Here is a 72,089-nt window from a genome sequence, read left to right as displayed (position 1 = left end):
TATGGAGAAACAGTAACGTGCCTGAACTAGATAAACTGCCGACAGGGCCAGGGTGGATAGCAGCGGGAAACACTAAAGTCGGAGACGTAATTGTAGATGGTAAAATAACCTCCTTTGAGGACTTGTCTCATCGATTTAGTCTTCCCAACATGGAATACTATCGCTATCTCCAACTGACACCTGCACTGCATGCGCACCTCCCTGCACTCTCAAACATGCCAGACTGTACACCAATAGAAAGGAACATAGTATTAGAACACATCTCTAATAAAATCACCTCTGTCATGTATAATGCCATATCCTCCTTTGCTTACCCCTGAACTTTGCAATCTGAAACTTAAATGGGAGGGGGATGTTGGACCTATAAAACCCGAAGACTGGCTGATAGCTTTAATGTACCCACAAGAAACCGCGATCTCTGCCAGGCTCCAGCTAATACAGCAAAAAATCTTACATAGGGTATATTACCCACGAGTTGCACTGTACCGATGGAATCGTGCCACAGACCCCAATTGCCTGCGTTGCCAGCAGGAAGAGGGCACCTTTTTCCACATCTTGTGGGATTGCCCCCGGATCAGAGACTTTTGGCAACAATGGTGTAATTAAGCTAACTGCAGTCTTGGGCTGTGCAATCCCCAGAGATCCAAAAATGATGCTCCTGGGCATTGAGGAGGAGGGAGAAACAACAAGCTTTGAAAAACTATTTCTCTCCATGACCACGGGACTGATTAAGCGCAATATAGCGAAACTATGGGGTTCTAACACTGTCCCACTGGTTGCGGAATGGATAACGGATGTGAATGTTTGCGTGTTGATGGAACAACGCATATATACTGCTAGAGAATGCCTGGGGAAAGCAAAAAAAGTATGGCAATAATGAGAAGATGCAAACTGAATTTGTTTGTTGCAGCATATGGGACAATGATTCGGAATAAACTGTCGTCGAACTGTACTGCATTAACGGATAGATCAGATTTGTTAGGTTTGATTATTAGGTTACTGTGTAATGGTTAATGTGTAACTACCTTACCTATGCTTAAAACTAATAAAATGTTTCATAAAAAAAAGAAAAAGGTCTTAAAGGTTGCTTCTGTGGACCAGTCTGCGGACCTCAAAATATCATGCAGGGATGCCTGTGAAGCAAAAGCCTTCGACAGCATCACCCCTCTTACTGAATGGGCCCCAAATAAAATGATATCTATACCCACCAGGTGCATAACTTCCCTGACCCACCTGGCTATGAAAAACTTTCCTATGCGCAATCAATAAATGATGCACCATGTGCGGCCTAACACTCTTGCTGGTCTTCTCATAATCTTTAGTGCACTGCGAGACACACAACTTGGGCTCATTGGGAAAATATGGGTATGAAACGATAGGCAATCTACTCTTGGTCTTTTGGGTGATATGGAAAGCCACTTCTTCTAGGTAGAACACTTTCCTATTAATCTCAAGAGCTTTACCATCCGAAACTCTCTAACACTACACCAAACATAACGACATTGTATGTTTACTAGATAGAAGATGAATAGAAAACTGCTCATTACTCGGCCACTGCTTGAAGAGGTGGAAAACCACCTCCACATCTCAGAGCACTGAGTAGTTGGCCGTTAGAGGCCGGTGCAACTACACTCTGTGGAAATAGCCTAATCACGGCTGGGTGCACTCCGATCGGTAAATCGTCAATCTTCTCGTGGCCTGTGAAAATGGCCGACCTATACACCCTTATGGTCCGGAATGCCCGACCATCTTGCAGCAATTCTGCCAAAGAATTCAGGACATGAACTAGAAGTGCCGAAAAACACAATGAACATGCTGCAGCATGCACTTTTCCTCCAATTTGCTCCATGCAGCGTCAAAGCTCTTAAGGCGTAGATGTCTCCCACAAATCTCTGATACAATCCGCAGTGACTCTCGAAAGGCCTGGCAAATCCCATCGTTGTCTGAAATTCTGCACCCCAGCAACTGCAGATTTCCTGCTAGCACCAGTGGATGCTCCTGACCCCCCGGGTTGGTCAACAGGTTTAGCTGAAACGGAATCATCCTCGGAAAATCTGAAGAAAGTTCCATCAGAACTGGAAACCATGCTCGCGATTTCCATAGCGGCAATTATGATCACCATCTCTGCTTTCTCCCTGTGGACCTTAGCCAGTGTCCTCACCAGCATGATGAACGTGGGAAAGGCATAATTACACCCGCCCGTCCAGCTGTGGGGGAGAGCGTCTGGCCCCAGTGCCCCCGGATCCAACCTCCAACTGTAGAACCTGGGTGTTTTAGAGTTCAAAATGGTTCATGTCAAACCTCTAATTAAAAAACCTTCCCTTGACCCACTCGAGCCCAAAAACTACCGCCCCATCTCAAATACCAGGTTCCTTGCCAAACTCATTGACCAAACCGCCTACTCCCAACTAAATGCCTTTGTCGAAGCCAACAATCTCCTAGACCCCGCCCAATCAGGTTTCAGAGCCCGTCACGGAACTGAAACCACCATAACCTCAATCTGGGATGACCTTAAAATGTCGGCAGATTCCGCGGGATGCGCCGCTCTAATCCTGCTTGACCTATCAGCCGCCTTTGACACCATCAATCACTCAATCCTACTAGACCGTCTCCACTCCCTAGGAATTTGTGGAACCGCTCTTAAAAGGATAGCTTCATTCCTCAAAGATAGGTACCAAATAACGATACTCTCCACCTATACCTCCCAAGCCCGACCAGTCGACACGGGAGTCCCACAAGGAGCATGCCTATCTGCCCTCCTGTTGAATCTCTACTTGATCACCCTCCCACCAATAATTAGTTCACACAACATCCTGTGTTACAACTACGCCGACGACACTCAACTAATTCTAAAAATCCTGAACGCAAAACCCAACTCCCGACCTGACCTGGCCTCCTGTCTCCATGACATAGAACTCTGGATGACCCAAAGCCACCTCTTGTTAAACCCTCCAAAACAGAAATCATGGTATGTGGCAACTTCAAACTTCTTCCGCACCCACTACCTTGGCCATCCGCCATGGGCAACTCTCAAACCCCCTCCGACTCAGTGAAAAATCTTGGATGCACCCTTGACTCTGACCTAACACTCTCACGCCAAGTCAACAACGTCTCAAAGTCCTACCACTACCACCTTAAAACCCTTAGGCGCATCTTCCCATACCTCTCCTTTCCCAACAGACTCTCTGCAGTCCAATCAATCGTTATATCAAGACTGGACTATGCAAAACCCCTATACCTCGGAGTCCACGCGTACAAAATCAATAAACTCCAAAGGGCACAAAACGCGGCAGCCAAATTGCTACTCGTGCTCGGCCCAAGAGATCACATCTCCCCAGCCCTTAAGACGCTGCACTGGCTCCCAGTAACCCAAAGGGTGACTTTCAAAACCTTATGCATCTCCCATCGAGCACTGCATAAAACCGGACCTCAATATCTTCAAGACAAGCTAAAACCCTATCACCCCCCACGCACCCTAAGATCAAGCTCAGCCGGCCTTCTAGTCATACCAAAAACAAACTCAGTCAGGTTAGGCGGATCATCATTCCCAGCCTTGGCCCCCACACTATGGAACTCACTCCCACCCCACATCCGCCTAAATGAGGATTTAACGTCTTTCCGCAAACTGCTGAAAACCTGGCTCTTCCCCTAAAACCATCCCGTACCAAACTAACCCAAACAGACTAACAGCATCTCAATAACTCAATCCAACAAACTACCTGACGCGAGAAATTGAAAGCCAATAACCCCGAACATAAACTAGAATGGCAACCAGAATTAAATGAGTAAAGTAGATCAAAGCAGTGAAATGGTTAATGAGAGTAAATCATACGGAAACAGTAAAGAGATTTAAACTCCTGAAATGGACATAATGCATGAGGAGTGAACGAAGTGAATGGCGTGGATGAAATAGTTAGAATGGATGAAGCGTGTGGAACAGATGAATGTGCTGAGTGGAAGAATGCATGAGTGGAAGAACAGATGACTATATAGTTTGAATGCTTGTGTAAATTGAATGAATATGTAGATCGGATGAGTGTATTGAATGAATGAACATGTTGAGCGGATGAGTGTGTAGAGTGGCTGGGTGTGTAGAGTGGACGAGCATGTAGCACGAACGAGTGCGTAAATACAGAGAAGCGAGTAGAACGCAGGAGTGCGTAAAACAGATGAATGTGCAGAACGGATGAGCGTAAACCGGATGAGTATGTAGAACAAACGAGTATGTAGAGCGGATGAGTATGTAGAGCTCAGGAGTGTGGTTAGCGGATGTGTAGATCGCTGGAACCGATGAATGTGCAGACCTGGCGAATGTATAGAGTGGATGAGTGTATAGAGCGGATGAGCGTATAAAGCGAATGAGTGTATAGAGCGGATGAGTGTATAGAGCAGATGAGTGTACAGAGTGGATGAGTGTACAGAGCGGATGAGTGTACAGAGTGGATGAGTGTACAGAGTGGATGAAGGTATAGAACAGATGAGTGTAGAGAAGAATAGATAGAAAAGGATAATAATGTTGAATGCGTGGAAAGCACGAGTGCATAAAGTGGATGAGTACGGGGAGCGGATGAGCACGGGGAGCGGATGAGCGCAGGGAGCGGACTCATAGATACATAAAATGGATGAGTGCGGGGAGCGGATGAATGCAGGGAGTGCGGGGAGGGGATGAGGGCGGGGAGCGGATGAGGGCAGGGAGCGGATGAGGGCGGGGAGCGGGTGAGCGCGGGGAGCAGATGAGCACAGGGAGCAGATTCATAGATGCATAGAATGGATAAGTGCGGGGAGCGGATGAGTGCGGGGAGCATGAGAAACGGGTGAATGTGGGGAGCGGGTGAGCGCGGGGAGCGGGTGAGCGTGGGAAGCAGGTAAGCGCGGGAAGTGGATGAGCGCGGGAAGCGGGTTAACGCGGGGAATGGATGAGTGTTGAGAGCAGATGAGTGTGGGGAGCGGATGAGTGTGGGGAGCAGATGAATATGGAAGAGCAGATGAGTGTGGGGAGAAGATGAGTGTGGAGAGCGGATGAGTGTGGGGAGCGGATGAATATGGAAGAGCGGATGAGTGTGGAGAGCGGATGAGTGTGGAGAGCGGATGAGTGTGGAGAGCGGATGTGTGTGGAGAGTGGATGAGTGTGGAGAGCGGATGAGGGTGGAGAGCGGATGAGGGTGGAGAGCGAATGAAGGTGGAGAGCGAATGAGGGTGGAGAGCAGATGAGGGTGGAGAGCGGATGAGGGTGGAGAGCAGATGAGCATCGAGAGTGGATAAGGGTGGAGAGCGGATGAGGGTGGAGAATGGATGAGGGTGGAGAATGGATAAGGGTGGAGAATGGATGAGGATGGAGAATGAATGAGGGTGGTGAGTGGATGAGGATGGAGAGTGGATGAGTGTGGAGAGCGGATGCATGCGGGGAGCTGCTGAGTCCAGGGAGCGGGTGAGTGCGGAGACCAGGTGAGTGCAGGGAGCAGGTGATTGCGTAGGGTGGGTGAATGCGTAGAGCAGACAAAGGTGTAATGCACGCGAGGGGATAAAGCAGACAAACGCCTAGAGCGGATGAGTTACACAGACTAGGTGAGTGCGTAGAACGGATGAGGGCAGGGAGCGGATGAGGGCGGGGAGCGGGTGAGCGCAGGGAGCGGATGAGCGCGGGGAGCAGATTCATAGATGCATAGAATGGATGAGTGTGGGGAGTGGATGAGTGCGGGGAGCACGGGAAGCGGGTGAATGCGGGGAGCTGGTGAGCGCGGGGAGCGGTTGAGCGTGGGAAGCGGGTGAGCATGGGAAGTGGATGAGCACGGGAAGCGGGTTAACGCGGGGAACAGATGAGTGTTGAGAGCGGATGAGTGCGGGGAGCAGATGAGTGTGGGGAGCGGATGAATATGGAAGAGCGGATGAGTGTGGAGAGCGGATGAGTGTGGAGAGCGGATGTGTGTGGAGAGCGGATGTGTGTGGAGAGCGGATGAGTGTGGAGAGCGGATGAGGATGGAGAGCAGATGAGGGTGGAGAGCGGATGAAGGTGGAGAGCGAATGAGGGTGGAGAGCGGATGAGGGTGGAGAGGGATGAGCGTCGAGAGTGGATGAGGGTGGAGAGTGGATGAGGGTGGAGAATAGATGAGGATGGAGAATGGATGAGGGTGGAGAATGGATGAGGATGGAGAATGGATGAGGGTGGTGAGTGGATGAGGATGGAGAGTGGATGAGTGTGGAGAGCGGATGCGCGGGGAGCTGCTGAGTCCAGGGAGCGGGTGAGTGCGGAGACCAGGTGAGTGCAGGGAGCAGGTGATTGCGTAGGGTGGGTGAATGCGTAGAGCAGACGAAGGTGTAATGCACGCGAGGGGATAAAGCGGACAAACGCCTAGAGCGGATGAGTTACACAGACCAGGTGAGTGTGTAGAACGGATAAGCATGTTAAATGGATGAGTCCCGAATGCATACAGAATGCGGGGAGTGGACGGATGAGCGGAGGGGGATCGATGAGCTGAGCAGAAGAATATGTAGAGTGGAGGACTGCATAGAACAGACTAATGGGTAGGGCCGGCAAATATGTAGAACATACGAATGCATATGAGCGAATGAGTGCATATGAAAAAAGGGGAACGTAGAAAGGACGAGTGCGTAGAGGGGTCGAGTGCGTAGAGGGGTCGAGTGCGTAGAGGGGTCGAGTGCGTAGAGGGGTCGAGTGCGAAGAGGGGACGAGTGCGAAGAGGGGACGAGTGCGTAGAGGGGATGAGTGCGTAGAGAGGATGAGTGCGTAGAGGGGATTGTTTGTTTGTTTGTTTGTTTATTTTATTTAGTATAGCGCTCCAGACCCAGGGGTAAATGGGCGCTTAGGGACAGGTTACATGGTTACAGAATTACAGTATATATAGAAAATGATTGCAATTTTACAATTGTGGCGGTAATATGCCATATGCAGTATGTACAAGCAGGTAGTTAGATTTCACGGTTAAACATTTCAGGGTATGTACAATATATACAGTTAGTCATAGGCTTTGTCTATCTGAGGGTTGCCTTCTCCAGAAGCCAACTAATGACTCATTTTCTGAACAATTGGAAGGTTTTGACCAATTTAATATTCAGCGGCAAGGTGTTCCAAAGATGAGGGGCAAGGACAGTGAAACTCGAGCCCCCAGCTCTTTTGGTGGTGAATCTGGGCACGGTGAGGCAGAGAGTATTAGAGGATCTAGTGATTCTTGTGTTTAGTTTTAAGGTGAGTTTGTTGGTGAGGTATGGGGGGGCTAGGTGGTTAAGGGCTTTGTAGGTAAGGCAGAGGGTTTTTAAGTCGATTTTATGTTGAATGGATAGCCATTTGCAGGATATTCTTATGTGGGAGATGTGCTCTCTCCTGGGAATATTTAATGCTACTCCCAGCGCATTATTTTGGAGGATCTGAAGTTTCTTGATTATAGCTTGGCTGGCACCAAGGTAGAGGCTATTGCAATAGTCAAGCTTCGATTGTATGAGGGCCCTAGCCAGAATGAGGCAGCTGTTCGTGGATAGAAAAGGTCTGCAGGCCCCGATTAGTTTTCCAGTGTAGGCAGTGGCTGAGTCGGTCATATTAACTTGTTTGGAGAGGTTGGTATTGGCGTTGAGGTAGAAGCCTAGGGTTTTCACATTTTTCACGACTGGGATGATGTTGCCATCTATGATAAAGTTGGAGTAATCAGGACTAAGTTTCTGTAAGTTATTAGAGGATCCGACTAGGAGGAGTTTGGTCTTCTCATCATTCAGGCAGAGGCCGTGTGTGGCCATCCATGACTGAATGATGGCGAAGGTTTAGTTAATCCTGGTGGCGTCTGTATTGTAGTTGCCAGTGATGGGGAGGATTATCTGGGTGTCATCTGCGTAGTTGATGTCGGTGACACCCAGATGGTCCAGCTTATCAAAGGGAGGTTTTGTAAAGATGTTATAGAGGGTGGGGGAGACGCAGGACTCTTGTGGGACACCGCAGGTGATGGGGATGGGGTCTGCTGCAGCCACAGATGAGAAGACTCTCATGGTTCTGTTGGCTAGGAAGGATTGTATCCACATGAAAGCAGAGGGGGAGAAGTGGGCAGCAGATGAGAGGTGGTTGCAGAGTATTTTGTGGTCAACCAAGTCGAAGGCTGCTGAGAGGTCTAGGAGGAGTAGGATAGCAGCTTTGTTTTTGTCCTTGATGTCATCAATCTGACTTTTGATGTCAACAAGGGCAGTTTCTGTTCCGTGTTGAGGACAAAAGCCAGATTGACGCAGGCCTAGCAGTTGATTGGACTCTAAATAATCTTGAATTTGCAGGTAGGCAACTCTGTCGAGGATTTTTAGCAGGAAGGGGACCGTGGTGATGGGCCTGTAGTTGGTGGGAATGGCAGGGTCGAGTGATTGTTTTTTTGGAAGGGGGAGAACCCATGATTGTTTCAAGTTGTTATGTACAGAGTTGGTCGAGAAGGATAGATTTACTAGTTTGGAGATAAAGGGGGCTAGGTTTCGCGCCGCATCTTTGATAATCTGGGCGGGGCAGCTGTCCACTTTGCAATTAGATGGTTTGAGGGATGCAATGATTTTTTGGATTTCGGGTATAGTGACCATTTTGAAAGTGAAGCCAGAAGTGTTGCTGGTCAGGGTGGGTGTGCTAGGTATAAAGGCATTACTGTTTGAGAGTTGTAGTCTTTTGGACTCAATTTTGTTTTGAAGACCAGTGATTTTGTTAGCCAGGGCTTTTTGGGTGCTGGTGCACCATGGCTTGTCCTTCACACAAGTATCGGTCGGAGGGTTGGGATTCTCTAATTCCTTCAGGATGTGAATAGCTCTTTAGAAGAGGATTGGGCATTATTTATTCTAACATTGTAGGCTTCCTTTTTGGTGCGGATTATCTTTTTTTTGTAGTGGGAGGAAATGGTCATGAGGTTGGATTTGTTTTCTGCTGAGGGGTTATTTTTCCATAGTGTTTCCATCCTGGCTTTCTTTTTTCTAAGAGTTTTGAGTTCCGGTGAGTACCAGGGGTTCAAATGGGTTCTAGGTTTTCCTTTGCGTAGCTTTAGTGGGGAAACGGCACCGATGGCACTAGTTAGGGCATCATTGTAAGTGTTGACTAGAAGGTTAAGGTCAGCTGTGGCTGTGAGTGTCTTGAGGAGGGGGAGGATCAGAGGAGTGAGGGACTCCGCAGTGATGTTGCGTTTGTTTCTAGTCAGGCAGGCTGGTGCGAGGGGGCGCTGCTTGGGGTTGGGATTGTTTAGGTTGATGTCTGTTAAAACGGATTTCTGAACTCTGTCCTGGTGGCGCAGAAGTTCAGAAGGCCAACCTAATTACTTGGAACAGGGTAACCTCTGGACGAGCCAGACCAATCAAGGTAGCGATCGCGGCGGTCAAGACTAGGTCTCAAGAGGGGTGAGGGTGACTGAAAGGCCGCAATGAGCACACAAAGCAAGGACACTTACAAACTACTCCAAACAGGTGCTATATTAAAAATATATACACATTTATTCCAAGGCCTTTAAAACAATGACCGTAGCGAGGAAATCACAATATAACGATAGTAAACCAACACATACCATACCAATACAATATATATACAAATACAACAAGTCTCAAGCGTTATATGCACGAAATGTGTAGTCCACCTAAAAGGGAAGGAAAACAGGCAGTGCGAGATAATGCTTAGACCCAGTGCGCCTTCAGAGGCACCTAACTAAAAGGAAGTCCGAGCCCTGCGAAGAGTGGAGCCTTGTGCTGAAAAGTACCTGCACACGCTGGTGCCAACGGGCAAAAGGGGAGCCTCTTCGAAGGAAATCAGGCAGTTCAGTTTAGTGCACAAATGAAGAAGAACAAGTTCTGCGACTCAAGCGCAGCCTCCACTGTGGGCAGAAGCAGAGCGCGAGTACGGAAAAAGGATGCTGTTTTGACACAGCGGGGAAAAGCTATGGGCTCCTGCAGGAGGGCGACCAGTTCCTAGCTATGCTACTCACCGGTCCCCGATGCAAGCAGACCCAGGCTTCTCCGCGTCCGTTTCAGTCGCTGGCAGGTTCAGAAGAGCAGGGAGCGTCTCGTCGTCGTGTTGAGTCTGCAGCAGCAGAGTTGAGTAAAAGACGTCCCAATCGAAGAAACCCGCACAGTTTGTTACCACAGCAGGGCAACGGAGCGGCCGTGTGTATCTGAGCCAAATGTACACTATTCACTTCAGACCTGGGAACGCCAAGTGTACGAAGCGTGTGAGAGTGACAAGGACTCCAAATACTACACAACCTGGCGGCGGTTACAGAGCAAGACTCCCGTGTAAGCTGATCAGTCAACTGGATGGCCCAGAGACGCTTCTGAAGGCTTACTGGCAGGAGATGGTGAAGATGCCGAGAATAGCTGTTCCCGCTGTTCCAAGGGTCGAAGTACCAGTACAGGCCTTCTGGTGCGATCAAAGGTAAAAAGGGTTTCACAAGGCGACAGCAGTGCAGAGGAGAAGTCCTTCAGCGGGTCACGAGCGATTCCTCGGTTCAGCCTCTTGGTTGCAGGATACTTGGCTCCTGTATTCCTTCGTTCGTGAGAACTCAGGAGATCGACATGGTAGTGGTGTTTCCAGCCCCCTCTTATCCACGGTTCCCTTCGCGCCAAAATGGAGGGGCCCAATGGGAGATCCGCTCATCAACACTCACACCATTCGTGGACCAATCACGGACCACGGTGGTCCCAGGCATTCACACCACCCTAGACTCTCTGGCACCCAGGATGTGTATAGGGACCAGGCATCCCAGCCCACATCCTGAAGGCACACATACGACATGTAGAAGCCCGCGAAAGCATCCGTGTTTCGCAGGAAAGTACATGCCCAAATAAGGAAGGCCCCGGGTCGGCTCGACCTGGAGAAGGTGAAGGGAGCAAGACGGTCAGCGGACAGGACAAAGGAGCCTCGTGGTCTGGCCATTTTGGGAGCCAGGCCACCATTTTGGGTTAAGCACGAAAAACGCGCTTAGAACGCCAAAAGGAGCTCAAAACACAAGAAACGATCGCTGCCACCATTCCCGTCCGTGAATCACTTGCACCGATCAGTTACAATCCTAAACGAGTATCTAGGGCCTGTAGAAGGCTAGAGACCCAAGAGAGCTGTAACTTAGCTTACAGTGCCCTCTTGTGTCATGTTGCACGAAAGCCGCAACATGATAAAAGAAACTACGGAAAACAGCGTTTCCCGGTACTGACTGTCTTAAGGGCATGACAGTTTCCCCGTAAGAAAGGAGCGAAAGCCCAGAGGAGTGCGGCAGAAGGCTGCACTTCTCTGGCAAAGTCGAGAACAAGGTGAAAACAACAGAAAAAAGTTTAGGGGTTGCCACATGGAAGGAAAATTACCTACAATTACGAAATCTTTCCTAACACTCGCCCCTCCCAGACTATGGACAGGGGGAACTAATCCACCCCTGGATGAGTCTCTTGTTCAGGTCGGTTAAACATTCTGGACAACCCATCAGCATTGCTATGTTGGACACCTGGCCTATGCTCAATAGTGAAGTCAAAGCCTTGTAGACTTATGGACCACCTAAGAAACTTTGGATTCTCCCCCTTCATGTTCATTAGCCACTTTAAGGGCTTATGGTCAGTTTGCACAGTGAAGTGGGTCCCATAGAGGTAGGGCCTCAGCTTCCTTAGGGCCCACACAACAGAGAAACATTCTTTCTCTACCGTGGACCATCTGAGCTCTCTGTCCTTAAGCTGGCGGCTAATAAAACCAGTAGGGTGTTCCTTACCCTTCTCATCTACTTGTGATAGTACAGCTCCCATCCCAGTGTCAGAGGCGTCTGTCTGCACGATAAAAGGTCTTTGATAATCAGGGGCCCTGAGGACAGGGGCCTGGCACAAGGAGTCTTTTAAGCCATTGAAGGGCTTCTCACACTCGTCGGTCCAAGTTACTTTCTTGGGTTTCTTCGGAGTTGTGAGGGCAGTCAGAGGGGCAGCTATGGTGCCATAGTCTGCCACGAAGTTTCGGTAATACCCCGTGAGTCCTAAGAAGGCTCTCACTTGGGTTTGTGTAGTGGGGGTAGGCCAGTCTTGTACTGCTTGTACTTTACTGGGTAGAGGATGTATCCTCCCTCCACCTACTTCATGTCCAAGGTAAACCACTGAGCCTTGTCCAATCTGGCATTTACTAGCCTTTATGGTCAAGTGGGCTTTCTGAAGAGCCTGGAGCACAATCCCGAGGTGTTTCACATGGTCTTCCCAGGTGGCACTGAAAACTGCTATATCGTCCAGATATGCAAGACAGAATTCGTCCAACCCATTCAAAACATGATTCACAAGCCTCTGGGAAGTGGCAGGTGCATTCTTCAACCCGAACAGCATTACCCGGAATTGGTAAAGGCCGTCTGGAGTAGAAAATGCTGTCTTCTCCTTGGCATGTTCTGCTAAAGCTATTTGCCAATAGCCAGCAGTGAGGTCAAACGTGCTGAGGTACTTGGAGGCACCCAAAGTATCCACCAGCTCATCTGTTCGAGGCAAGGGGTGTGCATCTGTCTTGGTGACAGCATTCAGAGCCCTGTAATCCACGCAGAACCTCAATTCAGAAGTGCCTGCCTTTGGAACCAAAACCACAGGGCTGGACCAAGGACTACTAGAGGGTTCAATCACCCCAAGGTCTAACATTTTGTTGACCTTGGTCTTAATATAAGACTGTACTTTGTCTGACATCCTGTATCCCCTACTTTTGGTAGGTACACTGTCTCCTGTGTCTATGTTATGTTTGCACCAAGGTGTCAAACCAGGCGACTGTGAAAACAGGGGGGAAAACTGCCTAAGCAAACTTTTCACCTCAGCCTGCTGATCAGAAGTCAGGTGAGGGGCCACTCGGACACCCTCAAAGGAGCTATCTGAAGGACCGCTCTGGAACAGGTCGGGGAGAGGTTCAGACTCCTCTTCCTCAACATCTGAAGCCAGTAGCAGTGCTGCGATTTCGACTCTTGGGACGAAAGCCTTCAGCCTATTCACGTGAAACACTTTTGGAGCCTGTCCAGGCCTTCCAAGGTCCACTAAATAGTTAACCTCACCAGGGGCTCCACCACTGTGTAAGGGCCTGACCATTTGTCCTGTAAAGCTCGAGGCCTTATGGGATTCATGATCAGGACTTGCTGACCAGGTGTAAAGTTGATGAGGGAAGCTTTCTGGTCGTACCAATGTTTCACCAGCGCTTGTCCTGCCTTCAATTTATCACTAGCCAAGCCCATCAGAAGTACCATCCGTTTTCTGAGCCCTAGCACATAATCAACTACTTTGGTAGTAACAGGGGGAGTGGGCATCTCCCATCCCTCTTTGACGATGGCTAAGGTCCCCGTACAGGATGACCGAACAGAAGTTCGAAGGGGCTGAAGCCAACACCCTCCTGTGGTACCTCTCGGTAGGCAAACAGTAAGCATGGTAAAAGAAGATCCCATTTTCTTCTCTGAGGTTCCTCCAGAGCCCCAATCATGCTTTTTAACGTTCTGTTGAAACATTCCACCAGACCATTGGTCTGGGGGTGGTATGCAGAAGAGAACTTGTAGGTGACCCCACATTCTTTCCACAGAGCCTGCATATACTTCGACATAAAGTTGCTGCCACGATCCGACACAACTTCTTTAGGGAAGCCAACCCTAGTAAATATGCCAAGTAAAGCTTTTGCAACTGACTTGGCAGTTACAGTTTTCAATGGGATGGCCTCAGGATATCTGGTTGCATGGTCGACCAGCACCAGGATAAACCTATTGCCCGAGGATGTTTGCGGGTCAAGGGGACCAACGATGTCGATCCCTACCCTTTCAAATGGTACCCCCACAACTGGGAGCGGTACCAACGGAGCTTGGATTGTCGCGCCAACCTTACCAGATAACTGGCAGGAGGCACAACTCCCGTAGTGACTTTCTACTTGCACCCCCATCTTGGGCCAGTAGAAGTGCATGGATAACCTTTGCTTGGTCCTCTTCATACCAAGGTGACCAGCAAGGGGCACTTCATGCGCCAACTGCAGGAGGAAGGGCCTAACAGCAAGGGGAACCACCAACCTCCTATGGTCTCCTTCTGTAGACTGTGTGGGCTCACTTTACAGGAGTCCACCTTCCCAATAAATCCTATGCGTCCCAGGAGGTTCACCCTCAAGCTGGGAGCAGGCCTGTCTCCTTAGGCCTTCCAGAGATGGGCACTCACGTTGGCCTTTACTGAATTCGTCCCTATCAGGACCTCCTTCAACTAACAAGTCTTTTAGTTCAGGATGGTCGTTGGGGTCAAATACTTCAGGCATTGCCACCTCCTCGTCAAGCCCGGGCGATTGACCAACTTCCTCCACCGCAGTGGTAGGCGAGCTCGGGGGAATGTTCTCTTTCCCTCGTCTTGACTTGTCGACTCCTTTCGCCTTGGGTTTCCCCTTCGGCTGGGGCGGCGTATTGGTCTTGGCCAATGCTGCCCGTGCTTGAGACCGTGTGTAGGGTCTTTCGGCAGTGTCTCCTACGAGCCCTAAAGCTCTGAGATCATTACCTAACAAGACCTTTCCCGGGACGTTTCTCTGAATGCTCACTGGAATCCTGACTGCTGTACCATTTAAAGTAAGATTTACAGGTATTACTGGGAACATACGGAGTGGGCCGTCAGCCAACTTAGTGGGCATCAGAGTAGCTCTGGCAACTTCCTCTGAGTCTACCAAGATAGAATCCACTACAGTGCGACTGCACCCACTATCCCTAAGAGCTGGAGTATCTACTCCATTGATCAGCACACTGTCTTTAAAGTAGTGCTTGGTATTATCCGGAATCCTAGCATAAGCCTCTGCGACTTTAGGCTCCCAGGAACCCAGGGAAACTAAAACTACCTCAGCCTCTATCCCGCTGGGAAATGAGTCTGAGGAGAAGGATGCTCCTGTAATCTCTTCTTCCTCGTAGGAGGAGAAGGCCAGATTAGCGGAGTGGACCCCCAAAGGTCTAACCTTACACCGGGGATCCCCCTTCACTTGGTCAGTTGCTCCACAAGCAAAACAAGATCCCTTGGGTCTGTTTACATAGGGAGGCTTATTGTAACCAGAGTTCTGTTTCGGAGGCTGGCCTCCACTACCCTGTGAGTTCTCTTGTGTCTTACCCTTATTCTTCTTTTTGTGGCCCTTATGAGAAGAAGATTTATCAGATTCTCCACCCTCCTTATCTTTGGACTTTTTCCCTTCCTCCTGCTTACCAGGATGAGTTTTGTCCTTATGGGACACTCGATGTGACACCCATAAGTCGGCTGCAATGGCCAGCTTCTTAGGATCTATCTCCTTTGAATCGGCCAAATGCCGCTTAAGCTCCGGGGAAGAAGATGCAAAAATGTGTTCCAGCATGACAAGATTGATCATGCCTTCGAAGGTAGAAACCTTATCACCTTCGACCCAGCCAGTTAAGTTTTTCAAGGATTCAGCGACATAAGATACCTAAGTACCACCTTCCTTTTTCTTATACTCTCTGAAATGTTTCAAATATTGGGCCGGAGTCTTCCCAAACTTTAAAATGAGAGTTTGCTTTAACATTGCGAAATCAGCTCGCTCAGCCTTCGACATTTCCATAATGGCACTACAGCCAGAATGGGGCAGTCTGCTGAGTAACCAGGCAATCTTATCAGCATTGTCAACTTCTTGAACTTCGCATGCATACTCAAACGCATTCAGCCAGTCCATAATGTCATTCCTTTCCTCAGACACACTGAGCAGATCTTTCGGAAACCGTGGATGAGAGGAGGCCCCAGACCCATGTCCAGGACCCTTGGACCCATTTGCAACCTGAAGCTTAGCCAGTTCCAACTGGTGATCCCTGTCTTTTTGTTTTTCTGCCTGTTCGATTTTTAGTTTGGCTATGCTGAATTCAAGCTCCTGCTGCCTAAACCGCAGCTCTTGCTTCTTGAATTCAAGCATAGCCTCCCCATCAGCACTGGCAGAGGAAACATTAGACATCTCATCCTCCCTGTCCTCGTGGTCGCGATGGATCAGTGCAGCGGCAGAACCGTCGGTTCTACCAGTGAAAACAGCCCCACCTCCTTCCGCACTGTCCTCAGAAGTTATAGCGTCAAGCTGCGCTTCTTGCCACGCCACGATTCTTTGGATCATTTCGAATTTTTTGCCTTGAGAGGAAACACCTCTCTCCGCACACATCTTTTTCAATGTTTCTGATTTGGAAGCATTTAAAGTTAACAAGGTATTTGTTTCCATACTGTTAGATAGGACTATGGCCTTTTTAAAGCTATACTATAACAATTCACTACGTGTCCTGTTAGGAATAACTTGAAATGCCTTAGTTCGTGCGCAACACTGGATACCTTCAGTCGTATCCCACCGCTGTACACCAATTTGTTAAGACGGATTTCTGAACTCTGTCCTGGTGGCGCAGAAGTTCAGAAGGCCAACCTAATTACTTGGAACAGGGTAACCTCTGGACGAGCCAGACCAATCAAGGTAGCGATCGCGGCGGTCAAGACTAGGTCTCAAGAGGGGTGAGGGTGACTGAAAGCCCGCCATGAGCACACAAAGCAAGGACACTTACAAACTACTCCAAACAGGTGCTATATTAAAAATATATACACATTTATTCCAAGGCCTTTAAAACAATGACCGTAGCGAGGAAATCACAATATAAGGATAGTAAACCAACACATACCATACCAATACAATATATATACAAATACAACAAGTCTCAAGCGTTATATGCACGAAATGTGTAGTCCACCTAAAAGGGAAGGAAAACAGGCAGTACGAGATAATGCTTAGACCCAGTCCGCCTTCAGAGGCACCTAACTAAAAGGAAGTCCGAGCCCTGCGAAGAGTGGAGCCTTGTGCTCAAAAGTACCTGCACGCGCTGGTGCCAACGGGCAAAAGGGGAGCCTCTTCGAAGGAAATCAGGCAGTTCAGTTTAGTGCACAAATGAAGAAGAACAAGTTCTGCGACTCAAGCGCAGCCTCCACTGTGGGCAGAAGCAGAGCGCGAGTACGGAAAAAGGATGCTGTTTTGACACAGCGGGGAAAAGCTATGGGCTCCTGCAGGAGGGCGACCAGTTCCTAGCTATGCTACTCACCGGTCCCCGATGCAAGCAGACCCAGGCTTCTCCGCGTCCGTTGCAGTCGCTGGCAGGTTCAGAAGAGCAGGGAGCGTCTTGTCATCGCGTTGAGTCTGCAGCAGCAGAGTTGAGTAAAAGACGTCCCAATCGAAGAAACCCGCACAGTTTGTTACCACAGCAGGGCAACGGAGCGGCCGTGTGTATCTGAGCCAAATGTACACTACTCACTTCAGACCTGGGAACGCCAAGTGTTCGAAGCGTGTGAGAGTGACAAGGACTTCAAATACTACACAACCTGGCGGCGGTTACAGAGCAAGACTCCCGTGTAAGCTGATCAGTCAACTGGATGGCCCAGAGACACTTCCGAAGGCTTACTGGCAGGAGATGGTGAAGATGCCGAGAATAGCTGTTCCCGCTGTTCCAAGGGTCGAAGTACCAGTACAGGCCTTCTGGTTCGATCAAAGGTAAAAAGGGTTTCACAAGGCGACAGCAGTGCAGAGGAGAAGTCCTTCAGCGGGTCACCAGCGATTCCTCTGTTCAGCCTCTTGGTTGTAGGATACTTGGCTCCTGTATTCCTTCGTTCGTGAGAACTCAGGAGATCGACATGGTAGTGGTGTTTCCAGCCCCCTCTTATCCACGGTTCCCTTCACGCCAAAACGGAGGGGACCCAATGGGAGATCCGCTCATCAACACTCACACCATTCGTGGACCAATCACGGACCATGGTGGTCCCAGGCATTCACACCACCCTAGACTCTCTGGCACCCAGGATGTGTATTGGGACCAGACATCCCAGCCCACATCCTGGAGGCACACATACGACATGTAGAAGCCCGCGAAAGCATCCGTGTTTCGCGGGAAAGTACATGCCCAAATAAGGAAGGCCCCGGGTCGGCTCGACCTGGGGAAGGTGAAGGGAGCAAGACGGTCAGCGGACAGGACAAAGGAGCCTCGTGGTCTGGCCATTTTGGGAGCCAGGCCACCATTTTGGGTTAAGCGCGGAAAACGCGCTTAGAACGCCAAAAGGAGCTCAAAACACAAGAAACGATCGCTGCCACCATTCCCGTCCGTGAATCACTTGCACCGATCAGTTACAATCCTAAACGAGTATCTAGGGCCTGTAGAAGGCTAGAGACCCAAGAGAGCTGTAACTTAGCTTACAGTGCCCTCTTGTGTCATGTTGCACGAAAGCCGCAACATGATAAAAGAAACTATGGAAAACAGCGTTTCCCGGTACTGACTGCCTTAAGGGCATGTCAGTTTCCCCGTAAGAAAGGAGCGAAAGCCCAGAGGAGTGCGGCAGAAGGCTGCACTTCTCTGGCAAAGTCGAGAACAAGGTGAAAACAACAGCAAAAAGTTTAGGGGTTGCCACATGGAAGGAAAATTACCTACAATTACGAAATCTTTCCTAACAATGTCGAATATTATGAGGGAGTGGTCAGTCCATACAAGAGGTTGTGGGGCTTTGCAGGTGATATTGCAGTTATGGACTGCGACCCAGTCAATGGTTCTACCTTTCTGGTGGGTAGGTAGTGTAATGATTTGAGTGATGTTGTGCTCAGATAGGGCGTTAGCCAAAGAGGCGGCTGGAGTGTCGTTAGGGTCATTATACCCTAGATTAAAGTCTCCTAGAATAATATTTTGGGAGTGGGGCTTGGAGTTCTCTGCTATGAGAGTGGTAATGTCTTCCTCAAAGGAGCCTGTGGGGTCTGGTGGCCTGTATATTAGTTGCAGAGTAATGAGTGCCTAGAGGGGTTGAGTGCGTAGAGGGGATGGGTGCGGACCATATAACCCATCATATTACACCACCACGCTAACTCTCTCCTTTGCACCACCACTCAGCTAAAACATAGAGATACTATGACCCCATTCGGTATAACTGTTCTCATACCAACATCCGCCGCACACTCCACATCATTCTAAGTACACACTGCTGGTTACACACCCCAGTCAGGTGTTCTCCTCAGGCCTAACGCAGCCACATCCAGTCTGGATAAATCCTGCCAGAACAAACACATACTGCAGATCTCTAAACCACCACACCTACCGCTAGGAAGCAGCTATTACATGAATACCGCACCAGCTGCACACATACCTGGTGCTCACACGCACCTTAACTCTCTCTACTCTCTCTACTGACCTGAACTTCGGTTCCCAAGGGCGTTCAACCTACCAGCGCCTTCAGACCATACCAATGGTATATAAGGCGCTATATAAATGCAAAATAACATAACATAACATATCTCACTCCTCCCTGTAAGTGCCTGATCTTCAGTCACTGCAGCACTCTGTAATGCAAGGGGCCTGGGAATATGGCTTGGATCGATGACGCCAGCAGCCCTACTACTCTGGCTAGACTCTGAAGCAAAATGTGCTTCTTCTGAAGAACTGTTTTCAACTCTTTCTTGATTGCCCTCATCTTCTGTTAAGGCAACTTCAACATGGCTTTTCTGATGTCCATCACAAACTCCATTTGTTGTCTCGGAAGGAACTTCGACTTCTCCCAATCAATCAAGAAACCTAGGGATGTCAGTAGGGAACTCACCCATTGCACCTGTTCCACTAGCATTGCGTTGTCCTATGCTAGAATCAGAGTATTATTCAGATAGACTATAATCCTGATTCCCCGTCTCTGATTGCTGCTGCCACTGGCCTCATGACTTTGGTAAATGCCCAGGGGGCAGAGTCTAGCCCAAAGAGTAGTCATGGTAGGCATGGGAATTGCCAGAGGAATCTGAGGAACTGCCTGTGTTCTGGCGCAACCAGGATAGTTAGGTAGGCATAATTTAAATCTAGTCTCGCAAGCCACTCCGCTTTGTATGGGCCTCCTTCCGAGATTGGAGGTAGCCAATGGCGCTAATAGCGCCATGGCTGCCTCCAATAACGGTACCGAGTCCGCCCTCATTCAATGGGGACTTACCGGTCTATTCGGACCTTTGCGGGACCGGTAAGTCCCCATTGAAAATACCATTCCCATTTGAGCCCCCATAGGGCTCAATGGGAATGGGGAAGGTGCAAATAATGGTACCGCAATTTGCGGTACCGTTATTTGCTCCCTGGACCCTTTGTGGCTCCCACTAAGGTCACCTGGTGAAACCAGGCTGCCTTAGCGGGACCCGCAAAGGGACCTCGGAATAGGGCGCAAAGGGATTACCGGCACCAGTGTCCTTACTGGTGCCTGTAATCCCTTTCCCCCAGCCTCGGAATGAGGCCCTATGTCTCTGAGGTGGTGAATCTCCTCCATCTTGAAGTGCAGGTATACTAACCAACTGTTCAATTCTTTGAAGTTGATCACCGGTCTTGACTTCCCTTTCCTGTGAACCAGGAACATATTGCTGTAGAATCCTGACTGCCCCTGCAGGCACTGATCTACCGCACCCTGCTCTATCAGATTGGTTAATTCTATATTCAGGAGCTCTTCCTCCTCTCTTGCCATCCTGAGCTGCTTGGGAGTACGAATTTGTCACGGGTAGCTCACAAACTCTAGTTTGAAATCCACCGCTGTCTGCAAGACCCAAGCATCACCTGATAGCTCCTGCCACTTGGCTATGAATCTCAACATTCTCCCTCCTACTTTGGGATACTGTTCGCATTGCGCACTTACCGCTGACTGCGCTCTGTTGTCTGTAGCCTCTGTGTCCTCTCCGATCACGCGGACCTCTTCCTCTGGTGGGGAGAAAGGCGTCATGTTGCCTAGTTTCCCAGTACTGGGCATTGGGTCCCTGGGGCCTTCTTGTCAAGACTGCACTGTATTCAGCACGAGTTTTGGGCACACCAAATTATGAAAAGGCCTTCGAGTTGTATGTGCATGAACGTGATGGATGTGCTTTGGCTGTGTTAACGCAGGAACATGGGGGAAGAATAGGCTGTGCGGTTACATTTCCTCTACCCTTGATCCTGTTGCATGCGCTTTGCCGAGATGTCTGAGAGCTGTCGCTGCTGCTGCTGCGTCTGTCAAACAGAGCGAGGGTATGATCCTAGGCCATGCTTTAACCTTGTTGGTACTTCACTCTGTAGACATTCTATTAAATAGAACACAAACACAACATCTTACTTCCGCACGACTAATGAGACATGAATTGATCTTGTTTGCACCGCATATCCAAATTAAAAGATGTTGTGTATTAATTCTGGCTGAATTGTTACCTCTTCCGCAAGACATTCACGAAATGTCACATGACTGCCTTTATACCACAGAACAAGAAACTAAAGGCAGGATTGAATTGAAAGATATGCCTTTGAACGATCCTCAAGGGTAGCTGTTTTGCGATGGCTCCTGCTTCAAACTTCCGGATGGTACATCCACTGCTGCTTATGCCAACACTGCACTAAGCACGATCATGGAGACCTAAAGAATTTCGCATAACTCTGTGCAGGCCGCAGAGATTATTGCACTGACTCGAGCTTGTGAACTTTCCGAAGGGCTTAGAGTGAATATATATACTGATAGTATGGTTTTGGGGTGGTTCACAACTTCGGTAGACTGTGGGCAGAATGAGGTTTCTTGACCTTACATAGAACGAAGATCCAATATGGCACCTTGATAGTTCAGCTACTCTCAGCGCTTGCACTTCCCACTCAACTTGCAATTATGAAGTGCGCGGCACATCAGAAAGTCATAGATGATGTAGGAAAAGGGAACGCTTTTGCTGACCAGATAGCCAAACAGACTGCTACTGACCTCTACTCAGATATGTATACTACAAGGGAAGCCACAAACATTTGTACTATAGATGAAGGGGTTGATTCCATAAGAAATATCCAAGCAGATGCCACTCTAGAAGAAACCAAGCAATGAGCTGAGGGCTTGGCGAGGTTGGATGAAGAAGGGTGTTGGGTGGATAACTCAGAGGGAAAATAGATGTTGCCCGATGCATATGTTACCATGATGATTTCAATGGCTCATTGTCCCGCCCATATATGTGCTAGGAAGATTTGCAAAATGTTAGAATCTGTCTGGGTTAATGTTAACATCCCGAAAACTGCTAAGCGTTTTGTCCAGAGTTGTATGGTCTGTCTACAGCATAATGTGGGGAAGGGTACATCGACACCAATGGGTAGTTTTGGTCCTCCTGTTTTTTTGAGGTAATTCACTTTGATTTCATTGAAATAGAGCGCTGTAACAATTTTAAGTACGTTTTGGTAGTTATTTGTGCTTTTAGTAAATGGGTTCAAGCCTTCCCTGTGAAAGATGCCACAGCAATGACAACAGCGAAAACCATGCTTAAGAAATATTTTCCTAGGTTTGGTCTGCCGAGGGTCATCTGGTCGGATAATGGTCCACATTTTATCGCTGCTGTTATTCTACAAGTATGCACAGGATTACAAATCGATAAACGGTTCCATTCGGCTAGACATGCTCAAAGTGCTGGACTGGTAGAACGTCACAATAGTATTCTAAAAAATAAACTTGCTAAGGTGTGTGCCGGCACCAATTTGAAATGGCCAGACGCCTTACCGCTAGTGCTTCTCTCGATGCACACAACCCCACAGACTAGGACTGGGCTCTCCCCTTATGAAGTTGTAATGGGGAGGCCAGCTAACATATGGAACCTTCCCAAGCCAAGGGACTTGAGGGATGTAGAGCACTTACTTCTTTCGGAGTACTGTGAGCGGTTAACTGAAAATTTGTATTTGATTTATCAACAGGTGCGAGAAGCCCTCCCAGTTAAATACGAGGGGCCAGGTCACAGAATTCGACCCGACGACTGGGTGCTCACAAAGTCATTTGAGTGAGTATCCAGTCTCGCACTGCACTGGAGAGGGCCTTTCCAGGTCCTATTGGCCACACAGAGTGCCATACGAGTAGCGGGGAAACGACACTGGATCCACACTACGCATGTCAAGAGGATACCTTTCTCTTTACCACATGAAGAGAAGATAAGAAGAAACCTACTTGCTCTGTTCCCAATGATCAATCAGTCTTGAACAGCATCAAAGGTGTTCCGGAGACACTTCCTGAGCCCGCTGGGCCTGGGGAGACTGCTGCCTTGTCTCCAAACTCTTCTACAGATCCTTCTGCACCCTTGCACGATTCTGTTGTCATTTCATCACTTCCAACAGGAAGCAACAACACACTGTTCGCAGATCACACGGTACCAGGAGTCACAAGGTACAATCTGCGTCCACGGCACTAGTCTCACTGCACAAGTACGGCTGTGCCCATAGGGGAACGATCATAGAACTTGTCCTTTGGCACCTTTTGCATTGAAGAATAAGTAAGTGGCTGGGGACTGGGAAAGACTATCTACAGTCAGGAAACCACGTGATCAGGAGATCACGAGCAAACGGACTACAGAGTTTTTTCACAGGAACTTTTCGGAAAAGAGCTTCAAGAAACAATGCCTGTCATCGTCCCTACTCGTGCGGAACAAACAATCAATCGTGTGGCCAACAATGACATTGGACGATCAAATAGATGGTCCTTGAAGACATATTGTTTTCTTCTAATTGCGTTAACCACTCTTACAGTATTGATTGATTTTGGGTTTTGGTATATAGAAGAAGTGCACCCACTTGAAACATTTTTGCCTACTGAGAATGTTCCTACTATGTCTACACCTTTCGTGCACCTGCACACTCTATCTCCTAGGGACTCCCAACACAGACAGAGCTATCACAACAATACACTTCTGTTAATAATGAATGCAACTCATGCGATTCTGAATAGAACAAATTGTTGGATCTGTTCGCATTTGCCACAGCATGGGGAAAAAGGGTTGGGCTGGTATATTCATCCTTTGCCTTTGACTAATGCCTCTCTAAGGGCACTATTCTTTGGCCGTTGGAATGATAGCATCTCAGGGAACTTTGACAGGACTAATTTGAATGAATTTGAAAGGCGAGTCCTGACGCCTCTGGGATGCTCACTTTTTGCAAATAGGAGCAAGCTTAATGTTGCTTCTATTAGGCCTTCTGATAGACTGTCCCGACCTTTCAATCACTGATTTCTTTCAAGATGGCTCCTGTAGGCAACAGGGATGCCACGCCACCTTCCTACACTGTTAACCATAGCCCCAACTCTGTCTCTTTCTGCATACAAAGGAATGGTACCCATTCAATGGGAGATTTCGAGGGTTGTACCAATGTTGCAAACTTGACCAGTGAAGACAGACTTTTGTATGTAGGCATGCCTGTCTACTTTGTTTGCGGTAATGAAGCTTATCCATGGCTACCTAGGGATTGGCAGGGAACTTGTTATTTGCGTATCCTGCTACCAGGGGTATATGTAGCTAGTACCACTGAGATCTCTAGGGCTTGTCCAAGGCGGGACGAGAACGTTGATACTCCTTCAACAGTCTTGGGTGATGTAGTAAAATCCTTTGTATCATTTTGGAGACAGCTCATGAATTCCGAGGATATTAGGAGACTGGCGAGAGTACTGGAGAGAACAATAAACCGGACCACTGACATACTCTATAACATGACTCTAGAACAGAGGTCTTCAAACTGTGGGGTGTGCCCCCCCCAAGGGGGCGCGGTCGCATCCCAGGGGGGGCACCAGAGCCCAGCATGAAATGTAAAAAAATAAATGTTTTTTTTTTTTTAGATTGAAAGAAATGGGAAGGGGCAGCTCACATGGTCAGATTGGGCCATAAAACGGTCTTAGGCACCAATGAAAAAATGGCCAGGAGTTGCAAATGGATATTCAGTGTTTAGTCACAGACTGTTTGAATAGTACCCAAGGGGTTGTTTTTTGTTCCAATGTAAACAAATGGTGATATTTAAAGAATATTTATTCAGCAACAATGGTCAAAACTACCAGCTGCATAGTGAAGTTACTCCTCAAACTGGCCCACATTGGCCAAAAAAGTGGCCGATTTTTACTGGCCTACACTAGCATTTTGCATTTTTGGTACGGTCATCGCCCTATTGCCCTATAGGCCAGTCCAAGCCTGCCGGCTCATCCATAAAGGGTGAGGGGGCGTCCACCTACTGGCCACCTCACCCTTTATGGAGGAGCCGAGGAGCCAGCCCAGTGAAACACTGAGCACTCTCTCAGCTGCTTTTTCCAGCTGAGGGGGTGCTCTTGGGCTGGCTGAACTGTCAAAGGGAAACTCTGTTTGCCTTTGATAGTTCATTTCCCCAGCCGCACATGATCACTGAGCCATGCAACGCTGGGGGTGTTTTGCTTCTCCAGCCTTACATAGCTCATTGGAAATGCTGGCTGGGGCACTGCATATATGTATGCGCGAGGGGGTGCTCCTGCGCCTCTTGGCACATAGGGGCAGAGCAACCTGGAGCGGGGCATTTTAGCAACCACGCGAGGTACGTTTATGGTGATTTTTTAAATTTTATTTAAATGTGTATGGATGTGTGTATGCTTGTGTTATGGGACTGTGGTGGAAGCAGGATGGGCGGCAGCACTGGGATAGTGGTGGGAGTAGGGTGGGGAGAGCCCAGGGTCTGTAATGGTAGTAGGGTGCGGTGACAGCACACAAAGGTTCATAGCGATTTCTACATACTGTCCATCTGGCACTTTTGGGGGGGCCAGGCCTGCCCAAACTTTGCTCAGGGCGGCCCACGCCAAAAAAGTTTGAAGACGACTGCTCTAGAACAAAAAGCAATTAGATTAGTGGCTCTACAGAACCGGATGGTGTTAGATGTCATCCTGGCTGAGCGTGGTGAAGTATGCAAATTAGTGGGGTCCGCTTGCTGTGGTTTTGTACCTGATTCCTCCCCTACCATATTTAAGGCAATACAAAATCTGCATGTCCTAAACTCAGAAGTGCATGTTCCCGAGGGAAACTGGGATCTTAGTACTTGGTTTTGGGACTTCTTGCGGTCTTGGGGATGGAAGCTTCTTTCAGTCTTAATGGTAATCCTTGGCATATTATTATTCTGTTGTTGTTGTATACAATGTCTTCCTGCCATATGTTCAATGTTAGGGGGATGTTGTGCACAAACTGTGGGAACGTTAGGACCAAAGGTGCACGCACCTGGAAAAATGACCAATGTATTTGTTATGAAGGGTATTACTTTCACAGATCTAATGGCGATTGATATATCTGATGAATGTGATTCAGGATGTATGGACATTGAAACGTGGAGTTACAAGTAAAGCGATTATTTTTTAGTAAAGCTCTTGGCTTAGGCCAAAAGGGGGGTTTGTTAAACGGTAATTGTATAGTTCCTCCTTTATATTTATATTGGCCTAAGCCTAGTCGCTCCACGAGGAAATGCATTGCAAAGTTCCGATTTTGGATTGACTTTGCTGCCATTTTAAGATTCATCTGCCATTTTGATTTCTACTTGTGTGTTCTCTGTTCTAAAATGGTGGACTATGTTTTCAACTTGCAACCAAGCCTCCCGACCTTTGGGTTCTGTTAATGTTTACACTGTCCAAGAGCCGACTGTTTAGACTAGGCAACGAGGCCTTGCACTGCATATGAACAGTTGTTTAAGTGTTTTCTGCGCTCACAAGATTCATCCTTGAATACACACTGGGGACAATTTAAAGCAAACCTCGAGCGTGGACACAGGCCGAACGCAATTGTAAGGGAACCATAAATAGTGCTTGCTGCAGGATTTGAGAACATACATCGTCATTGTGCCTCCACAGAAATACAAACCTATGTAATCCCTTGTATAATATTGTATGATCCGTATGTGAACTAGGCACGAACTCTAGACCACAAATTATTAACGTGAAGAGAGGCTGGACAACATTACTCGAAACTGTATAAAAGCACGAATGTTTAGACGTCCATCTCTCTCTCACCTCTCTCTGTCGGGCTGGTACACATTGCAGGGTGTTGGGAGCCAGATAGCTATCTGTGTTACTTTGTAAGCTGTACAGTAATAAAAGATCTGTAAATCTTTTCAGCCGTGATTGGTGTATTTCCTTTGTGGTACTCTGCCTCGATATTTTCTTGTTCTTACAGTAGGAAGTTACACTGACTCCCAGTTGAGCAGCGAATACATTTAAAGGGCTCCGTCTTGGTGTTAAAATGTCTTTTAGGCAAAGCTCCTTCCTACCGCTCTGTTAGAGTCCAAAGAACTCCTTTCAGATGAACGCTCAACTCAAATAACAGTGTGAAGCTACACCAACCATGTGTCACTTTAAAAAAGATTGGTGGTGCAGGTTTCAATGCCTGGGCACCTACTATCTGGAACTCAATCCCATCGGAGCTTGTAGCATGTACTTCAATGACCAGGTTCAAGAAGCAACTGAAAACGCTTCTGTTTGACAGAGAGATAGATTGAAACAAGCGCATTACCCATGTTGTAACCGTGTGACACCCTGCTCACTGTTCTCCTGCCCCTTCTCTGTTTTGTGTCTGTACTGTGCGCACCCTGAGGCCTCTGGGCGACTGGCACGATACGTGATAGATAGATAGATAGATAGATAGATAGATAGATAGATAGATAGATAGATAGATAGATAGATAGATAGATAGACAGACAGACAGACAGACAGACAGACAGACAGACAGACAGACAGATAGATAGATAGATAGATAGATAGATAGATAGATAGATAGATAGATAGATAGATAGATAGGAGAAAGACCCACAAGTTTAAGGTATGATTATATACAACATTGTTGATAAATTCTTCTTAGAAATAATACAATAATTACACCCTTACAGTGATCAAAGATTAAATAATAACTCTCTGCCCATGCTATGGAAAACAGTCTAGGCTCCTACTGACATTGTGACTTGGTAAACCACTCGGTTGATAAAATGTGTAGACCTGCTCGTAGTTGAGGAAAAAACCCTATTCGGTGATTTGTCTAAATATTAGTAAATGTACTGTTGCAAGTTAGTGTAGAGGCTCCTTCCGTTGGTTGACACATCTTCACCTGTAAGTGCTGAATTTTAATTCCCTTTCTTGAGAGTAACGTTTAAATGTCCTGTGTAATAACTGCTCAGTTTCACCAACAAGACTCAATTTTCACTTGCCGTTTTCTCTATGGACACAAAACATAACGTGATAATATTTGTGATAAATCATTGTTTAAAAAAGGGAATCCTTTGTGTGTATCCCCGGTACAGTTAGAGATGGTTTCTTATCTTGGATTTTTGTAATAAGGAACATGTAAGGCATTGGTAAACCATGTGTGTTCAGCGTTCTTGAACATTACACTGCCCTTTTGTTTACTTATATTATGACCTCTTGTGTGTAACGAACCATGCTTCAGTAGTCCGGCTGACTGATTTTTCATATCCTATCGGGGGAATTACAGGAATAAATGAAGGACATTTTTTTTCTAAATGAGTGCACCGTTTTGGGATAATTGTCTGTGGGTCAAAGAAATAAATGAAAGACTACCTAGCTCTACACTAGCGCCCTGTCAGGGTTCTAATTTGGCAATTATAAACTCTCTAGTTGTAAACAGAAATGATGGTTGTGGAGAAGTCAGTAAGAGCAAGCACTGTTTTGTTCTCTTGTGCTGCCTACCACTAGCCCACCTCCTTGGTTGGTGCTCAGACGCCAGGAAGAGGGAGAAAGCCAGGGGCCCAGCGTATCAGCATCTGCATCATTTGTGTAGAAGTCAGAGCAAGTGAATGTTTGTTTCTGTTTGGCTGGTAGGATGAGGTGGGCAAATCACCTTCCGACTGGAATCGAGACAGTGATGCATTTTGGAGTAATTGCCTTCTCCAAGAATTATGGTGGGGCGCTGAGCAAGGCATCAAGATACTAAGGCCTCTGAGAATTTGTAAATACTCAACCTCGCACACCAAGTGTGTCAACATTTTAAGTGATTTAAATATAGTTCCCCAGTCTATTTTTTAATGAGCCACATGAATCTACAATTAGCATTTACAGTGCTTGCCTAGTTGTAGAACCACAGAATTAAGCTCCTTGTAATTCTGCCCGATTGGAATACGAAGGCCACTACACTACAACCTCTCAATAAGAAAATCAACTTTACAGTTGCTAATGCCTTCATTTCCAAGACTGAGGTCATTCCGGAGGACATTTGTGTCAATAATGCAGTTTCCTCATCTACAATCAAGAGGAGTTTGGATAAATGGGAAAATGACTATGCCCCAATGATGGTTGTGCCAGAACCTGCATTACACACTGTCAGGAAGTGTACTGCAGATGTGAAAACTACTTTAATTAGCAGTAGGAAGGCTACACCTTTAATGTGACTCTAAAAATTCATCTCTCAGGAGCAATTGCTATTTTGGCTCCACTTGATTCACCAGAGGCGCAAGTTAAATCCAGAATGAGGACATTCCCTGGCTAATAGATGCTTTGCATTGGACAAGGGGGTTGGTTTTGGGGACAGCAAGGGAGAGTAAAACTGTGCATAACATATAGATACAGATAATGACATTGAGTTTATCACACCTCCCCAAGTGTATTTCTCTCTGCCGCCAAAGAATACAAAATATCCCAAAAAACAATCTTGAACCAACTGGTGATAAACCTCATGATTGTTTACAGTGTATACATTGTGTTATGTGCTCTATTAGGAAAGATGTATTGGTCTTTATAACTTTGTAATGTCCACCCTGCAGTAGGAGATGGAGGCCCTCAAGCAAACTTACGGGTTTAAAATGGTGCTAACTCATTAACCCTTTTTTACAAACCCCAATTGTGCCAACCCCCATCTGTGCGATGGAAGTCTTACTACAACTGATTTCATTCCTACACTTATGAACACATTATTAAGTGGCTCTGTGAAAGACAGTACATCCCAAATTAATCCAAACCATTATTCCATTTTTAAGGTTCCTGGTGTGCCGCATATGAACAATCAAGCCCACACAGTGTTAATAAAAACCCCTGATAATTCACTTTTCTAAACCACTTTCAAGAAATTTGACGGATGATTGTGGAAGAAATAGCTCAAATGTTCAGGCAAGATCCTCTAGTTCTAATGTAAGAACAATAATCAGGGGTAAATGCCAATTGGCCAGAGATAATGACACATGAGGAAAAGCCCCCCTCAGTGTATTTTTTATGATGAAGGTTACAAGTTTAACTAATGCAGTATTTCAATGGCTTGATAACCCTTTCTAATAAAGTGGAACTCTTGATATGGTTTGTTGTTCTTTTATCCACAAGGACATTGTTCCAGTCTCCAGACATCCATATGTGCTACTCCTTTCTTTTATATATTAAGAGTCACACTGATTAATTTGAGAACATGTGCCACTACTGACATTTTAAAAATTTCTAAAGGAAATGTGTTATCGAATCATTGTTTATAGTGAACCACAATACGTCAAAGAATACAGATCCATTTAAATAACAGTATATAGCATGAAACCCTCAAATGTGCTCGGTAAAGTGACACGTAATCCCAATGTGGGAATTTGCTGAAGTAAAAGTAATGCATTGTGCTTAATTGGCATAGTGCTACCACACTTACATCATGTAAAGCATCCATAGGGGCTCCTCTATATGTCATCCATCCCACATACGTAGTCTCTGAAATGTCTCTCTTCTGATTTCTAAAATGGAGGACCAGTGCTCAATGCTTTCATTCAGAATTACCACATTGTTTGCTTTTGGGAAATGTGGGGTTTTGTTCCAATAGTAGATCCTCCTGGTTTCCAAAGTGTTTATATACTAGCCAAAAAGGACCACAAAGGGAGGCCAAGCAGGGAATTGTGTGATTGGTCCCAGGTGGTGTTTGAGTATTCAATTTTAGCATTGATACACATTGCTCTGGCCTGATATGCCTGAAGACTGTATCACCAACTTCAGTAGATCCTAGTTACATTTTTTTTAAGATCAGTGGGAGGCAGGCTCAATCTTAGACACTTGGAGGTGTTAGTGGATATGTTACCAGAATTTAGATTATCTAATAATGCTAATTCTGATTGTAAAGTGTTAGTAGTAGGGCATATGAATGCCCTATTTGAATCCTTGCATACAAACAGGGATAATCCAGATGAAGAGGATAGGATATTGGAACACTGCTAGGATTGCTGCATGCCACCCTAAATGCCATCACTGCATGCCCTGAACTTGACAAGTGTATTTCTGGAGGTAGCGTTGAGATTAGAAAATGGGTGGCTACCAGGAGACCGCTCTGTGGCCCCCACCTTCAGGAATGGGCTCTATAGTTCACATGTTGATTACATTTTGCAAGAATTGATCAATACACATTGGGCCATGGCCTTGGAAGTCTTGATCAGGTTGTAGAGCTGCCATCAACCAGTTATCCTAGGTCTTGCTTTAGGGGGAACATGTGCAGTTTCCAAAGAGAGCACTGTAGACCTGATTCTATCTAGTAACAGGCAGACAATTAATTGGGCTGATGATGTCTACCAGACCTTTAGTAATGTGATATCCCCTTTTGTGATGCGTGCAAACATAGCTCTGAAGTCTGTTTCAAGGAATCACAGCCATTGGTTTGATCATGAGTGTAGAAAGGCAAAGTGCCTGCTAACCTTTGAGATAAATGGAGATAGGGAATTGGATAAAGAGGTGGTTTCTGAACTCCACAATAAATAAAAAATGCCTGGTTTATTCGGATGGAAGATAAATGTTCAACAATGGACCAGGGTAGATATTATGAATGTAGCGGTAAACAAAGATTTTAAAAAATCTGGAACGTAATAGCAAAAGGTAGATCTATTATAAACTAAAAGCATATTTGGGTTAATTCTTTAACCTCCATTTTCATTTTGATAATGATACACAAATCTTGCTGGTGAGATGGTAGTCAGCTAAAATAGTCACTATCTACCAGAAAGGTCGCAGGGCCTCACTGAAGAACTGTCAGCCCATTTTATAAATTGACAGTTCAGTTAAAAAAATGTATTATATTTTTGGTTTAAAATAACCTTTCACAAAAAAGGAAAACACATAAAAAAATAAAATGATACGGTTATAAAATCTTCTTTGAATTAAAATCAGCACAATAGCAAAGCTAGAATGGAGAAGAGTCCATGCTAACATTCATCAATACAATAAAAGTGCAACAAAGAAGAAGGAAATATTAAAAAAGGGAAACATTTCTCATAAAAATTAATCAGTTGTTTCAATTGTCCAAGAAATCCAATTACAGCTAGCAGCATAGAAATTTGGTTTCAGAATAGAAGTCAATGCCGAAGATGACGATTCATGGGATATCGTCACGTCTTCCCAGGGGGGGAGCCCTTCCCTTTAAGGCTAGGGGGTTGAGGCCGCTACCCAATGTTCCCCCTAGGGGTTGTAATTAGTGGGACAAACTCATAGGGAGAGATTCCCCCCTCGGGGATAAGGACTCCCTTTCCTTTACGGAACTCCCTCATAACCCCTAAAGGAAATCGCTAGACCCTCTCACCCTTCTATGGTATCAGCCCCTCAAGTCTCTAGTTGTTACTGTGATGCTGACCCATTCGCACCTATACTTTCAAATAGTAATGAGAAGAGGAAGAATGAAAACTATATAAAGAGTGCTTGTTGGTTGGCAGTCAGCCATACTGAGATAAAGGAGAAGGAAAGAGGAGTAGAGATCAACCTACAAAGACAAACAAAAGACTATGCGTTCACGCTGGGGAAGGAGCAGTGCCACTGAATGAAAAAGAGAAAGGACTAAACTTTAATAGAGAAGGAGCCCCAGAGATTCGAATGACAAGCAGCATTGAAGCTAGAAGTGAGAGCAGGCAGAGCGATGGTTGGGGCAGTGAACCAATTCTACCACATGAGTAATGGGGAGGCAAGTCACCAACCCGGACCGAAGAAGAAGAGTTCCAGGCAGTGGCGTAGCCCAATGAAGGTGGTTTGGCTTGTCCATCAACAATGCTGATGCTGCCAAGGCCTCAAAGAAAGAGGCAAACAACCAGGCAGAAGATGGAGACCGAGCCACGGAAGTCCCACGGTGGAGGGAAGAGGCCTGGACCCCACAGGAAAAAACAGTGATGCCCACCCGCAAGACAAAAGGTAACGGGCATAGCGGGAGACCCGAGAGGGGGGCAGGATATAACCACATCAAAGTTGCATACCCTCATCACAGTAGTGAGAATCAGAAGGTCAAGAATCATGAGTGCATCAGGATTGATCACCCTCGTCACAGTATTGACCAGAAAACCAAGAACCAAAAATGCATCAGGACCAATGTCCCTTGTCACAGTAGAGAGAATAAGAAGGTAAAGAATCAAGAGTGCATCGGGAGTAATCTCCCTCATCACATTAGCAAGAATCAGAGAGTCAAGATCCAAGTGTGCATCAGGAGCAATCTCACTCGTCATAGTCATAACAATAAGAGACGCCACAGAGATGAAGCAGTCGGAAGTAGTCTCCTTTATTACAGAAGTAGTTGGCAAAGCAGTCAAAGTCAAGAGTGCAACAAGAGTGATCTTCCTCGTCACAGTGGTGACAGTAAAATTTATAAAAGTCAAGAGTGCCTCAGGATGAACTCTCTCTCTTCAGACCGATTACATGAACTGCAGTGCAGGGAAGAACAGACAACCAAAGCTGTTTAGAGAGAATTTTCAGTGTGTGCAAAAAGGTCAAGAAGGGCCATTGGAATGGCAGAACACGTCTTTAAAACTCCATTGGAGGAAATAAAGAGATTTGTGAGGACTATTGGGTGGGACAGGAGAAGGGGTAATTCACATGCCCCGGAACCCTTTGTTGGATCAGAAACTGAAGTAAAAGACTGAATCAGTTTGCCAGGAGAAGGGAGCCATTGTTTTCCTTTAAGTACTGAATGAGTTTGAACTTAGCGGTATGGTTAGAGTAGGTTTTGGACAGAAGACGGAGATTTTTCTTGTGACCCTCATCCTGACAACGAGTACCCGAGTTATATTTACTTTAGGCAGGATAACCCTCCCGTGATAGGGAAAGATAGGTTATTTTCTTTACTTATTAATAAAGAGTTGTTCATAAAATGAAACCTCTGCGTCCGATTCCTCACTCTACCTCGCCACATATGGTGTCAGGCATGGGATGTGGAGGACCCGATAAAGAGTTGGCCTATGTCATAGTTTCTACCAGCACAACATTCTCCTTAAAAACAGAAATTGACCCGACCCACTTCTCAGTGGATGTAGGGCCTTGACATCCCAATTGGCATGCATTCTATGATCACCTTAACATCAACTGAGCTAGTCTGGGACTCACCTTCCTTCCCTTAACTTCCAAGACCATCTTCCCAGCTAGGAAAAATGTAGAGGGGAATAATTCTCAACTTTTGAGTCCCTGTGCCTACGGGTCCCCGGTAGAGATAAGGCTTTAATCCCCCAAGACCATAAGGTAAGGTAGCCGTCCCTACCAATTCGGTAACATACGTGACCCCACCCTGCAGAATCTTGGCAAACCAATGGTCTAAGAATGTTACCCTTTTTTCTTGTGTGGGAGAGTTGAAGTTTATCCTCCTGAATGATTCTTCCAACTCTATCACCATTAGGAGGGGACACTTGGTGGGGTAATTGATATATGAGGTCCACCGGGAAAATCCACCAAACTGGAAGATCAGAGAAAGAGATGCAAACAACCCAGAGAAACAACAGATTAGGGAAAACACCTGGGACATTTTGTTAGCTCGACCTAAGTTGAATAGTGAGCTAGACCCTAATCCTGGTGAAAGAAAGACATGATGTACCATCTCCTGGAAAAGGTGGGGTCTGCCCAATTCCCTAGTAACCTGGGAAACCTCCTCCCCAATGGAGACAGAAAACCCTGACATTCCTGAGCCCACATCCTTAGCTCAGAAAACACCATAAACTGTGTAGAGGACAATCAATATATCTCAGTAGCTGGGGGGAAATATAACCACCAGAGATTCCTAGAGATAGTAAAACAAAACGTTTTCAATTTCTGAGGGAGAAATTAAGGATGACCATGTAATACCATCTCCACCTCTATCTCCCAGCAAATGACACGCTTGCTATTGTGTGGAGAATTTGGTCATCCCATGAGAAATTGCCCCTTAAATATAAGGTTTCCCCTTCCCTCACCTACCAAACAGAAGTTTAAAACCACCACAGATGTTAAAAAAACCTTTGCTATCTTTTGCCACTATCCTCGGTGCCCAGACACCATCCATAAATCATTCAGAAAAACAGAAAACAGATGATTCTGCCCCTAAGGAAAGGAAAAATAAGACAAAGAAAGCTAAAAATAACTATCTTTATGCAGGAAATAAAACCCTATATAGAATACCCTTTACCATTCAACAAAAATAAGCATGAGCGCAATTGGATAGTGGGAGTAAGGGGTGTGCTATACGCCCAGAGTTAACCCCTATATACTATAAGAGAACAGAAAAGGAAGAAATGAGCTATAACCATGGACACACTGAAAATATATCCTTCAACTAGGATGCATATAACCATCCTCAGGAAAGACATTTGGGTAACAGTGGACATAATTCCAAAACTACCTGTTCACTTAGTCATAGGCAGAAGTGTCCCACAGTTCCAGCAGTGGTTGTCTTAAATTGTTCAAATAGATTGCAGAACAAAGTCCATGGATTTAGGCAATCACCAAACTCCACTTAGGGAATCTTCTTTTGTAAGGCAAAAATAAATCATTCTAGATACTAATTCTCCTAGCTTTAATGACCCACTAGTGAAACCTAATAGCTCCTCATTTGCTTGTTCACCCTTTAATATCTGGGACTGGAAACCGATTACTAGGAATCCCAAAAGAAAAACCGTTTTCTAAAAATTATACCTCAACTCTAGAAGGGGAAGCAAGTTCCATTAGTGGAACGGTATGTGATGATTCATGAGATCTCGTCACTTCTCCCCAGGGTGGAAGTAATTCCCTATGAGACTAGGGAGGTGAGGCTGCTACCCAATATTGGCCGTAGGGGTGAAAATAAGTGTGAGGACCTCGTAAGGAGAGACCCCCCTCGGTGATAAGGACTCCCTCATAACCTCTTAAAGGACATCCCTACACCCTCTCGCCCTTCTAAGGTATCAGCCCCTCAAGTCTCTATTTGTTACTGTGATGCTAACCCATTGATACCTACACTTTCTAGTACTGAGAAGATGAAGAATGAAAACTAAACAAAGAGTGCTTGTTGGTTGGCAGACAATCATACTTAGACAAAGACGAGGGAAAGAGGAGTAGAGATAAACCTACAAAGACAAACAAAGGACTATGCGTTCATGCTGGGGAGGGACCAGCAGCACTTGAATATAAGAGAGAATGGACTATCCTTTAATAAAGAAGAAGGACCCCGGGAGATTCAAATGCAGAGCAGCAGTGAAGCCAGAAGGGAGTGCCGGCAGTGCAGTGGTCGGATGGAGGGTGGCGCTCCCCGGACCGCATAAGTAACGGGGAGACACGCCCCCAAACCGGACAGAAGAAGAAGAGCTCCAGGCAGTGGTGTGACCCAAAAAGGATGGACCGGCTGGTCCATAAATGACACTGATACTGCCAAGGCCTCAAAGGAAGAGGCAAACCACCAGGAAGAAGATGTGGGCCAAGCCACAGAAGTTCTGCGGTGGAGGGAAGCAGCCTGGACCCCACAAGAAGAACCGGTGAAGCTCACCCGCAAGACAGTAGGTAACGAGAATAGCGGGAGACCTGGGAGGGGGCCAGGATATAACCACATCAAAGTTGCATATCCTCATTACAGTATTTCAAAACAGAAGGTCAAGAATCAAGAGTGCATTGGGAGTGATCTCCCTCATTACAGTATTGACCAGAACACCAAGAACCAAAAGTGCATTGAGAGTAATCTCGCTCATCACAGTAGTGAAAATCAGAAGGTCAAGAATCAAGAGTGCATTGGGAATGATCCACCTCGTTACAGTATTGACCAGAAAACCAAGAACCAAAAGTGCATCAGGTGTAATTTCCCTCATCACAGTAGTGAGAATCAGAAGGTCAAGAATCAAGAGTGCATTGGGTGTGATCTCCCTCATTACAGTATTAACCAGAAAACCAAAAACCAAAAGTGCATCAGGAGTATTCTCCATCTTCACAGTAGTGGGAATCAGAAGGTCATGAATCAAGAGTGCATTGGGAGTGATCTCCCTCATTACAGTATTGACCAGAAAACCAAGAACCAAAAGTGCATCAGGAGTAATCTCCCTCTTCACAGTAGTGAGAATCAGAAGGTCAAGAATCAAGAATGCATCGGAAGTGATCTCCCTCGTCGCAGTATTGACCAGAATGCCAAGAACCAAAAGTGCATCAGGAGTAATCTCCTTCATCACAGTGGCTAGAATCAGAGAGTCAAGATCCAAGTGTTCAATGGGGGTGATCTCCCTTGTCACAGTGATAATACTAAAAGAAGCCAAATAGAGGAAATTCTCAGGAGTAATCTCCATCATCACAGTGATGATCCCCTTGAAACTCAGGAGAAGTACAGGAGTAACCTCCCTCATCACAGTGGTAACACTAAGAGAAGCCAAAGAAACACTCAGGAGTAATCTCCCTTGTTAGAGTGGTAACACTAAGAAACCCCAAAGAGAAGAAACCATCTGGAGTAATCTCCCTCATCATATTGCTAACATTATAGGAGCCAAAGAGAAGAACTGCTTGGAGTAATCTCGCTCATCATAGTATGAACATTAAGAGAAGCAAAAGAGATGAAACACCCAGTAGTAATCTCCCTAATCACACTGGTGAAACAAGGAGAAGCCACAGAGAAGAAACAGTCGGGATAGCCTCCCTTATTACAGCAGTAGTTGTCAAAGCAGACAAAGTCAAGAGTGCAACAAGAGTGATCTTCCTTGTCATAGTGGTGACAGTGAAATTAATAAAAGTCAAGAGTACTTCAGGAATACTCTCCCTCATCACAATGATTACATTAACAGCAGTGCACAGAAGAACAGACAACCAGAGCTGTTAAGAGAGAACTTTCAGTATGTGAAAAGGTCAAGAAGCACCATTGGAATTGTGGAACAAGTCTGTAAAATGTCATTAGAGGAACTAAAGAGACTTCTGAGGAGTATTGGGTGGGTCAGGAGAAGGGAGTCATTCTCCTGCCCCAGAACCCTTTGTTGAATCATAAACGGAAGTAAAAGACTATGAAAGACTACATCCGTCTGCAAGGAGACGGGAGCCCTTCTCTTGGTACTTTGTTTTCCTTTAAGTACTGAACGACTATGAACTTAGTGGTAGGGTTAGAGTAGGTTTTGGACAGAGGACAAAGAACAGAGACTTTTCTTGTGATCCCCATCCTGACAATGAGCACCTTACTTTAGGCAGGCATAACCCTCCAGAGATGGGGAAAGGTAGGGAAATATAGGTTATTTTCTTAACTTATTAACAAAGAGTTGTTTATAAAAATGAATGCCCTGTCCAACTCCTCACTCCACCTCGCCACACAAAACAGAATTTACAAAGTTTCCCTGATTTTCCAGTGCTACAGCAGATACACTAATAAAAAAGGAATGGGAAGAAGGATCTAAGATTTTACATGAAATAGCAGTTGTTGTATCCATAAAACCAGCCCTTTCGAAGACTGCAAGCAAAATTCAAAGCGCAAAAAACGCTAAAGGGACACAATTCAGAAGAGATGACGTTTTCATCCATAAATAGGCCTCAAAAGAGTCCAGTTTATCAATTACACATTGTTACAAGAGCTCGAAACTATGAGAAAGTTTAGATACCACTTTGCCTATATAGAATTTTATTAAGGGAGTAAAGGAAAATCAACCAAATTTCTTGTTTATTTTTTTCATTTGCTCCATTAGAAAAGTAGCTTTCTTCTGCAAGAGATTAGCTATATGAGATTCATCCAAGTAGATACGATTTTCCTTAAATTCGACTTTTGTGTTATCTATAAACCATGAAAATGTGGGTTGTTTTCGATGGTTGCCAAATCACAGCACTGGTTTTCGAGGGATTTATTTTGAGATCATTATCTCTGGAAAAAGTGCAAAAGGAATTGATGAAACGTCGGATGCTTATTTAGGTGTAATCTAAAAGAATAAAAAAATTAGTCATGGGCGCCCTTCTCTGAGAATGAACACAGCAAAAATTGCCTGTTCTATGGGATGGTACCCACTCTAGAGTCTGCAGCCCCATTTTAGATCACTGTGCCTTTCACAGAATGGAAATTCCCATTTGCATATCAGTCTTTGTCTCACCCACATGGGCAGTCCAGCACCGAAATGCTATGGCAATTCCCCTCTGAACAAGAGTACCAACAGCAACCCCATACACATGTTTCAGCCTTGTTGGGAATCATCAGTGAGGTGGAGCTGTGCCGCTCTGAGCACAGTGTGCAAGGGGTCCACGTCTGGATGACCCTAGGTCAGTTAGGGTGTCTAAACCTAAGGCCCTTGAAAAAAACAAAAAATATTCATGGGCACCCCTCTATCAGACCGAACACAGCAAAAATGGTCTGTTCTATGGGGTGGTACCCACTCTAGAGTCCGCAGCCACATTTTAGCTCGCTGTACCTTTCACAGATGGGAAATTTCCATTTGCATATCAGTCTTTGTCCCACCCACATAGGCAGTCCAGCATCGAAATGGTATGGCCAATGGGCCATGTTCATGCTGGTAGAGAGACTCCCAGGCCCCCCATTGTTTTGCATATTAAGTAACTTTGGGTCTCACCCCAAATTACCTGGGGAATCCAGACGTGGACCCCTTGCTCACTGTTTTTAGAGAGGCACAGTTACGCCTCACTGATGAGGCCCGTCTAGGCCGAAACACATGTCTGGGGTTGCTGTTGCTACTCTTGTTCAGAGGAGAATTGCCTAACATTTCGGAGCTGGAATGACCCTGGGCAAGACCAAGACTGATATGCAGGGATATTTCTCCTCTGTGAAAGGAACAGTGAGCTAAAGACTTGGTTAGACTCTCCCAGGGGCTATCCACCCAAGAACAGGTCAATGGGCCGTGTTTGTGGTGGTAGAGAGACTCCCAGACCCCCCATTGTTTTGCATATTAAGTAACTTTGGGTCTCACCCTAAGTTACCTGGGGTATCCAGACGCGGACCCGTTGTTCACTGTTTTTAGAGAGGCACAGCTCCACCTCACTGATGAGGCCCGACTAGGCCAAAACACATGTCTGGGATTGCTGTTGGTACTCTTGTTCAGAGGAGAATTGCCTAGCATTTCGGTGCTGGACTGCCCCTGGGCAGGACAAAGAATGATATGCAGGGATATTTCTCCTCTGTGAAAGGGACAGTTAGCTAAAGACTTGGTTGAGACTCTCCCAGGGGCTATCCACCCAAGAACAGGTCAATGGGCTGTGTTCGTGCTGGTAGAGAGACTCCCAGACCCCCCGTTGTTTTGCAATCCAAAAGAATACAATCCTCAGCATAGCCTAATCATGAACTTTTAAGGGAGCTTACACATGGAGAAATAAAAGCTGCTTTTGAAGGTATTCACCAATGTCCAAAACGTAAATATTGAAAAGGCAGGGGCAATACGCACCAGTGCCTTAACCCTGTAAACGTAGAGATGTTAGTAGTAAGCTGGCCAGAGTAATTGAGCCTAACTTGTATATCTGTATCAGTACAAAGGTAAATAATAATATTTGAGAGACCATCTGGAAGCCCCCAATCAGTTAACTTCTTCCAAAACAGGTCACGATTTACTAAGGCAAAGGCGGCTTACAAGTCAATGCATGTCAAGTAAATCGGAGCAGAATGTTTTCCCCTAGCATTTTCTTGGAGTCATTTCATAGGAAAATCATAAAAGTCCCCATATTTTTCCAGAGGCCAGTTTGGTGTTTTAAATACTACCGGAAGTCATAGCCCAATATTGTAATTTATACAGATTTAAAGATGAAAACACCTTATTATGGGCATCAAGGAGGGCTATGGGTCTGTAATTGTGGGGATTGGTTTTAATTCACTTTTTAAAAATAGGGACTATTGATATGACATATTTTCCACGTTAACAGGGCCTTACAGGAAAATAAAATATGTGTAATGGGAGCGTAAAATATAGAGGCCCATACATTGGGAGCTTGTTTGAATAGTTTATTAGACAATTCAAACCAAGAGCTCTTGAGTTAGCAGCTCCCTTTATAATGAGGCTATATCTTTTATTTCAAAATATAACTTCCAGAGAGACCTCTCCAAGTTATTAGTGGCATAAAAATTCTAAAGAAATTCAACCCAGTCATATTCTAGAATCGGATTCAGTTGGCTTTCAACTTTATTTATTTATAGAGAATGAAAGTCCATAAATTTCTTTTGGACTTCCCCTAGTGATGATCGGTAACATACATTCCCCATCCAAGCTTTACATGTAGGCCCCAACTTACTACATTTAACATTTTGAATCACCAGCCTCAATGACCTCTTACAACCATGAACCGCCTCATCAAAGACATGCACATTTTATTGGTCTAACAGACTTAGGTGAAGTAGTGGATAGTGAACTTAGATTACCTCTAAAAAAGAGGTGACAAGTCAGGAACAAAGATTTCATGTTTTCAATACAATGTAGATTGATTAAATGTAAAATTTAGTCTATTGATTAACTTCATCAGATTTCTAAAAGTACACCTAATATGATAATTAGCAATATTTGTGACTATGTCAGTTGGACCCAAAGCTGGCCTTTCCCCCATATCCAAGTCAAAAATCGAGGAGAGCATATTGTGATCACTTAAAACAGTGTCCACGACAGAAAAAGATTGCCATCTATCCAATAACGCCAGAGTGGCATCTATAGTTAAGGACTTTTCTCACCTGTGCCATGTAGTTTTTCTAGGGATGTCCTCAGGGATGATCCCATTTAGTATATGTAATCCCCATGTATTTAAAGTGTGAGGAGAGGATAAATCTGATGAGTCACAACTAAACTCATCCTCGTCCCAATATGACTCATCGAAGGGATAGGTGAAATTAAGGTCCCCTACCAGGGTAATGTTACCATTGTTCGCCATCATATACCATTCTTCCAATAGGTTGGTAACATTGTCAAGGAATAATCAGTAGTTCTTTAACAAACATGATTGATCAAAAGTAACACTAATCTCAAGCCTGCCTCCTCCTGTGTAAAGTTGCTTTATGTTCTTAATTTCCAGAGTATTCCTAACAGTAATGATTAGGATCTCAGGCGGTCTTCGCCTGAGGCCACTAGCCGCAGGTTGAAAAACGATGTAACAGCCATCCAAACTCAGGCACACTGTCAACCAAACTGTTTGTAAAAAGATGATGGAATATTCTTTCAAAAGAGAACATAACTGAACATTGCTTATGAGTTATATATGACCACAAATATTCCATGGGATGATTTAAAACTGTTCAGAGTTACTAAAGATGAGGTTTCACTTTCAAATAAGTGTAAGACATAGGTTGCAGGGTGGATTAGAGCCAAAACCAGTCAGTTGCTTCCTTCCATTTAGTACTCCTTGTGTTCGTTGGCCGCCCTCACACAAGATGGTTAAATCACGCATGCTCTGCAATCTTGCAGAATTAAGGATATTAACATCAATCTTGTTTCTTTGTTGTAAGACCTTGATAAGGAATGAGGTAATATTCCAAATATCTCTTAAGGTATCTTTGATCAGTATCTCATATACTATCTTTGATGGAATGTTAAGGGTAACACAATCAATTCTTATAGGGTAGATAAATTCAACTAGTTCAATATTGTGTGATGAAATAAAATGAAGACTGGGAATTTCAAAGAACAAAGTAAGAATATTAGATCTATTAAGTATGATCGCTAAGTCCTCATTAAATAGACATTCAAGTACGTCTGGGAAGACGTAGTGGAATTAGTCACCTCCTTTTGATGCATCTTTAAAGGGGCAGGATCTTCAGATAATACGGTTAATAGGAGACAGCACTGAGGTAAATTGTGACAGCTGCTGTCCACCGCTAAAAATAATGATGACATGAATTGTGGTACGTCAGTGCTGGGCACCTTATCAATATTATGTGCAAGCAGGGTGAATTTGGGAGGTTAAAGTAGCGTCATAAGTATTAGATGATACAACCAATAGGGTTTTGGTCAGCTCCGAACATTTCATTTTAATTGTACTTTTTTGTAAATTTCAGGTTTATTCGATTCTATCCCAGGAATCTCAGATGCTACTTCCACCGGTGGTGTAGTCATAAGTACATTTTTCACATTCAGGTTATACAAACCTTTTTTAGATGATTTCCGGTTGACTTCCACTCATTTTTGATTTTTGCTGTTTTCATACAGTTTAGGCTTGGGTGAAGGAATTTGTAGCATTTCTATTCTAGTTGTGACCCCATTAGGACTAGTTTTATGTTTAATAAGATTAGAATCATTCTGTGCATCATTGATACATTTGAAGCTCTTGTCATTAGTACCCAGAGCTAAAGGTGCAATTTCTGCCAAATCAGATGACTCCACATTGGATATAACAACTAAATGAAAATATATATTATGTCTGAAGACAAACAAAATTCCTGAGGTCCTTTCCCTGAATCCAGTGTATGTACTCTAGTTTTTATGGAATTCAATAAGACTGTGCGCAATTTGTCCTCAGCACCTATGTTTTCATACCAGCTGACAATAGGGGTGAGGACCAGATTAAGGACCGATAAGGATAATGGCCCTAGATTCTCTATTGTACTAGGATCAAGGGGGTCCGTGAGCATGATGAAAGGACCTGTGCACAGTGTAGACAAGAGTGATGATTCAGTAGAGGAAGGAATGTCCTCAGTGAAAATAGATGGCATAGCCGATAATGATCCGTGTGCAATAGGTAAGTTAAATTAATGTATGCTAGGCTGGCTTGATGAAGTTGTTGGGGACATCACTTGATTGCCAGTGCTGGAAGGAATTAAAACAGATGCACTTGAGTGAAGGAGACCTCCAGTCCTCGACTCTTCATACCTATGGCGCCCATAGGACTGCCATCTGTGGTTCTATCATTAGATCCCTTACTCTTCACTGAAAAGAAGTTTGTAATGTTATTACCCCCAGAAACAATGGGTGAAATCGGGGGACTAGTAAAGTTTACATGCAAGGCCGGCAGAGGGACACCAATGGCAAACTCCATGAGAACAGAGGGCGTAACGGAGACTGACAAGGAAGCCGACAAAGAGGGACTCAAAGAAGGAGCAGTTTTAATTCGAAGAAGTTCAAATGTATGTCAAAGTGGTAAAGGGTTGTTGGTACGATTTAAAGATACGGTTTAGGATCAGAATATTATCTCAGACCGGCAAGGTGGCTTTTGGAGACATTTTGAGACAGTGGAACAAGTCTCCTTAATATTCACTTTGGTACACACATTTTTATACACATATTTCTGCACTGAGTTTGACAGTTTGAATAGACCCAAACTTTGGACAGTACTCAAATAATCTAGAGGTCCCGCCTGGTATTTTAAGCGTCATACAGCTGCTCTGATGGATATGGCCTGAAAACATTTTTTGCCAAAAATTGCTCTGATTACCTATGAAATCACCAATGGTCCCAGTTTTCGGGAAGATGGCATTTACCCATTCTTTTAGGGAGTACGCCCCAAACCAACATTATTCTGGCTCTGATTAGATCAAGGCAAAGGTCTGGAGTTACATAAGCATGTCCTCTGGCACTTAATGAGCTAGAACGTTAAAATTGTTGTTGCTCCGGTATGGTAAATCTTGCTTATTTGACCTTGACTTTAGTCGTCTATCGTATGAAAATGTTTTACCGCCAGAAAACAACAAGTGATGTTAAGGGAGCATAGAAAGAATGGGCAAAGGCACATTTGCTGTCTGTAAACCTATGTGGTCCTAAACCCTGGTGGTACTTGATTTTGAAAATTACACGAGGATTTGAATCTTTTTTTTATTTGAATTACCAACCCCAATGTGAGAGAGCCCTTTTTGTACAAAATTCCACATGAGCGTTGTCCCACTTGCTGACTTTGTCACTAAATGGCACCCCGCCACCTGTAATAGGTGCCCCCTTTGTTTACATGAGGTGGAAACCAACACACGTTTCATGTTTTTCTGTCCCTTGTATGAAGTTGCTTGAATAAAGTGGATCATCTGGTATTTGAGATAGATAACTGAGGACAATTTCTTTTTTTTAGAAAAAGGTGACTCCATGGAGATGAAATCCTTGACATCAAATTTTATAAATGATGCAAGGTAAATACAGCAACGTTATTTGATTCCGATTACACAAATTGATTTTGTTATTGCATTTGAACTTGTGCCACTAAGGTCTTTTGTTACTATTTTATTTTTTACATTTGCGCATTTTTGACAAACTGAATTCAAATTGCCTATTTTCAGCTTTTTGCAGTTTTCATAGTGTTACTCCATTATGAGATGTTTTCCTAACTGTATATTGTATATTTGATTAACAAAGATTTTGCTTTGTGAATTTGTTTTACATTTTGTCTTTGTATCTGTCTGTAAACGTTTTTTATGTATCATTCAATGGACTGACCATTCCAAGGAAAGAAAAAAAAATAGGTTATGTGTTTGATGTGCATTGCAAAGGAAAAAGAAATCTAATAATACGATGAATCACACATTGATTAGGATAATCATGTTTGGTTATCAAATATTATGATCGCAAACGATCTCGCTCCTTCGCACCTGCGAAGGGCCACCAGCCAATCAGGTGGCTGGCCAGTTGGTGAGAATAGACATTCTCCCTCTTGCCTCCTCACTCCCTCCCTCCCTTGCCCCAAAACAATCCAATACCCTTCTCTACCCCCTCCCTCCCTACCCTATTACATGCTGTAACCAGAGCCTTGTGCTCTGGACCCGGCGCTCCTCCCCTTCCATGTGGCGGCAGAAATGTATTTCCTTTTTTTTTCTTCCCTCAGAATATTGGCTGCGCAAGCATTGAATCTCCCAAGCGAAGAAAGAAATCATTTGCCCTCCCCCCTGGATAAACCCTGGGGTGTGAATGGCTTTCACGACCCCGGCGGGGAGGGGGGACATGGCCAGTAACGGCCCACCGCCTGAGCAAAGCGGGTCTTCCTTAGCTCAGCCTGGTGGGCAGTCACCGGCCATGTCCGCCCCCACCGTGGTCGTGAAAGTCATAATCTCTGTAGGCAATATAGTTTTTAATATGGGCAGGATACTATCCTACCTATATTTCAAAAAGTTGTATTTCACACTTGGTGTATTACAGCTAAAAGCAACTTATTACATTGAAATATCAACAGTAATGGGTCTGAGGGGAATATTGTCCTGACAGTATCTAGAACATGATATTAGCTCCTTTAGGAAATAATTGAAAGTAATGAATGCAGTTCATGAACTTTGTTGAGACCGTGCAGCAACGTTCTGAATTGGAATTTTCTTCTAGCTTCTTTTTAATGCAGAAGGTCTTTTCTGTCTCTTGCTCTATCCATTGGTAGAATTCTTTCTATTCCAGAAAACATCACTTTGCGTACATCTTCACAACTCGGTTTTTCCTGCCAAAGTAATAACTGTTGAGGGAGAGCTCAATAGTTATTCAAGTTGCTGTTCTTAAGAAGTTTTCAGTTTTGCTGAGAGGAAGAAAGGACACAATAGGGGAAGTATTTGACAGCATGGATTAGATCATAGGTCCAAAATATAAGGTCCAATGCATGGCGTTAAAATGGGTGCGGCTCAAAGCAACTCTGTACCTGTGAGTAGATGGGATGCTGGAATCAGAGATGTGTCTTTCGCCCTGTGATTAAAATCACCCGCTGTTAAAGTTGGCCCGTTTTGGAATAGTTGCTGAGCCACTAGATCCAGGAAATCCTGCTAAAAACTAGAGCGAGCCCTGTAGGAGGTGATAGGTAAACAGAATGGCACATGAAAATGTGGATGAGAAACTATCTGCAGCTGCAAAAGGCTCCGTGCGTGGGAAGCAGAAAGTGTAATATATTTACCCTAGTGAAACTATCTTTAAACTGATGGTGACTCCACCTTCCAGAGCGTGGGTTTTGCGAGACCACTCTATAACCTGAGGCGATAGCATGGGCAACGTCAGGCCCCATGGAAGCAAGGAGCCAAGCTCCTGTAACTAAAGCCAAATCCATGTGATGGCCGAGAAGACAATCTATAAATTCAGATTTCTGCATAAGCAGACAGAGGGCAAAAATCAAGACACTCTTCAAGGTGTTAAAAATCGTTAATATTGGTCCTACGTGGATCCCCTTGCGGAAGTCTGTTCTGAAAAGAGCCTGTGAATAAAGCAGTGTTAGTGGCAGAGGCAGAGGTGGTTGAGACCCCCGAATCTGATAATGCTATTCTTAAGAACGCTCGCCACACCATTAACTTTATTGGGTAAGCACTTGGTGTGTCAGATGCTTCAAAGGGCTGGGGCCTCCCCTCATATATGGTTGCATCCTTGAAATGATAGTACAACCGTTGTGAGCCTAATGCACTCTAATTGAATAGAAATACTCTTCCTGGCTAAATACATGAATATCAAGATAAAATACTTACAAAAAATGCGATTTAATATTTAATTACTTCATCTATGTTTATTATGTGTAGCCGAATCTGGGAAGAGGAACCAGGCAAGGATGTCCGTTGTCACTGCTATTATTAGGGATGGTAATGGAAGCCTTTGCAGCCAGGACAGGATTCGAGCTAATGATAGCATTGTTATTAGGTTTGGAGGCGTCCAATATAAAATTACCCTTTTTGCAGACAATGTCATCCTTACTGTTACTGACTCCCTACAAGCGATAGCCGAAGAAGTACAAAGATACGGCCAGGTTTTGGTGTTCAAAATCATTGCCTCCAAATCTCAAATTCTGGGTCTGAATATTCCAACCGCACTAAAGGCAGTTCTGGAGCAATCCTTTACATAATCGTGGGCGTCCAAGATAGTGAAATACCTAGATGTCAACATCCTGGCGGATCTATGTGATCACTGAGACCACACATAATTGCGACGGTCGAAAATGCCGACTTTTTTTTTTTTATGAAACCCTCTTTGCACCTCATAGATATGAGGGGGAGGCCCCGCATCCCCCCATACTACTATAAAATCCCATACCCCCCCACATATATATATGTGGTGTAAGGGGGGGGGGTTTAAAAAAAAAGTCGGCATTTTCGGCCGTCGCAATTCTCAGGTCGACATTTTTGTACGATTTCCATCCCGGCTAATATAGGGGACCTCTTTGAGTGAATTCCGCAACACTTATTAGAAGCATTAGGAGAGACCTGGATAGATGGGCTGATCTTCGCCTCTAGTGGTTCGCTAAAATGTCCGTCATAAAATTAACTTCTTATTCTTCTTATAAATTCTTCTTATAAATGCTCTATCTATTCCAAATGCTTCCCATCCTTAATCCCAGGTATGTCCTCCATGCGTGGGACTTCCTGCTAGTGCAGTTCCTGTGGAAGGGAGGAATCGCCTAGGGTCAGTAAGCATTCTTTGTATGCTCGGAAGCATAAAGGGGGATTGGCATTTGCCAAACTCTGGGATTATTTTAGAGCCTCACAAATCCAGCCCAATGTTGATTGGGTCCAACGGGATTCCCATAAAGTGTGGGTTAGAATGGAGCAAGCGATTGCGGGGCTTCTGCACTTTTGAGTAAACTGCACTTCCCCTTTCCCTCCCCCGGCACTTCTCCCCTTCCCTCTTCCCTGCACTTGCGCGATCTGAATGACACAAGGCCTAGTAAGATCTGTATTTTGTCCTCCTTTTGTTTCCCCCTTATTATCTTGTCGCGCCTAGAAACACTCGTGTACAGGTGCATTATGAATGCCACATCATATCATATCATATATGGACCCAACCCTGGGTCGCCCGTCAGGTAAGAGCTAAGAGCTTATATGTCCAACAGGTTACGTGTGGATCCCTGGAGGATTGGAATAGCATAAGCAGGATGCAGGGGTCCACCAGTTTCCCCTCACCATTTACCCCATTTCTCCATAGCAAGGATTTCACACCAGGGCAACTGGATAGAGGTTTCACCTGATGGATGGATAAGGGAATGGGGAACACTGTTGATCTCTTCTGCAAAGGGAAAATCTGTAGTTTTTAGGATTGCAAGGCTACTGTAGGGTTCGGTGGAACTGGACAGATTTCGATGCTTGCAGGTGAGGCGCTGGGTCTTACACCCACCCAATTTAGCGGGAGCAACTAGAGAGCTGGCTGACTGAGTCAGTGCTTCAATTGGCGGCAAACTCCAAGTCACTAATCTCTCGCCTCTATAAACGCATCAATTCGCTATCCACCCCTGTTCAACGATCGTACTGCGAGGTTAGGAACGGGAACTGGGTCGACATCTCTCGAAGGAGTGGGAAGAGGTTTAAAAAGGGTCAATGACAGCATTGGGTCCCCGATTGGTTGAGACTCAAGCCAAGATTTAAAAGAGGTGGTATAAAACGCCATCTCGTCTACATCACAGCCACCTGGATAACACTGAACTGTTCTAGAGGTGGCGCAAGATGGATGGAACATCGTTGCATATATTATGGGGATGCCCACTGCTTCAGGAGTACCGGCTAGAAGTGAGATCCGAGACAAAGGACATCTTGCAGGTTGATGTACTGGATGACCGATGTGTAACCCAAAACATTTTTTTTAAAAAAACAACAATTAACTGCAGGGTTACCTCTGCCCTTTCCCACCACCAGGCCAGGGATCGTCTCAACGCATAGCCTAGTTTTGCGCTCATGCGTCTCTAACCCAGGACTCTGGTTAAACCCTCAGGGTATTGCTACCCATACTTTGTTGGACCGTTCGGCTCGTAGAGGCGGGATGGGTTGTGGGGGCAGTGCAACTGGGTTCTTTAATGGGCTGTACCGGGGCATTACACCAGGACCCCTAGTGGCATCCGGCTCCACTCCTGCTCCCCGTCTGACACGGAATCTGCACAACCCCTACTGCCATCAGTCTGAACTCGTTGGTGGTCGTGGGTGCAGACTGAGATCACGTGCTCATTTGGTGGTGATGTCTGATGCAATCATTACTTTGTAGCTGGCTAACAAACCGAAACTATGCAGGCTCGCAGCGCAGCCCTGTTCTGGATGGGTGCCCTTTGACAATTCAACATGTAATTGTCAGGAATGTGGCCCATAATGCGGGCACACATGATCTCTCTAAATGCAAGGATTTGGAGCCAGTCCGGGATCTGATACTGGATGTCAGATTGACCCTGTACCACTCAGGCATAATATGTGTAATTGAAATGCCAGCTGCCAAAATTGTAGAGAAGACATTTCACAGAGCAACTCGACAGTGCAAAAACGATTCAATAAAAACATGCTCTTGAAGGCAGGGTGAGCAAAAGCAGTATACAGAAAGGAATACATGCATTCTAAAATGTAACAGAACAGAAAACCTTCTCACAGGTACGGAATTACGAAACCAAAAAACGACTACATTCTCAATCATAGCTTTAGTGCCACATATCGTTAATTAAGCTCATGTGAAATGTTATCGGCCATATCTGTCTCTCCTATTGACTTGTCATTTGGGGACAAACAAAGGGCGCTTTTCTGGCGCTGCATTGCTCACCAATTTACCCGTGCTGGTTATCCTGCCAATGTGCAACTACACAATGCTCACAGACTGGCTAATGCCTGGCCGCTGAGTGTTCCAGCAACACAAACAATGGGGGGCCTACTCTACATTTAATTGAAATGAACTGGTTTGATATGCAGCCAAATGGTGGCGTTTTAGTAATTAGTCACTGCGCCTGTACACACTCATAACTACAGTATAAGTGGCGATGTTTGGCATGTAACGGCCTTTGCTTCACCGTCAAGGAAGCAGGCGCACTACTGTATTACCACAATGCTTGCCAAAACATGCCTTTTTAAGGAGTGAAAGCTCTCCTTTCACCGCCCCTACCACCCCCCATAGCCAATCATGACATTGTAAAGAATGCTCGACAAGGGATTGCACATATTTCACTGCTTAGCGGCTCCGCATGCGCTGAAGTGACGTGATTAGCTTCAAAGAGCCTATCAAGAGAAAGGAAGAGGACAAAACAGTGTTGCCAGTGCCCCTCGCCACTTTGTGCGCAAAATGGCGAAACCACGTGGTCACAGTTGGCTCTGCGTCGGTTTTCTCGTCTCCTCACCACTGTTGCTAGTGCCCTGGTATCCCTCACGCCCCGTGAGCCCCCTGTCACAGAACACACCAGGTAGATGTGTTCTTGGTCCGGGCTCCACCGTCGATCTGATGCGGCCATGCAATGCCCAGTTTATTTAAAGCACATGCGTCAGAGTTACGTCACTCTACCACGTGCGTATGCCCTTACAGGGGCAGCCACCCCAAACAGGTCTGTATGCCGCCTGGGAATCATGCAGCTTCCGCACCACTGCTGGATAGGCCAGACTTTAGTAACAGTGGTGCGTGTTTTAGGGTGGCAGTTGGGACTGTGGCATTCAGCCTCCTTTTCCGTTGGGCAGATCAGGAAATTGACACCTAAAAGCAAGGCATAATTCTTTCACACCCCATTCCCTGCTATGCTCCATTTTCCAGCAGTGACATGGAGAGGAGGGGTACAGAGTGGAGATAAGAGCTGCGCCCCGCTGACGACTTTCTAGTGCCCTTCATTTTACTCCACCATGAGATTTCAATGCAGGCGTGAAAAAAATGGACTCTGGCTCAATTTAGCCCCTGCTAAAGAGCTTGCGGGTTCCACAGGAATCCATTAATAAATGTGAACAATGTGATGTCCACGTGATCGCGATCACGTGGGCCAGGAAATAAAGAGAAGCGCGGAGCCCGCCAAACGGCAGTTCCCGCTCCTGTCACCATCCAGACTGTGTCCGTGTCTCTGTGTGCCCCCTCACTGCCCGCATGCACTGAGTGTGGGCCCTGCCCTCAGGCCCCCACACCACACTGGCAACGAAGGTGGGATCCCTCACGGACCGCCCAACACACAGAACAGCAAGCGACTGCGCTCCCCCGGCAGCCCAGGCTCGCTGAGTTGCTTGCGCCTGTCAACAAGGCCAGGGAGCGCGAGAAAAAAAAAATCTTGACTTGACAGTAAGTGTGCTGCGCCCCGCTTGCACAGCAGGCACCCACGCCCTGCGCCCTGTTTGCCCAGCAGGTCCCCACCCAATAGCCACAGTCAAGCCAGGCTAGAATTTTATCAGCTCGTTCTCCCTTCTCCATGTATTTCTGTTTTAGGAATGCCAACTTTCGTTCCATTTGGTAAATCAAAAGGGCTTTCAATTTGGCTTTGTATTCCTGGAGTTTTTCCTGATCACCTGATGGCATTTGAGATTTCAGTTCCCCTTCCCCACCCGGTTGCAATGTTTCTATTTTTTGCCTAAGGGCCAACTCTTGCGCTGTTCTCTCTTCCTTTTGGCTCCCATTCCTATCAAGACACCTCGAATCCTAGCCTTAAATGCCTCCCATATCCCAGGAATCCCCACTTCGCCATTGTCATTTAAATGAAAGAATTCTCTAATGGACTTCAACAGAGTTTGTGTAAGCTCCTTATCTTTTAACATCAGGTTGTTACAAGACCATCTAGTATCGTGTTTATCTGATGACCATTCTCCTATTCTGATTTTCACCAGGTCGTGGTCTGACCACTGTATAGACTCTGTGATTGATTCCAACACCTTGTATTTTAATGGGCTTTCAATAAGGAGGTTGTCTATTCTTGAGAATGTGTTGTGCACTCTCGAGTAATAAGTTAACAGGGGGCCCGACTAAGAAATTGGGTAAGAGAGTCCACCACCCCCAACTCTGCTTTGGTCTGTTGAAACCGGAGAGCCTTCTTGTACTGCATTTGGAACGCTACATGAGGGTCTGCTCTTTTCCTGTCTAAATCAGGGTCCAGGACCATATTAAAATCACCTCCTATCTTCAGAGAGCCTTCAACAAACGATTGAATCTTGCCCTTCACTAGATCCCAATATTGTTCTTGGCCGTCATTCAGACAGTACAATGCGGCTAAGGTAACCATATTACCTTTAACTTCTCCCATAACCATCACAAATCGATCACCAGGAAATTTTGATTCAACCTTCAAGACAAAATTATGTTTGCTAGCCACTATTACTGCCCCCCTTTCTTTTAGATAGACTTGAAGCATGAAAGACCTTATTTATTGACCTAGCTTTCAAGGCCGGTTCAGTTCCCCCCTGCCAGTGTCTCTCCTGCAGAAACATGAAATCTAACTTCTAACAGTTAAATTCACATATTGTTAAAGATCTCTTATTCGGGGAGTTTAATCCGCTAACATTCAGTAAACCCAGTGCCATACTATTAACCATATTAGCCATTTAGGTCTGTGTTGAAATCATTGTACCTCCTCTTCTTAGTGCTGTCTAGCATGTATACAGATGCCTTAAACCCAACTTTTCAGAACTTTGGTATCCCAACCTTCTGTATAATGGTCTTGATTTAATTATACAACTTTGTAAAGAACAAAACCCCCAACTCTCCCCCTAATGCCCCCTCTCTGGCGTCTGGACTCCTGGCGACACCTGGGACATCATTGAGCCAGACCACCAAATGCTACCCCACCCTCTGGCTTTCAATGTTCACCCTGTCACCTCTGAGCCCCCTCTAGTAAGCCCCCTTCCTTTACAATTAACACGCTACCAATCCTCTCTGCATTTAGGAGAAACATTCTAACGTCCTATATCGTGTAGTCAGAAGAACAGATCTATCGTGAGAGGCTTGAGAGGCCTTTCAGCACTTCAAAGACAGTTAAATATTTGTTCAGCTCCTAATGTTTGCAATGATCACTGGCTCCAGAGTCTATTGGAGCATGGCCAAATAGTCCTCCGGGATCCTCTTCAGAGAGCAGCCAAAGATCGTCTCGTCCCCTCAAGATTGTGGGGGGGGATACCGGATTGAGTTTCTTAAATTTACAAAGACCTCTGACTCGGCGTCTATCCACATAGCCTCTACTTTTCAGGCCTTACTCTGTGCCCCCTACGGAGCAGCAAGGAGGGGCACCTGAGTGGCTGCTCCAAGAATTTCCTGCGTCACTCTATTAATGTAGTCTTCTGTTATAAGGCTATATTTGGATCCTTCAAACTCGTGAGTTATAAGGGGAACCCCCATCTATATCGCACTCCTTTGGAGCTGATCCATTTCATCATGGGGGTGCAGAGCCTTCTTTGAGTTAGTAAAGGCTGATAGGTCTTGGAATAGGGTGATTTGCGATGCTCCCCAATCTACCGGACCCTTCTTTCTTGCCATGTCCAAAGTGTTTGCTTTCTCTGTATAATAATGGAATTTAACCAACACTGACTGTGGTCCACAGGATCCCCCTCCTGCTCTGTGTGCTCTATCAATTGTGGGCTCAATGGTGTTAACATCATTGAAGACCTTTTTAATGACATCATTTATGGATTTGATTATATCACCTTGCGTTTCTCCATCTCTTTCTGGAAAACCCAAAAATCTCAGTTAATTACAACATTCGCAGTTTTCAAAGTCGTCTATTTTCAATGCACACTGCTCTTCCCTTCTCTCCAATTCTGAGATTCACATATCCATTTGGGTCTCTAATATGTCAATCGAGGATTTATTTGCCTACAGCCCCTGTATTCGGTCATCCATATTGTCCACTTTCTTATCAAGCTAATCAAGTCTTTTGCTAATGTCCGCTCTGAAGCCCTTTATTTCTTCGACCAGTGCTGCCATGTCCTTCCTCATAGATTGGGTATCCTATTGTTGTTGGAGAGGGCTTAGTTTCCTGTGATCATTGGTGCCTCGCTTAATATTGATATATTTGGAGTGAGGATCTCGAACTCATGGGTGCAGGTCGACCAAGAGGCTTTTTCTGACTTGGCGAGGGATCCCCCAAAAACAGAGCAAACTTAAGGTAGCGTCTTGTGCCTGACTCCACCAGCCTCCAGCACCTGCAGAGTACACCTCGTGTGGCAGGTTAAGTCAGCTCTTGGTTCAAGGCCACTGTGTCAATGTGGGGGGAAATTAAACTTTCTGCTGGACCCGTGCGCACCTGTTATCTAGAGGAAGCCCAAAGTTGACACTGGGCAGTTGTTGCGGGAAAAGGAGTGCAAATCCTGCTAGGTGAAAAAGTATTGCTTGTTTTGGCCTTTTGGTGTAAGGGGAGAGGTACGGTGTGGGTCACTGACTGCTTAGAAGGCACTCTCCAGAGACAGAGTGTCCCCCGGGATTCCGTGTTGGTTGATTCAGTGACTGCTGTGAAGGATGGGAGATGCAGGAGAAACAAGGCTGGGGCATTCACTGCACTGTGCCCTGGGTTGTGCGGGCGTCGTTTAGCCTTCCTTGAGTGTGGACAAAGTCTTCGCCCTAGTGGGGAGCGCCGATAAAGAGCTACGACCAATGATCATAAAGTCCTTCCAAGGGGTCCTCAATTGATGTGGCACCGCCCCTCCTGCTAACCAATTGGGAGTGAATGAGGGCTGTGGAGCACACTGCAACTTCCCCCAACAGGGACCTGGGGGGTGATCCTCACTCACCTTTTATTTCCACATTCCCATGATGGACTGAGGCTCCCTCTCAGCTGTGGGCTCTATCCTTAGGGCAGATGCTGTGGTGACTCTCTTTTCCTCTGGGGGGAAATCCCTTGGGCCGCACAGGACTAGCCTCACTGCCACCACTACTGCAGACTCTCCGAGGAGTCACGCTGCTCAGTGTCGGATTGCCTTCTCTGCCCCTCCCCTCTTGCCGGGAAAGGCGCAGGCAGCAACAACGCTGTTCCGCTCTAGGCTGAGGGGGGATCCGCTGCCCACCACAGTTCCTGCCACTCTGGGGACACCTCTCCCCTCTATCAAGTGGGGTTGCAGGCCTCAGAGATCCAGGCCAGGGGGTCCAAAGGTTGCGGAACACCCACCATGGTGCCACTTTTCTAAAGGCCTCTGCCAGACCTCGTGCTCAGGTCTTCTCTGCCTGGTTCCTCCAGGCAGCTTGGGAGCAGGGCTTGCCACAGGCCGACGGTCCTGGGTAGTATCTCTGCCAATCTTGGGCTCCAGGTCTCAGGATCACTCTCAGCTGAAGCACGATGGCCCGGCACACCAGGAGGCTGGTTTCATAAATTAACAGGGGTTCTCAGGGGGGGGGGGGCTATTATCCTATTATCCCAAATAGACCCTGTGGGTGAGAAGCAGCACAGAGGGATTACTGCATCTCTCTGCCCCCTGGTGTCCAACCTACCCTCACATTTGAAGAAGCCACTAAGTTTGGTTGCTGTGTACTGTGAGATTGGCATCATGGAGGGAGACACAGACAACAGATTCAAAGTTGAACAATGTTTTATTAAATAAAAGACAGGATGGATTAAGGCCTATCTTGCCCTATTTTAAGGTGGGTTTCCCTACCTAAAGAAACTAAGGAATGTCAGCGTCAGTAAATTCAACATAAAAATCTGTCTGTGTCAGAATCCTATACTTGTCCTGACAACTAATACAAACATTTGTGTAGGAACATCAGCCATAACTCAAAGTGTTCCTAACATGAAGTTCTGAGCTACTTTCAGCTCTGGCTTGTTTGTCAGCCTCCTCTCCCAAATGTCATTAAGTTCCCCACAAAGTTCAATTTCTCCTCCTTTAAATGTTAGAGGAAATACAGTTGTATAAAGGTTAGTGTGCTCTTCCCCAAGTTCAACACAGTTTCAAGGTAACACAATTTCAGGACATCAAAACTCGGGGATCCCTTCCCCAAGCTTAATGTCAATATCAAAAGGAAATATTTCAAAGCTTTGAGTCTTTAAACTGGAATCAAACAATTCAGGGTTCCCTTCCGCAAGTCTGAAGATTATCAAAAGTTGTTTTTCTGCTTTCACCACAGCAGGCTTCCTTGTTGACATACAGGAGTTCTCTGGTCAAGGTGCAGTTTCAGACCACATTGTCCACCCATTACAGGACACGCAACCAGGAATGTAACATTCACTTTTCCATCACCCTTGGTTCAGAAGTGGTAGTTTGCTGGTCGTGGTACAGTTTCAGACCACACTCTCCACCCATTACATGTCACACAACTACGAACCGTCAGTCTCAATAGCCAGAGCAAGGATAGGTCTATTTACTTGTAACACTGCTTGTTGGTGAAAGGGGGGTAGAGAATTAATAAACTCTTCTAAACCGATAGCCTCAATTACATCTGGTAATGTTTTCCCTCCTAACCATAATGACAAGGTATTTTTGACTCTTTCTCATAATTCAATAGGTGTTTCTCCAGATCCTAGCTTTAAATTCTTACTTTCTTGTTGGTAGAAATTACTATTTTGACCCACCTGGTGTAACCACCCATCTTCAATTTCAGTAAAAGTGGCTGTCCCTAGAAGGTTTAGTAATTGATATGATGTTTGTAATTCTCCTTTTAAAAGGGGTCCCAAATAACAGATTTTTTATTCGTCTCTCCAATTAAATCTCCAGGAAATTCTTTCAAAATTCGAAAAAATAATTTCCTAAATCATCCCCCTCTTTATATGGTTGTAAGGCTCCTTGAGGAATATTGAGTTTTTCCTGAATAGCTATTATCTTCTCTAACCCTGTTTGTAATCTTTGCTCTGCTTCAATTTAATGTTTGGCCAATTGTGCTAAACACATCTTCTATAGAGGCCGTTGTTTCGGGAGAAAAAAGGGTCTCCCTTGATCCTCCGTATGATTCAGATTCAGAAAGAAATTCCAGATCTTCGTAGTATCAGAACCTTTGCTATTACCTCTAAAGATGAGGAATCAGATAAACTTCCTGGTCCTGATTTTACATCTGCTAAAGCTCCTAATCGAATAACAGCTTTGGGTTTTCTAATGGACTATCGGATTTTATCCTGTGTCTTAAATGATAAGTAGTTAAAGGAATGTATCTAGAAGGATCTGGGTTTTATAGAAAACATCTTGTCATTCGATTGGAACATGCGACTGTAAGGCAATGGACCCCTTTAATGCTAAACCTTCAACTTGCTCTTCAACATTTACTCTAATATCTTTCCCGACCTCACTTTGGATTATCACCCACATGTGAATCCCTCTACTTGTATCAGTTGAACCGCATCCCACCTCTAACACCATTTGTGAGGTTGGCACCATGGAAGGAGACACAGACAGCAGATTCAAAGTTGGACAATGTTTTATTAAATAAAGGTCAGGATGGATTAACTTGCCCTATAGTAAGGTGGGATTTCCATACATAAAGAAACTAAGGAACGGCAGTGTCAGTAAGTTCAACATAACAATCTGTCTGTGTCAGAATCCTATGCTTTCCCTCACAACTAATACAAACATATGTGTAGGGACATCAACCATAACTCAAATGGTGTTCCAAACAAAGTTCTGAGATACTTCCAGCTCTGGTTTATTTGTCAGCCTTCTCTCCCAAATGTTATTAAGTTCACCACAAAGTTCAATTTCTCCTCCTTTGAATGTTAGAGGAAATACAGTTTTATAAAAGTTAGTGTGCCCTTCCCCAAGTTCAACACAGTTCCAAGCTAACAACATTTTAGGACACCAAAATTCAGGGTTCCCTTCCCCAAGCTTAATGTCGAAATCAAAAGTAAATATCTCGAAACTTTGAGTCTTTAAACAGGACATGGACAACTCAGGGTGCCCTTCCCCAAGTCTGAAAATTATCAAAAGTTGTTTTTCCTGCTTTCACCACAGCAGGCTTTCTTGTTTACATACAGGAGTTCCCTGGTCATGTCGCAGTTTCAGACCACATGGTCCACCCATAACAGGTCACCAACCAGGAACGTAACATTCCCTTTTCCATTATCCTTGGTTCACAAGTGGTAGTTCCCTGGTCTTGACACAGTTTCAGACCACACAGTTCACCCTTTACAGGTCATGCAACCAGAAGCTTTCAGGTTTCCTTCAACGTTCAATGTTAGACTTAATGGCCAGTTTATTAAAATGCAAGTTCAATTTTAACAGATTGGCATTTTCCTTCCATTTAACTTCCTTTTAATTTTCACTTCAATGTTCATTAAGGTTGGTTCATCTTATACCATTGCATTTATATATCAAATGTCTTTAGGGTTCTGCCTTTCTGTTCTGCATTCAAAATAACGGTCAGCTCACTTGGAGTATTCCGAACGGAGTTCAATAAATGTGCTTTCATTCAATTAAATCACCAGGGTATTCAAAAAATAGTTATTTTCACTTGTTTTTTTATTAAATTCACTTTTCAATATGAGCAACGTGGTCCCCTTTGTTCGTTGGGATGTATTGCTTTCACTTATTTCACTTGATTCAGTACATTTCATTCAGTTTGCTATTGAATAAAAGTAACGTAATCTGTTTCATTCAAGGTGGAACGTTACTTTCATTAATTACATTCAGTTCGATATTCAATAGTAGTAACGTTTTCAGTTTCATTCAACGTGAGACATTACTTTTACTTAGTTTGTGCGCTTCCGTCATAATACATGGGGGCTCTGATTATCTGTACTGCCTCCTTGAGCGCTCCGGGTATTATAAGTGTCACCAACACTTACCCAGTTTCGGCAGCTCCCCCAGTAGCTCCTTTGCTTTTCTTCTTCCACCTGAGGGACTGCCAAATTGCCGGGCACATCTCTTTACACTCGCTGGCTAATGAATGGAGCTTCGCCTCCGCCTGTATGCAGCGCCTGCTGCTCGCCTCGCCCTGGGTAGGATCTCCAACCCGCACTCCCAGTCCCATGGTTTCCTCTGGCATGCTGGCGTCAGCTTATCCTCTCCTTTAACTTCCACTCTGGTTATCCCGCTCTAATTCAGACTCTCGCTCCGACCCATGTTCTGATCCGTGTTCTGACACGTGCTCTCTGTTCTGACTGTAGCCACAGCTTTTATGCACCTATATTGGCCTAACAGGATACACGTGGTGGTCAAGGGTTTGGCTGCCTGACCATAACTAAATGAATTAATGGAACATGTCTGACCTTCAGGCCTCTTCATCGTCCCAGTACTTGCATGGGTAATGGAGGTAATCTTCATTGCTCCTAGTCGTTTCTTCTTCATCTCAGTATTGCCATACAGTTCAAATGGGGAGAGAAAGGGAATACATTTACAGTGACCCATAAATGTCAGGGAAGATCAGGGTGACTATCCGGGGGATAATAGGGATACTGAGATTGGTTCTTACGTATCTCATCTCTACCCTTGCTCTTCCTTTGTTTAACTTGTCTGGTGTAATACTGGTTCCTACCTTATTCAAAGATCATGGCACTAGATGAACAATATCCCATACCCTTCTCTGGTATAGGGATTCTTTTTGAAAAGGAAGATATGGAATACTGTGTCTCACCTATGATCCAGGTGATCCTCCTTCGCTTGTCCAGCCCAGGGGTAGGATCCAAATGTGAATGCCTTTCCCTGGCCACCTGCATACAGGATACCCTAAGGTTTCTCACAGTACCCCCCAGGCTCTCTCTCGTACCTTGGTCCACGGATGCTCAATGTGATGGTTTTAAACTTCTGCAGAAGCGCCATTCACACCATCTTGCTCCATACCATCAGAACCTCTCACACTCACCAAACCTTTGAGTACTTCGGGTGCTTCTTCCTTGTGGTGACGGTACAGCACCCTGCTTCATAAGGTGTAGTTGGACTCAATTTCTTGTAGTGCACGTGTAATGCATTAACTCTAAAAATGTGTTTAGAGAAAGTCCCTGTATCACTACAGTTCACTGCAGGCAGACCTTCAGCAGTAGATTGTACTTTGTGCACAATTCTCCCATACTCCCCGTCAAACTTCACAACTGCAGTCACTTTCTGCAACATTTTGAAAGAGCTAAGATTCCAGGCAATTTAAAAGTGCAGCTCCAAGCGAGCCACAATATTTCAGTCACCTCGCTGACTGGATACAACCAGTGCTTAATTTGTGGGGGTGTTTGCCAGGGCTCAGCCCCAGACTTATTTCTGAGGCCCAGCACTTATTTTCTCAGACTCAGTATTATTATGATGTTGTGTTTTGGAAACTTTATTATTAAATCTCATTCAGCAGTTGTCACACAACAAGTAACAACAGTGTGCACTGGCCACATTCTCTGAACCCTGTGTCTGTGCATTGTTATTCATGAACTTGAAGCAGCAGAGTGGTAGTTATTCATTTTTTATTGATAACAATTAGTTGGAAGGTGACATTTCTGGGTGCTTGTGCTGGCCATGCCCTCACACTTCTCCAGTCCTCCTGAATAACATTGCAGCTCCTACACTACTGCAATGCGCTGCAACACTACATTAGTGTGGGTTGCTAACAAGAGGATAGTCATCAACCAGCAGCACAACACAGAGCAAAGGCCAGGGAAAAAGCCACTGCCTAATAGGAGTGCCCTTCACGAATGTCAACCTATCCACAAAGGTTTTAATGCAATGTTTGACAGGCAAGTTTAACAGTTCAGTGATCATTTTTCCTGCATTTGTTAATCAATTTTACTTAATAGGAAAGCAAGTTTGCTTGTTTTTCTGTGGCTAGATGGTCAATATGTTCCAATTGACACTTATACAATCCGAGAAAAATGATAACAATGATGATATGATATGATATGATATGGCATTTATAACGTGCCTATACACACGTTTTTCAAGGAGCAATGAGGCAAGGGAGGGGGGAACAGAGGGAAGACAGAGACAACGATCTTACTAGGTCAGTTGACATTAAGATCGCGCACGTGCAGGGGAGGGGAAAAGTTTGAGGGAAAAGGGGGAGGGGGCAGTGCAGTACATAGGATCAACCGTAAAAATAAATAAAACAAATAAATAAAAAGTGGGGCCAGCTTGTGGCAAGTGCAAGGGTAAGTGCAGACATTAAGTGTCAAATGCTGATAGGGGACTGTAGGGATACAGAAACAGCCCCTGAGTGCAAGGGTTGCCTGGGAGGCAGTGCAAGTGTGCAACTGGCGAACTGGGGACCTGGGCCCGAGATCAGAGGGTAGCCAGGTGACCAGTGCAGTTTCAGTTTCAGCCAGGAGTTCAGCACTGGAGAGGAAGAGAGAAAGCAGAAGCAAAGAGGAAGGTCTTGAGGTGCTTCCGGAACCAGAGATGGTTCTCCTCAAGTTTCAGAGATGCAGAAAGGGATGGGTTTAAAGAAGCACTTAAGCATTTTTCTTAAACTGGTAAGTTATTTTATGTGGTTTGGCATCTGTAAACTGCACATCTGCCATGGCTAGTGCATCTATCACCCAAAATAACTAGGGGGAGTTGCAGCATTAACTCTTAATATGCAGGCACTGTGGGGAACAATCGTGGGTTTTGGCAGCAGTGGGCCGTGAGTTGCCCGCCCAATGTGTCCCAGGCACGCTAGAAAATATTTGGGCCCTGGAACTTCTTTTTTGACAATTTAAGCATTGGATGCAACACTCTTAAAAGCTTTGGATGTTTCACAATATTTAATGAGACCTGAACTTGACCCTGCATGTTAGAAATAGGACACACGCATCCTGGCCGCACCACACCACCTGGCCCACTGCTCACTCCCCTCATGGGACCCTGCAGGCGCAAAGGACTCCCCAAACTCCTTTACTGAACGCCTTCGAATAATTTCACCGCAGGAGGCTGCGAGCAGCTCCAAGGATCCAGGTTTTGGCCCACAATCTGATTAGAGGAAAGAACCCTCTGCCGTCAAAGCGTCAAACCACACTGCAAGAAACGAATCAAGCAGCCGCTTCCGACACTTTTCTCAAGGAAGTATCTCTCTATTGCTTCTCCTTCACCACCCGGGGTCTCTAACATTCGAGCACAGTTTTAGAGCTATGGCAGAAGGACATTCACTTAAAACGTTCCTTGAAATGTGAAATGTCTGCCACAGTTCTTCAGTCCATTACATTTACTCTGGTCACCACAGGTGGAGCTAAAGAGCCACTTATGAGCCAAATCTTAAAATGTGATCAGCAAGAGTTTTCAGTAACACACTTTTTTTCTCACAGCGGTTCTAAATATGCCCTTTACAACAAGCGATGAACCCACCAAACTTCTCTTTCATTGGCCAAGACACTCATGAGCTCTCTGGAAACTATCCCCGTTGCTGATAGCTAACCATCTGTGAATCTGTTTATTTAAACCACAGGATTCAGGCCACCTGAGGTTTAAACAGATGATAATCTAGCAAAAACAATAGGATGCCACGTGTTAAAAAAAACCTCCGAATTCAGAGCTGTTAAACAGATTTTTGGAGCTACATCTCAGAAATGTTTTAAGAATGCATATTTTCTAAATCATCAATCTAATCACCAAATTCCAGATGCCTATAAATGTACTAACAGGGAGCATTTTGGGAAATAAACATTCTCCTATCCCTGTGAGGCTTGATGAAACAAGAACATCTTTATAGCATTCAAGAATTATGTCCAGAGGCAGACTGCGCCATATGTTTTCTTCAGAAACCACCAGGCTTTTCTGCTGCATATGAAGCCGTTTTTTGTTCTCGATGATACACAACATACAAAATATAACATCCACTCAAAGACTGAGATGGAAACAGATGGCACTAACCTTTGCTATAGAAAAGGGGCCCCACAAGAAGCATAACAGTATAATATTGGGTCGCAAAGAGGGGTGCAAAAATAATACTACCTGTACAGTAGCGCACCAATTCCTGTTGACAATATTATCAATATAAATGTGCCTTCACCTGTTTGTGTTTACTGAGGCTGACCAGTGCCTCGAACGCAATTACTTTTGATATGATCTGATAAGTCATTTATACCGCGCCTGTACACAAGTGTTTTATCATAGTGTATACATTTAACAGCTTAAATATTGACTCATCCATGAAGGCTTAAATATTGCCTCATGCATGAATGCCAGCAATGCTTTCTTCTTTGCATTGAGACATAGCCCATTATTTAATTTCAGATCCCTCTGAATATTGGGAAAAGTTTAGAAAAGAGTGCAAACTAAGTACGTTTTCAATCTTGGAATTCGGTGGAGCAGATACATTGGAGGTAATCCATTACCACCAAAAAAAGTAGCAGCAACAGAATTTCCTCCAAAAATGTACTACACTGTTAAACTCCTTATGAGGCCAAATAGAATGCACAGTTCTAGGTTGCATAATGCCAATACCAGCAGCACTGGCCTCTACAGGAAAAGGTGGCCTATTGCAGGTGACACAACTGATCAATGAAACTGATCCTGGGTATGATATCACTTACAGTCAACAGAAATCGGCGTGATTAACTATCTGGATTCTAGGATGCAGCCTCAGTGAAAACACAATATGGACAATAGAATCATCAAACTGCTACTCTGTACCCACAATTTAAACAGGAAGTAGAAATAATTTCTTCTTGATCCTTGCTGGGCAGAGCCTGCCTTTGTTGGCAGACCTTAAATTGATTAACACGGATTAGGACAAATATCACTTTCTTTATGTATTTGGGTCCTATAACCCATGCGCCTTGCTGTGAGATGCACAGCAGTTTGAAAGCAAACCTCTGTTCCACTGAGAACCAGTGAAGCATTTTTAGCGCTGGGGCGATGTGATCTTTTCTTTTCAGGCCGAGGTGATTTTCCAAGTGCAGTTTTGCATTTACTGAAGTCCTGCATAGAAACCATGGAAGCAGTCTTAATGAGTAAGTACGAAGGCTGCATCCAGATCTACTTGGACTATGTAATGTTTATTTGGAGTTTTTTAGCATGCAGTGTTCCTTCGAAGAACTAGGGAATCCTTGGACGAGGGACAGTGCTCCTTGATCCATGGGACACGTTAAAGAACATCCTGCCTTAGCTTTAGCAACAATCAGTGACCAAGGTGTGATGAATCAAAGGTATTCGCTTCATCTCCCTAATGGGGTGCCCCCCCAACCACCCATATGAGGCTAGGGAGGTGAGCCTGCTCCGCAAAACCCTCCCTAGGGAGGCAAGTGAGACCTCAACCGGAGAGACTCCCCTTTTGGAGACAAGGACTCCCATTCCTGTGAGGAGGTCTAGACAAACCAATACAATTGCCTTTATGGCACTATCTGGTAAACTGAAGAATAGGACATTGTTATCTTTGGCTGAAAGCAATGCAAGAATAAGGTCAAGTTGACGAGAAAAGGAAGATGCCCCTTTAATACAAGATGTATATATAACTGCACAGAGGAGGAAGGGAGGAGAACGTGATGCTCAGGGGCAGCCCCCTGACATCAATAGGCTGATGAGAGGCAGAGCAGAGTTCCATTGCAGAACCCACAGCCTGTGGAGAGCGAGAGAAGTTGAGTGCGAGAAGCCGGAAGGCAGTGTGTGCAGACACGAGAGACGAGTCAGCATGACAGAGAGAGCAAGCAGCAACCTGGTGGTGCTATGACCACGAAATGGAAGTGGTGTGCAGTACACCCACAGAACATTTCTGAGACCACCCAAATTGGAAGTGTTGTCGCTTCTGAGCAGCCGTGCCAGAGCGGAGCAATAGTCGAACGCGAACCCAAGGAAGTAAAGCAGAGAAGGCAATAGCGAGAATCATACAGAGTGTGGACCTGGAATGCAGGCCAAAATAGAGAAGGCTTTGTGCGAGACCCCAGGGAGAGCCACCGTTTTAGGCCAGGGATTAACAGACCTCTGAGGGTGCATTGTGTAGGCAGACAGACCGGGTCCCCACTCTTGCAATAACAGGCAGGCTACACTGAAAAGTGGGAACACCAATGAATGCAACAAAGTCTTTGCAGGACAGATTTATAGCAAGCAGGGAAGTAGACCTATTGCAGATAGGGCTGTCGACACAAGGTGGGGCATTCATGGCAGGCATACAAGCTAGGCACACCCACTCTAATGGGACCTGGGGGCCTGTGGAGTACCCGTGGATTCGGGCGGGAGGGAGCCACCAAGGGAAGAAGGGAAGGGTTGGAGAGGGAAAAGCTGAGTGCAGAGGCTGCTGGGAAGGAGGAGAGAGGTTGACTAGCGAGAGGAGTGAGAGAAGAAAGAAGGAACAATAACCAATGGGGAGATAGTGGGAGAGGGGAGAGAAGGGGTTGGGAGTGAGGGTGACGGTTGAGAGAAGGAGGAAAGAAAAAGAGGGAGAGGGAGTAGAAGAGAAAGCGGGAGAGAAAGTGAGAATGAGAAAGAGGAAGAGAAAGCGAGAAAGAGCAAGAAACAGTGGGAAAAGAGAGGAAAAAAAGGAAGAGTGAGGAAGCGAGAAAGGGAAAGAAGGAGAGAGAGAAAATAAGAAAGAGTGAGAAGGAGAGGGAAAGAGAGAGCGAGAACCAGAGGGAAGGAGAGGGAGAAGGAGTTATAGAAAGAGAGAGAGGGAGGGTTAAAGAGGGAGAGAGCGAGATCAAGGGAGAGAGAGAGAGAGAGAGAAAGAAAGAGAGAGAGAGAGAGAGAGAGAGAGAGAGAGAGAGAGAGAGAGAGAGAAGCAGTGGCAGAGAGGCTGGAAGGCATACTGGTAGAATATAGAGCAGGTTGGGGTCGAAGGAGGAGAAAAGGGGGACAATGGAGAAGAGCAGGCAGGGAAATAAGGGTACCTTCTAAAAGGGCCTCCTCAGCTTTTCTGCACCCAACCCACAAGGCCAGCACACCATCGCCAACAACCAAAAAAGAGAGACAGGTCCTCTATTCACATGCTTATAAGGCTGACGCTCCCCCCCCACCCACTGCCACCCCATGATGAGCAACAGGTGGCAGGGGCAGGCCCGCATTTACAGCTGTTGCTTCCCCCCTCCAGGGCCTTCTGGGCTGTTCCCAGGGCTTTTGGTGACAGGAAGGAGGAAGGAGGTCACAGAGTGTGAGACAGCAGGACAAACACAAGCAGTGACTAGGCCCCTCCATACAGCTGTTGCTTCCCCCATTCCATGACCTTCTGGGCTGTTCCCAGGGTCAAAGGAGGGAGGGGACAAGAATCACAGGGTGTAGGGCAAACACATGCAGGGACAGGTGATCTTAGCAGAGCTGTTGATTTCTCCCTCTAGAGCCAGCTCACCCCCACCCCCATGATGAACAGAGCTGTTCCCAGGGTCCAAGGAGGAAGGGAGCGGGAATCACAGGGTGTTGGGCAAGTTGGCAACTACAGACAGGGACAACAGATGCAGTTACTGGAGAGGGGAAAACGGATAGCTGCTTGCCTGAGCTGGGAGTTCTCAGGGGTGTGGGGGATGGCTGGGCCTTGGATGTCTGAGCAGGAGCACTGCTAGAGTTCCACAACCCCTACAATATACAATCGCATACAGTGCAGTCACCACATTGCAAGATGTAAAATACATTTGGGAAAATGAAAAGTCATGCAATGCATTGAAAATGAAAAATACACAAATCCCACAGTAAAAATACAAGTGAAGGTGGTCAGGGGTCCACATATGGAGACTGCCATTTCCACTGCCCCCATTCTGGTCCCAAAAGGGGCTACATCAACTGGAAACACCACAATCCGGGCCAGTATGTAAAGTTCTTGATTTTATGGATTTCGGGTTCTGCAACATGAGGGGGACATGAGCCATGGTCAAGTAGGGTCAGGTGTCTGGCATAACTTTGATATGAGGCACCAGAGTAGTTTCAGATGACAAATAGTGCAAGCAACCCTCACAGCAGCAAACAGGACATATGAAAGCAGTTACCCACATAAGGAGTTGAACCAGTCTTTTATTCCATCGAGAAAGTCCTTGGATGTTCCTTGGGGGTGGTATGAGGAATCTGAGGGTGTCCTCACTTCTTGGCCAGGGAAAGGCCATCGTTCTTGGATCCTGACCCAGGGGGCGAATATGTGAGGGGGGATCACATGGGTGGAGGAGACTTGGGGAGTGGGGAGGAGACATCCTTAGGTGAGACATGATAACCCCTCATTTCCCTTTCCGAATGAATCCTCTGTCCCTCAAAACTTTATAGGCTATAGTTTCCCTGTTCTGTCATTGAAACATTCCCCAAGAAACACCAGTTTGGTACTGGGATGAGGACGAGACCAACTAGAGAAACAGCCTCACTTTATTAACCCCCCACATACAGACATCCATTGTGTACTGGGCCGAGGAGGAGGCCAGTAAGAGCAGTGCAGGACTACCATTTCAGCAGTGAGCGGTCTAGTCTTTTTTGGGCCAGACATGGCAGTGGGAACTTTAAAAGCAGGAAGTATTCTGGAATTAAATTCAGCTGTGGAAGCAGGGCTATGGACTGCTGGGCGAAAGCAGGCCTCTCCAGAGAAGCAGCGTGGCAAGCGGAGCGATCAAGACCCTTTGGAAGATGCAGAGCGTATGCAGCGGGAAGCAAAACTGAAGGACGCTGGAGGCTGGTGGCGGACTGCGAAAGGGAGGCCGGCGTGAGCCAGCGAAGTGGTTGTAAAAATCCTGAGCTGCAGGAGATTCATCGCTGGGTGAACAAAGCCATGGAGAGCTGCTGTGTGACTACTCGAGGTACCGCACGGGAAAGAGAGAGTTTATGGTGGCAAGAGACCTTGCAGGCAAACCGTAAGATGCGACCAGTGAGTCTACCTAGCAGGGGGTCACCAGGATGGCAGGCAAGCATGCAAAGCGAATGCTTAATACTGATTTGAATGGAAGCAAGCAGTGCTGTCAATACCAATTTTTGTGAAAGAAAGTTTAAGCACTTTTGAATACAGATCAAAGTGAAAGCAAGTTTGAGCCCTTTTGAATACCTATCAGGGTGAAAGAAAGTTTGTGAAACTTCCTGATACAAGGGACTGTATTATATGAGACAACAAGCAGAGGCAAAAGCCAAGAGAATTCAAGGAACTCTATTATATGAGAAAACGAGCATTGGCAAGGGCCAAGGGAATTTAAGGAACTGTATAATCTGAAAAACCAAGCATTGGCAAGAGCCAGGAGAATATAAGAAAGTGCAACAATTGCATGATGGCAAAAGCAAGCCACGATACAAGGTCAAGAGGGTGTGATCTATGTAAATGAGTCAAACACCACTGTCAAACTGAAGTAGTGGACATGTGTTGATGAAAAAGCAGCAAGTAAAGTGGATTGGTTGCGTGACCTGTAATGGGTGGACCATGTGGTCTGGCAACTGCGCCTAGACCAAATGCACACTTATATGAAAAAGCCACTGAAGAACACCCACAAAGAAGCTTGTGTTTGAATGGCAAAGGTACATTTATGTGATTTGAAGTCAAGGAACTGAACTACATAGGTGAATTGGTGAAAGGTAACCAGATCATCTACATTGGGAAGTGTCCTAAGGAATTGTGTTGTTTTGAAAAAGCTAAAAGAACTGAACTCTTGGGGAAGGGAACCCCTGTGCCATGTGAACTATCTTGAACTTAGGGAAGGGGAAGCTCGTTATAATCCAGGAGCTGCAAGAATCTCTGAACTCTTATTTGAACACTACACATGTTGATACTGACATCCCTACACATTGAATACATTTACATGTGAGGGCAAGTATAGGTTTTGGACACAGACATTTGCTTTGGACTTCCTGACACAGACTATCATTAGTTTTCTTTAGGTTAGGAAATCCCACCTTAGCATATGGCAAAGTTAGGCCTCATTCCACCCTACATTATCTGTTAATAAATGTCTGTTGATCAAACCTTACTCTGTTGTCTGTGTCTCATTTGTGATGCCTTCACAGTCGCCACAAGGGAAGTTATGTGAGCGGCATGGTCAAAGATTTCATCAGAGGAGTCTGGAACAAATACACACCAATCTGATCTAATATGTGCACACACTGCACCATGAGAAGCCAATATGTTGTGGTGTTTTTGAGAGACAGTTTTGTCAACTCAGCCAATGTTACCAGTGAGACAGCAGTCTCATTCGCCACCACTTCCAGAATTGCCTGCAACCGATATACAGCCCAGCCTACTCTCATGACACCCATCTGGGGTATTAATGCAGTGCCATATAGCTGTGTGTCCTTGAGAGGAGTGTAGGTGTTTGCTATGACGAGGGCTTGTAGTTGGTCACTGGAACTTTTGTGACCCTGATGGCAGGCATCACTTGGCCCAGGATGCAGCTGCCACTCCAGAGTTCACGCAGCTGCTGCTAGGCTTTGTTGCCACAAATCCAGAAGAGGTCTTCAGGTGTCTGTTGGCTGGCACTCAGGCAAGGGTAGCTTCCATACTCAGCAGGCAACGAAAGGTAGGAGGCAAGGCTATATTGTAACCAAGGGGCACTCATCGACCAGAGTACCATGGACTGGCATCTGGTGGTGGTGCCTACAGCTTCTGCCCCTTCTTGATCTTCCCACCCGAAGCACACAGAGAAGGCGACCTTGTACTGCACAGTTAGAGATGCTTTTTCAAGGTGTGCATTGGGTTTCCCTGAGATGGTGGAAGAGTCACTGGCAGGTACGGCTTGGACCGTGAACTCTGCACCCTGATGGGGGAGGCATATGGGCACAGACCCAGCTGTTGGTCTAATTGAGTTTGCGTACTACCAAATGGCAGATCTGGAGGAAAGAGTTCTCTTGGTAGTCTGTTTATGCAGGAGGAAGGACCAGCGGACATTAACTGGCTGATGTCGGACATTACAGATTAGCTTTGAGGACCCACAGGGATCAAAACATCTGGTTGAGGCAGAGTGTTTGCAGGTGAGTCAGTGTCCCTCTGTCCTCCAAGTCCTTCAGGGAGCAGATGAAAAGTTCACTAGGTCCAGGGGAAAGTAGATATCTCACAAGAAAGCAAGCTGGAAAGAAATCAAAGCTGGTACATAAAGACGTAACAGTAGCATAGTGTATTAAAGCTGGTACTCTGGAAGAGAAAATTAAAAATAAATACACTTAAAGCAAAGTGATCTTGGTACATTGTATGCAAACATCGCAACTCACAAAAGTAAAAAATTAAAAACTATTCAAAAATAGCTTTCCAAAAGATCAATTTTGTAAAAAAAACATAATTCACAAATCAAAATCCATACATTGAGAATCAAAAATCTATATGCATAGTTCAAAACTAAAATTAATCCCAAAATTCAAAAATCATAATACAATATCAGATTTAAAAAATATCAAAATACAAAAATAAAAATTAAAAAGTGTCAAATTTCAAACATCAAAAAATTATAAATCAAAACTATAATTCAAAACATAAATGTACAATTCTATATGATTAGAAAAATTAAAATACAAAATGTTGGAAGTCAAAATAGGACCAAAGTCAAATAAAATCACAGTTCAAAAATTCAGAGTCCGAAAATATCACAGTTCCAAAAATATCAACGTTCCAAAAAATCTCACAGTTGCAAAAAAAGCTTGCAGTTCCCCAAAAATCTCACAGTTAAAAAAGAATATGTAAAAGTTAAAAAAATAACAATGTTCAGGCAGTGCTGTCTTCCGGACACAGGTCACTAGCCCCACAGTGAGAAAATATAAACTGTTCCCATGACAGCAGGGTTTCAGAGTGGGGATGAGGGCAGATTTTTGGAAAAAATGAGAGTCCATGCTCTGGGGTGCAGTGTCCTAGGACTCCCTCCTGCACTAAATGTATTTTTTATTTTGCTGGCCTGTCACAGGTTGTGCCTCGCTGACCTGGCGGTAGACCTGTCGCATGACATAAGTAAGGTGTTTGATATATGCCTGAAATGAATCATCAGTCAGTGCCAAAGACAACCTGTTCGCAGAGGGAGGAGCTGCAGCCGGCAGGGGCATTGGTCTTACCATCAGGATCTCAAATGGAGAGAGTCTAGTGAAGCAGCTGGGCAAATCCCTCATGTTCATGAGGGCAAGGGGCAACAGGGAATGTAAATGGCCAACTTAGTGCTATCTGTGCGCACACTTTTGCCAGCTTGTAGCTCCCCATTCTTCCTTTCTGTTTTCACCAAGCTTTGTGGTCTATTTCGTCCCTGGGTAGCCCACAGTGTGTGTAGCCATAGTGTCAGTTCTGCTACAGGATCTTGTACTAGTAAATTGGGGAGAATGAACCAGGGAAACAGAACTTGCAACATTGTGCAGACAAGAGGGTAGGGCAGCATCGAGTCTGCTAAAGGTGGCTCCCATATCCACCAGCATCCTGGCTTGCTTGTTACCTACCTGGGCTGTCACGTAGGGGCCACTGGATGGGAAGCGGATGGTTAGGGCGAGGAGGTGGGCTGCCGGGGGTACTTGTTTGGGTCCTGTTCCTGTCAAGCCTGAGGCAAATGGAAGGGACTCTGACCTGACAACTGAGGCCAGGGTTACAAGACGGTGCCAGAAAATGCCAGAAAATGCACCCTGGCTGTTCTTACTACAGGCTGCATTGGTCTGGGTTCCAACTGGGGGTTGTCCAGGCTCGGGTGCTGGAACAGAACCAGCATGCAGATCTGGGGCTGTAGGCCAATCGGGGAGCTGAAAGGGACCAGGCGGGTATGGTGCCGGTAGCTGCGATTGGCCCTGAGCAGACAGTGCTGCAGTCTCATTCTGCACATGTTGAATCCGCTGAGGAGAGTTGTACTTCCAGTGACCCCATTCCTTAAAATGGGTGCAGTGGTCCTGACGCATGAGGTGACATAACTGGAATGAGTACCGAACTGGAGGTGAATACTGGCCTGGGACAGGCCACATACTGAGGGTTGTGATAGCGTTAGTACTGAGGGTTCAGAGGGGGCATCTGGGAGTGGTGAATTATTCCTACCACAGGGGGTGCAAGTGCAGTGGGGGGGTCAGGGAGTGCAGGGTA

This window comes from Ambystoma mexicanum, chromosome 12, assembly GCF_040938575.1.
Source record: "Ambystoma mexicanum isolate Mex_15411 chromosome 12, UKY_AmexF1_1, whole genome shotgun sequence".
NCBI lineage: Eukaryota > Metazoa > Chordata > Amphibia > Caudata > Ambystomatidae > Ambystoma > Ambystoma mexicanum.
The sequence above is the reverse complement of the archived record's forward strand: the minus strand, read 5'-3'. Positions refer to the sequence as shown.